The sequence below is a fragment of the Gossypium hirsutum genome, chromosome A11, assembly GCF_007990345.1.
Source record: "Gossypium hirsutum isolate 1008001.06 chromosome A11, Gossypium_hirsutum_v2.1, whole genome shotgun sequence".
In the NCBI taxonomy this organism is placed as follows: domain Eukaryota; kingdom Viridiplantae; phylum Streptophyta; class Magnoliopsida; order Malvales; family Malvaceae; genus Gossypium; species Gossypium hirsutum.
In genome coordinates, this window is record NC_053434.1 from 10,056,543 (window position 1) to 10,128,631 (window position 72,089).

General features: G+C 32.8%; 5 protein-coding genes, 2 long non-coding RNA genes and 1 pseudogene across 13 annotated transcripts; 5 read left to right on the forward strand and 3 right to left on the reverse strand.

The window, feature by feature from the left end:
- Window positions 1-1,411: 1,411 nt before the first annotated feature.
- Window positions 1,412-7,313, forward strand: LOC107924796 (calcium-transporting ATPase, endoplasmic reticulum-type-like; annotated as a pseudogene). The gene is made up of 7 exons (XR_005904829.1): window positions 1,412-3,775; window positions 3,861-3,982; window positions 4,420-4,698; window positions 4,795-5,178; window positions 5,571-5,680; window positions 5,755-5,983; window positions 6,440-7,313. The product of XR_005904829.1 is annotated as a calcium-transporting ATPase, endoplasmic reticulum-type-like (transcript).
- Window positions 7,314-9,142: 1,829 nt separating this feature from the next.
- LOC107922897 (ras-related protein RABA3) lies at window positions 9,143-11,289 on the forward strand. Of its 2 annotated transcripts, XM_041081008.1 has the most exons (3): window positions 9,153-9,664; window positions 10,551-11,024; window positions 11,197-11,289. In XM_041081008.1, exons 1-2 carry the CDS (start codon window positions 9,411-9,413, stop codon window positions 11,005-11,007), a joined length of 711 nt encoding a protein of 236 aa, XP_040936942.1. In that variant the 5' UTR covers window positions 9,153-9,410; the 3' UTR covers window positions 11,008-11,024; window positions 11,197-11,289. The 2 variants fall into 2 exon arrangements, with proteins under 2 accessions (XP_016708592.1, XP_040936942.1); XM_016853103.2 differs by having other exon boundaries at window positions 9,143-9,664; window positions 10,551-11,289.
- A 3,304-nt stretch (window positions 11,290-14,593) lies between these two features.
- LOC107922950 (AAA-ATPase At2g46620) lies at window positions 14,594-16,550 on the reverse strand. The gene has a single exon (XM_016853154.2). It carries the CDS (start codon window positions 16,140-16,142, stop codon window positions 14,697-14,699), a length of 1,446 nt encoding a protein of 481 aa, XP_016708643.1. The 5' UTR covers window positions 16,143-16,550; the 3' UTR covers window positions 14,594-14,696.
- A 12,830-nt stretch (window positions 16,551-29,380) lies between these two features.
- LOC107922762 (uncharacterized) lies at window positions 29,381-31,648 on the forward strand. The gene is made up of 4 exons (XM_016852918.2): window positions 29,381-29,831; window positions 29,924-30,184; window positions 30,996-31,155; window positions 31,292-31,648. Exons 1-4 carry the CDS (start codon window positions 29,616-29,618, stop codon window positions 31,468-31,470), a joined length of 816 nt encoding a protein of 271 aa, XP_016708407.1. The 5' UTR covers window positions 29,381-29,615; the 3' UTR covers window positions 31,471-31,648.
- Window positions 31,649-34,847: 3,199 nt separating this feature from the next.
- On the forward strand, window positions 34,848-36,086 carry LOC107923568 (proteoglycan 4). Its single transcript, XM_016853753.1, has one exon. It carries the CDS (start codon window positions 34,848-34,850, stop codon window positions 36,084-36,086), a length of 1,239 nt encoding a protein of 412 aa, XP_016709242.1.
- A 1,192-nt stretch (window positions 36,087-37,278) lies between these two features.
- On the reverse strand, window positions 37,279-40,952 carry LOC107924222 (uncharacterized). 4 transcript variants are annotated; one of them, XR_001691735.2, is made up of 3 exons: window positions 39,495-39,658; window positions 38,116-39,404; window positions 37,279-37,666 (listed from the first exon to the last, which is right to left on the reverse strand). It is a non-coding gene; the product is annotated as an uncharacterized lncRNA (long non-coding RNA). The 4 variants fall into 4 exon arrangements; XR_001691734.2 differs by having other exon boundaries at window positions 38,116-38,473; window positions 38,622-39,654; XR_001691733.2 differs by having other exon boundaries at window positions 38,116-38,222; window positions 38,393-39,647.
- A 6,111-nt stretch (window positions 40,953-47,063) lies between these two features.
- Window positions 47,064-52,852, reverse strand: LOC107924221 (uncharacterized). 2 transcript variants are annotated; one of them, XR_001691731.2, is made up of 5 exons: window positions 52,223-52,852; window positions 52,055-52,120; window positions 51,469-51,796; window positions 51,252-51,353; window positions 47,064-47,738 (listed from the first exon to the last, which is right to left on the reverse strand). It is a non-coding gene; the product is annotated as an uncharacterized lncRNA (long non-coding RNA). The 2 variants fall into 2 exon arrangements; XR_001691730.2 differs by lacking the exon at window positions 47,064-47,738 and having other exon boundaries at window positions 51,091-51,353.
- A 4,899-nt stretch (window positions 52,853-57,751) lies between these two features.
- LOC107923214 (protein TILLER ANGLE CONTROL 1) lies at window positions 57,752-60,574 on the forward strand. The gene is made up of 5 exons (XM_016853430.2): window positions 57,752-58,189; window positions 58,322-58,367; window positions 58,594-59,240; window positions 59,622-59,772; window positions 60,371-60,574. Exons 1-5 carry the CDS (start codon window positions 58,184-58,186, stop codon window positions 60,385-60,387), a joined length of 867 nt encoding a protein of 288 aa, XP_016708919.1. The 5' UTR covers window positions 57,752-58,183; the 3' UTR covers window positions 60,388-60,574.
- The last annotated feature ends 11,515 nt before the right edge of the window (window positions 60,575-72,089 follow it).

Genomic DNA, 72,089 nt, shown 5'->3' on the forward strand with positions numbered 1-72,089 from the left:
CAAAAATATCTTTGGAAGAAAACTCCATTCCAACTTGTAAATCAGTGACATTTAATGAAGAACTTGTATGACCCAGTCTTCTATAAGGAAGTTTTGGACATTCTAACCCACTTTCAGCATCAAGGTCAACATTAAGCATGTGGGGTAGAGGTGCCTATGTCGTGAAATTTAGATAGATTCCTATAGTATTGTCCAGACCTTCACCATCAGAACAACTCTTTTCTGGTTTAGTAGGAGTGACCTCTGGTTCAGAAAATAATACAATTTCTAAACCTTTCAGCCCAGACTCCCGGATTGGATCATTATTAGTTTCAGATACCTCTTCGTTATCAACCCTAGTTGCATGTCCAGGGTTGGATATCCCTTTGCCAGTGCAGGTTGTAGGGAGTCCACAGGTTTTGGACAATAATGTTAAGGATATTACTTTGATGGAGAAAAATATAAGTTGATTATACTGGTAAGCCCCTTCTTTTTTTTTCCTATGATTATGATCTCACACTTATGTATGGGTTTATAAAGCATCATCTTCTGGTGGCATGAAACTTGAACCCATGACCGCATAATCCTCGTCAACTGAGGCCTCAAGTTATACTTGAACTCGTGACCGTATAACCATCTTCAACTAAAAGCCCTAGTTATACTTCAACCCGTGACCGTATAACTATCGTAAACTGGGAGCTCGAGTTGCAATGTGACGTCTTTTAAAGTGATAATGCACTCCCTACATGCAAGCGAAATGTGTGAATCTCCGAGCGCCACCACATCACCGTAAACTCAAACATATCTTAAAACTATTACAATTTCTCCCTAAAACACAAACACAGATAAATCTTTCTCCCCAAATTTAATACAAAAAAAATACAATTTTTGGAAGGACAAAAATTCATTCTTTAGGACATTTTTAGCCCCTTAATTGCCACCTCAGCTAAAAATGCTTCTTGCAAGAGACATTTTCTCTTTCTTTCTTTAAAATAAGTCGATTTTTCTAAATTTGAAAAAAAACGACTTAAATCCCCAATTAACTTTTAAAACCAAAGTTTTCAGCTAATTAACCCAACAAATCTTCATATAAAAAATAATATATATAATTTTTAGAAGACATCCTCAAAATTCAAACGAAGTTTGTCTTCGGAGTGTCCGATTTAGACAAACCAAGCAATCTCTTTTTGTTGAATTAATTTCTTTTTCTTTTTCTTTTCAAAAGAAAAAAAAATTATTTTCATTACTATTTATAAATGAAGAACACGGTTGTCTTGTGCACCGTAAGGTTGTCGTAATCGAATACGGCCGAATCGTCAACCCAGTAAACTACAGGGCCCGTTAAAAGTCGAGGGCATTATAGTAAAATAAACGAACTTCTGTTATTTACAAATGCAGGAATTTTAAAAGGAAAATTTGAAAAAGCAGAGCCATAGAAGCTCAAAAGACTGACCAAGAACAACTCAACTTTTCTTTTTAATATGGGAAGAGTTATTATCTCTTTTAAAAATTAAAGAAAATAGAGAACAAAAAAAAAATTGTTCTTTCAACTTTGTTTTGTTTTCAAGCCATTCTTTTGGTTTTTCTTGGTCTAATTGTTATTCAAAGGTTATATATTTCTTTCTTTTTACCTCTTTTATTATGATTATTTGTTATTATTATATACGCTGAAGTTTTCGTATAAGAAGTACTCCGTGTCATGCTCATTTGATGTCTGTTTCTGTTTTATAGGTAAGTTTTATTATTATTATTATTATTATTATTATTATTATTATTAATTTGCACTTTTTTGTTAATATTTTATTTTGGTTTTTTGTGATATGGTTAACTACATTACGGTTTTTAATCTATTGTTGACAGTTAAGTGCCACTATAAACTGTTTTTTTTTTTCACTTTCTGGGTTATTTGGTCTTTGTCAAATTTGCTGTCTTGTAATTCCTCTGTTCAATAGGGATCAATTATTGCCATGGTGGCTAGGTAGGTGGTTGGTCTTTTGATACTTAAAAGAGTAGGTAGAGAAAGAACTTTGCCTTTTTGTTGTTGGGTAATTGATACCTCTCTTTATACTGTAATTGGACAAAATTTCATGCTCCTTGAACAAAGTTAATGCTGGGTTTCTGTTCTGTTTTAGCACTAACGTTTCAACCTTCGTTTATATCTTTGTCTAATTGCTATTAGTGCGAAGTTGTTTTTTTTTTTAGTCTCTTTCTTCTTACCTAGTTGTAGTTCAAGCTTCATTCTTTTTCCTGTTTTGAAAGAAAACTATAAGGGTTTGAGGCAAAATTGAAGGAATTTGTACTTTGGGGAGATAACCAAGGCTGACGATTCAATGGAGGAGAGAGCATTTCCTGCGTGGTCATGGTCTGTTGAGCATTGTTTGAAAGAGTACGATGTGAGACTAGACAAGGGTTTAAGCAGTTACAAGGTGGAAAAGCGGCGCGAGAAGTATGTTTGGAATGAGCTTGCCAAAGAGAAAGGGAAGCCCTTATGGCGGCTTGTATTAGAACAATTTGATGACATGCTTGTAAAGATACTCCTTGTTGCAGCTTTTATATCTTTTCTTTTAGCATATATGCATGGAAGTGAATCTGAGGAGTCCGGTTTTGAGGCCTACGTTGAGCCTTTTGTGATTGTATTGATTTTAGTCCTTAATGCCATTGTTGGAGTATGGCAAGAGACTAATGCTGAGAAGGCACTTGAGGCCCTTAAGGAGATGCAATGTGAATCTGGGAAGGTATTAAGAGATGGGTTCCTTGTACCAGACTTGCCAGCTCGGGAGCTTGTCCCCGGGGACATAGTGGAATTGCAGGTTGGTGATAAAGTTCCTGCTGATATGAGAATAGCAGCTCTGAAAACATCAACCTTGAGATTAGAGCAAAGAGCACAACTGGAGAGGCAATGCCTGTTCTGAAAGGTACTAGTCCTATATTTCAGAAGGAATGTGAGTTGCAGGCAAAAGAAAATATGGTTTTTGCAGGCACGACTGTGGTGAATGGTTGCTGTGTCTGTATCGTTGTTTGCACTGGAATGAACACTGAGATTGGGAAAATACAGAAGCAAATACACGAGGCCTCTTTAGAAGAGAGTGACACACCTTTGAAGAAGAAGTTGGATGAATTCGGGAGCAGGCTTACAACTGCAATTGGGATTGTTTGTCTCATTGTGTGGCTTATCAATTACAAAAACTTCCTCTCATACGATATGGTGGAAGGATGGCCTGCAAATGTTCGTTTTTCTTTTGAGAAATGCACTTATTATTTCAAGATAGCTGTTGCCCTTGCAGTGGCTGCAATTCCAGAAGGCCTTCCTGCTGTAATCACAACTTCTTTAGCTCTTGGTACTAGAAAAATGGCTCAAAAGAATGCAATTGTACGGAAGCTTCCTAGTGTTGAAACCTTAGGATGCACTACTGTGATTTGCTCGGATAAAACTGGGACTTTGACCACGAATCAAATGTCTGTTGCAGAGTTCTTTACCCTTGGTGGGAAAACCACCACTTCTCGTATTTTCATGTCAAAGGCACAACCTATGATCCTAAGGATGGTGGAATTGTTGATTGGACCTGCTACAATATGGATGCTAACTTACAAGTTATGGCAGAAATATGTGCGGTTTGTAATGATGCTGGGATTTTCTGTGATGGTCGTCTCTTCCGAGCTACAGGTTTACCAACAGAAGCAGCTTTGAAGGTTTTGGCTGAGAAGATGGGAGTCCCAGATGCCAAGATGAGAAACAAAATCCGGGACTCAGAGCTTGTTGCAAACTATTTGATTGACCGAAGCACAGTTAAACTCGGTGAGCTGAAAGCTTTCTAGTTCTTTGTATGTTACTTCTCAGGCATTCTATTGCACTTTGATTTATGATATATAGTGGAATATAGGTTGCTGTGAGTGGTGGATCAAAAGATCAAAAAGGGTTGCAACACTGGAGTTTGATCGTGTACGAAAGTCTAGTAGCATTATTGTCAGAGAGGCTGCTGGGCAAAGCCGACTACTTGCCAAGGTGACTGTTGTATTTTTCTCATTCAGTGTTGGCAGAACTCACAAACCAGCAACTGCTTGTTTTCTGGTGTTTGTTGATGAGTTGCTGCTTCAGCTAAAACTTAAAAGAACTGACTTTTCTGCTGTTTGTTTTCTGCTCTGGACAGTTCTTAAAGTCAATATAGTTTTGAATCACATAACTCTCCCAAATAATTAATTAAAAAAAGGGAATTATAAACCATGAGGTGTGGTGTGGTGGTTGCTCACGTCATCCCTTAACCATGAGGTCGGGGGTTTGATTCGCACACATGGGAATGGACCACATTTCAGGGCCAACCATTTACCTCTTTGGAGAGCACCCACGGCTATCAACTATTATTTAAGTTTTCACATTTTTAATATTATAAATTATTCATTATGCCCTTTCTTTGATTTTAAATCAATGCTCATTGCGTGTAGGGCGCTGTTGAGAGTTTACTGGAGCGTAGCACACATGTGCAACTTGCAGATGGATCTCTTGCTCCTATGGATGAACCTTGTAGGCAACTATTGCTTTCAAGACAAACAGAGATGAGTTCAAAGGGATTGCGATGCTTAGGATTGGCATATAAAGAGGACCTGGGAGAATTTTCAGACTACTATTCTGAGAATCATCCTGCTCATAAGAAGTTACTTGATCCAGCTTGCTACTGTTCCATTGAAAGTGACTTGGTTTTTGTAGGGGCTGTTGGTCTGAGGGTAAGCATATTATAACAGCTTTTGTTTCTCATTTTAGTTAATAAAATTTCAACTTAATGATTTCTGGAGATGTCATTTGCCATATCCATTTTATAGGATCCTCCACGAGATGAAGTTCACAAAGCAATTGAAGATTGTAAAAGAGCGGAGATTAGAGTTATGGTGATAACTGGAGATAATAAATCCACAGCTGAGGCTATCTGTCGTGAAATTAAATTGTTTTCTGATGGAGAGGATCTTAGAGGGAAGAGTTTTACTGGTAAAGAATTCATGGCTCTTTCCCCTTCCCAGCAAATCGAAACTTTGTCAAAGCCAGGGGGGAAGGTATTCTCTCGTGCTGAGCCTAGGCATAAGCAAGAAATTGTTAGGATGCTAAAAGAGATGGGGGAAATCGTCGCAATGACTGGAGATGGTGTGAATGATGCACCTGCTCTCAAACTGGCTGACATTGGAATTGCAATGGGCATAACTGGAACGGAGGTTAATATATTACCTTGTTTCTTATGCTTGGAATTGGAATCTTGATTCTTGTAGACTTTTAGAGGGAAGAGTTTTACTGGTAAAGAATTCATGGCTCTTTCCCCTTCCCAGCAAATCGAAACTTTGTCAAAGCCAGGGGGGAAGGTATTCTCTTGTGCTGAGCCTAGGCATAAGCAAGAAATTGTTAGGATGCTAAAAGAGATGGGGGAAATCGTCGCAATGACTGGAGATGGTGTGAATGATGCACCTGCTCTCAAACTGGCTGACATTGGAATTGCAATGGGCATAACTGGAACGGAGGTTAATATATTACCTTGTTTCTTATGCTTGGAATTGGAATCTTGATTCTTGTAGACTTTTAGATTAAACATGCTCATTGTTCAATGCTCCAGGTCGCCAAAGAAGCTTCTGATATGGTTTTGGCAGATGACAACTTTAGCACCATTGTTTCAGCTGTTGCTGAGGGTCGCTCAATTTATAATAATATGAAAGCTTTCATAAGGCATGTTGATTAGCTCTACTGATTTCCCTTGAACAATTAAGAAATGCCTTATTTATTCATTTAAAATTTCACAGGTACATGATATCATCCAATGTTGGAGAAGTAATATCCATATTCTTGACTGCTGCTTTGGGGTTACCAGAATGTATGATACCTGTGCAACTTTTATGGGTGAATTTGGTTACTGATGGTCCTCCTGCAACAGCTCTTGGGTTTAATCCTCCAGATATTGGCATAATGCGCAAGCCACCACGCAGAAGTGATGATGCTCTCATTAACTCTTGGGTCCTCTTCCGTTACTTGGTTAGTATTGATCCTTCCTCTTGGACTTCTCTGGGTAATATTGTGATATCTTTAAGCCTACTAAAAGGTAGGCAAGAAAAGTTAAGAAATCTTAAATGGTTAAGGAGAACCATCCTTCTTGACATAATATTATCTTTTATCTTGTATATTGAATATTGTTTTTCAATAATCTCTCTCTCTTTGATGGCATCACAATAGTTTTAATGCGTCCCAATTTCTTTTCCTTCTTGGAACAGTGTTCTCATGTCATTTACCAGTCAGCAAGCATCCATTGCAGTAGCGCTGATAGTCTTAGTGTTTTTTTTTTTTGACATTGTCAAGAGTTATAGAGGCTATTAACTACTTGTGCTATCTCAATGCAAAGATGCATGCATTTATCCATGAACCTATGTTTTTTAAATTAGGAAACCAGTAACCCTGAAATTGACTAATGTTTTGCATCTTGTTCAATTGCAGATAATAGGTTCATATGTGGGCATAGCAACTGTTGGCATCTTCATCTTGTGGTACACTCGGGCTTCTTTTATGGGTATCAACCTTGTGAGTGATGGGCACACACTAGTTGAACTGTCTCAGCTTCGTAACTAGGGAGAGTGCTCCACATGGTCAAATTTCACCGTGGCTCCATATATGGTTGGTGGAGGCCAACTGATCAGTTTCTCAAACCCATGCGACTACTTCACTGCTGGTAAAGTGAAGGCAATGACTCTGTCATTGTCGGTGTTAGTAGCTATTGAAATGTTCAATTCCCTGAACGCGCTTTCTGAAGACAGCAGCCTGCTTACGTTGCCACCTTGGAGGAACCCTTGGCTTTTGGCGGCCATGTCAGTCTCATTCGGACTTCATTGCCTTATACTCTACGTTCCATTCTTGGCAGATATATTCGCTGTTGCTCCATTGAGTTTGAATGAATGGTTCTTGGTGATTCTGGTCTCAGTACCCGTAATACTTATCGATGAGATTCTTAAATTTGTTGGAAGGGGTCAAAGATACAGAGTAAAGGAGAAAACAGCATAAAGCAGCATCAGGTTACAATTTGGTGAAGAGATTTACCAAAGGCTATACTGAAAGATGCAAGGGAAATACTGGTGCCATGTTAAATTGTATTCTTAGCTCATTTCTTTTTGGCCCATGTTTTGGCATCTAAAAGAAACGCAGTAGTAAAGTTTATTCGTTAACATTAACAAAATGATGCAGTTTAACTCCCCTAACTAGTCTTCCTTTCAAGTTGTATTTTTGGACAACCTGGAGAACATTGGGCTCCTACTGTTGAATATGTTAGTTCCATATGTTATTACACTGGATTCCATGAATGACTAATGCTTATTTTAATTTTTTGTCTAGTTTAATACATACTTTGGTGCTAGATAGCTGGTACCATCAAAAGTTTCAACCTTGAATAACCATGAAATAACTTGAATACGAGGTAAGAACTGAATCAAACAACCCACTGTTGCGAGTTTGGTTTCATGTCTTCATAATTCAGAGTTTGGGTTGAAGCTAAAAAGCTTAAATCATATTTTGTCTTTGAATTTTTTATATTTAAATTAACATTTTTGTCTCATTTCACTTCAAAAATTTCCCATGTTATCAAGAATGTGCCATGTTCTTATTAGAACTTTTATTAGAGTAAACCAGGATGAAAATAATATTTCAAATACTATAGTTGGGCCAAAAAAAAAAACAGATACTATAAGAGAAAAAGATAGATATAGTTCAGATACTTAAATTCTGCTGAAGGCAAACACATCTCTTGGTTACCAAAGCTCGTGAATCTGGTCCGTTTCGGCACACCTCTTTCTTCTCATTTAGGCCTATAAAACCCCTAAAAGGTATATGGGTAGCCCAAAACGATGAGATCAAAATCAAGAGCATACATTTTTACAAAAGTAACCAATTGTAGTCTGCCGTTTGTCCATTGTTTGAGGTATCTCCTAACCGGACCCAGCTCCAAAAGCGTCAAATCTTCACCCAGATTAGTGGCTTTGGAATCCTAAAGAAGCAACATTATTTGGACTACATATAACTGGTGGCCCCTCGTTCATTGTTTCAGGAGGATCTAGATCTCTTCATTTTCCTGTACCTTCATTTCTTACAATGCGACCATAACAATGTCGTTTGAATAGTACTAACAAATGCAATTATAGCTGATAAGCTTTGCACAAATAATAATAATGTAATAAACTGTTTTGGGTCGGAATTTTTTAGATGATAAATGCACATCCATTTAATTTTAGTAATTGATGCAAGAGAATTTCTGTCAGTGGGCAACAGGAAGAGAGGGGTCTTTTCTTTCATCATTTGTTCTTGGGAATCTACTGTGCTGAAGCTTTGTCGGTGCAAAACATTGGAAGGTCCACAAAGCCCAAAGTTTTTAGAACCTTCACTTCCTTTACGTTGCTTATTGCCATGCTTTAACTATGTACACATGGAATAATAATTTAGCACCCAAATTTAGTTGTATAAAATCGCAATGCTATCAGATGGACCATGACAGGATCTCAGCAAAATAATTCAAGACTAGAAGATCTGAAGCCTATTAAATTATTAAGCAGAGAAAAGGAACAAAAACCCCTCCCATATATTTTTTTTGGTACCTCGAATGTATTAAATTGGGATCAAGAAAATGGTTGGTTGATCTGCTACTGGCCCTACCCTCTCCTTCAATGCTAACTTGCTTACATGGCCTGGTTTTTTTCAGCTTGACCCCCATATTTGCTTTGATCATCTCAAGCACTCTTAATCATCTACACAACATGAGATGAGCCGTAGTTATGAAATGACAAGGATGCTTGGGAATTAAGCTACTAGTTACCCTAAACCAAGCTTTAAAAAATTTTCATTGATTAGGTTTTCAAGGAACAAGGCAAACACCTTTTGCATCAATTAACTTTTGCCAAAGCACTTTAACTAAGTGAGAACAGTTAGCTTTCATCCGGAGATGATGCCGGGAATTATGAGATCATTGTTAAGTGTGTCCAGTTTAAAAGATCCCAATACCCCATTAAGCAAAAATAAAGATTAATATAAATATGGCTTTTCTGCCGAGTGGTTAGCTTATGCTCCCTCCATCATTCTCTTTAAGTAAATTAATAATAAAAACAACGATCGTACACTCACTATAAGCCATTAATAGAGAGATAAGGACAGGACCGTATTGCCATAACTTTCTTTCTTATCAGTGAGTGGTGTGACTACAACCCTTGCATACCAGTCTTGTTTGATACATCTTTTTTATTTTCTTTTGCCCTTCCTCTGTCTCTTTACTTACTCCCACTGACCCTCCATCACTAGAGGCCAAGAACAATTCCAAATTGAAGCTTCCTATTTAATTATAAACACTAGCATCACTAGCAAGAGAAGGGGTCTGTGTCAGTTTTTTTGTTGGCTGTAGTGGTTGATAGGTAGTAAGAAGTGAGGAGTGAAAATGAATGAAGAGATGAATGGTGTTGAGGTCGAGAATCATCAAGAACATGCGCCTGAGAAAATAGATTACGTGTTCAAAGTGGTGGTGATCGGTGACTCGGCTGTTGGCAAGACTCAGATTCTGTCCAGGTTTACCAAGAACGAGTTTTGCTTTGATTCCAAGTCCACCATTGGGGTTGAGTTCCAGACCAGGACGGTTACCATTAAGAACAAAGTCATCAAAGCACAGATCTGGGATACGGCTGGCCAAGAAAGGTTAGCTTCTTTCCTCCTTTTTCCCTGTACCTGTAGTGTAGGATCTCTGACTTTGAGATTCTGTAACACAGATTTCTTTAAGTTAATACATATAATAATCAATCTGGTGAGTTGAGAGATGGCATTTTCAAATGCTCAAGAAAACATAATTTATCTTGGGATGAAATTTTACATTTGGGTCCGCACTTGTCCCGAATTTTAGATTGCTGTAATCTCATATAGTTGAATCTTTTAACGGGAATGGTGTGATTCACTAATTTTGTCTCTTGTTCAAGTAAACAAACAAAGGGCAAAAAGATATGTGGTTGCATCATGGTGAAAAATACGAAGGCTAATCGGATCACTTTTAGCAGGATTATAAATGAGAATGTGGATGGGATATTTAATTCAAGGGAAATTGATCGCCAAGTGAGGTCATCAGATTACCTACTCTACACTACTTAATAATTCAATTCATAATCTATTTGTTTCGGTGGTTTGGCCCGCCACTGGCCACACCACTAGGAATCTTGGGCTGCTTTTGACCAGTGAAAAACAAAGCTTAATTTCAGTCCAAAACTAGCTGGATTCCTTTGAATATAGCATCTTATCAAAATTAAAATGTGTGTTCACTACATTACATGCAAAGGAGCAGAAGAAGTTATTGCGGTCGGTGGATTAGCCATCTAATCATTAAACTAACTATTCTAATTCTTACCACACTTGTAGTTATAAAATAAAATAGTTAAAATTAATAATAAAATATCAGCTAAGCCAACAACTTATCCACTGCTACAAATCACATAATTTACGAATGATGGTTAAAATCTAAAATCCATAATGGAAAAAGTGTGAAACTATTCAGTTATTTTTGAAGCTAACGTTTTTACATTTCGCAATTGGGCAGGTACCGAGCTGTTACAAGTGCGTATTATAGAGGTGCCTTGGGGGCAATGCTAGTGTACGACATCACCAAGCGGCAGAGCTTCGATCACGTGGCCAGATGGGTGGAAGAACTACGTGCCCACGCCGACAATTCCATCGTCATCATGCTCATTGGGAACAAAGCTGATCTAGTGGACCTCAGAGCCGTTCCAACTGAAGACGCTGTTGAGTTCGCAGAGGATCAGGGCCTATTCTTCGCCGAGACGTCCGCTCTTAGCGGTGACAATGTGGATAAAGCTTTTTTCAAGCTGCTGGATGAGATTTACGGTCTGCTTTGTAAAAAATCCTTGGAATGTGGAAACGGAAAACTCAACGGTGCTGATCACGCCACCGCGTTGAAAGGATCTAAGATTGAGGTCATCGCTGGTCCTGATTTAGAAATAAGTGAGATGAAAAAATTATCTACCTGCTCTTGCTAATCTTCTTTTCATTTAAGGTAATGTTTGCTTTATTAACCTTATTTTATTTTATATTTTCTTTTGTGCTCTTGGGTTGTTTTTACATTTAAATCATATGGCATATTATATTTATGAATATAAATATAGGGAAATAGTTATGGTTTAGGGATACCGTCTTTGAGTCCTCTTTTTTTGGTTTGATATGGCCAGTTCTAGTTGCTGGGGTGCAGACCTGCGCCAGGCTCCATGCCTGATTGTTCTTGCTTATTCTTCATTGTAATGAAATTATAACTAAAACTTTAATTGAGGTGCAAAGCTATTGGACTAGTTCAGATAAGTTTTTAATATTTTTGTTTTTCATGTTTGGTAGAAATATGAGTGGTCAAAAATTGGTCCAAACTTGAATGTGTATTTGGATCCAAATATTTTTTCCACTTAAAATATTGAATAAATAAGTTAAATTTTCATTTTTTATTTGAATATGTGTTTTTTTTTTATCATTATAGCCTTAAAGTTGTATATCAACTCAAGAAAATAAATTTAAGGTTCAAGAGGATAAGCATCAAACCAATATATATCTATATACTCAAGAAGATCAAGCCTCCCACGATATGTCAGACTATAAACAACCATTATCTTAGATCCAGGAGTAGGATCAACAAATGAAGTGGAGGACTGTCAAGAGATACAAATAACTAGGTATATACCACTTGAAGGACATCCTTGCTTAACTCTAGCTACTATTACTCTGCTTAAAGTCTTTTCTGAAAAGGTCTTTCACCTTCATTAACTTAAACATCGGTTCCGGCACTCTCATAGTATGTTTATCGTCTTACATACCCATCGGCTTCTCTAGCTAAAAATAACAGCCCGTTCATACTCCTCTAAAGCAGGCGTTAAGAAATTTAATTTTAAAAGAATTCAGTCTACCATCCTGTGAATCATTAGATGCTGATGTTTGAGAAGTCTTATTGGAATCTTGAGATTGAGTTCTTGTGATGTCGTAGTTGATGCACGGCTTCCTCACTCTGGACAAATGCTTTATTTTAAAATAAATATCTATTTGATTTCTATTTGACTTGGATTTTTGTCAACTGAGGGATTTGAGTTTATCGTGGACGTGGAGCTGTTGATCATGTATGTAGGGTGATTGCAATTTGCTTTAGGTTCTCAGGTTATATTTTTGTGGTGTTTTTTGTGACTCGGGTTGTATGGGAGGAGATTTTTAGGTGTGTTGACCTTTACTTTCCTAGCTTTTGTTGCTATGCGTATGTTTCACTTTGATTAATAAAACTAGACTTAGAAAATAAAAACTCCGACTGATGAAATTAAGTATTATTTTGGTTCATATGATTGTACTCGTGCAACTTAATTTATCTTTTAATGTGATATTATTATTATAGACAGCTAGGATGTGCAAACTTTGCTTCTTTTTCTAGGAATATTTTTCTAAAAAAGGTATATCTAACAGCCCATCTGTATGGTGTGTTTAATTTTCAATGATTCCATACAACAAAAATACAAAGCAACTTCGCTGTTTTTTTTTTTTTGGAGAAAGAAAATACAAAGCAATTTAAAAGGAAAAAGAAACGAAAAAAGAGAGAGTATGAAATGCTACTAAAAAAAATCTTTGAGGTACAAGTATACAAGGAATTAGATAATCAAATTTATGTTCACCAATCAATTAAAAATTAATATTTTTAGCAATTTAAATTTTTAATAGGATAGAATTATTTTAAAAAGAAGTGCAAAAAATGATAAATAGAATAATTTTAATAATTTTTATTTTATTTTATTCTACTTCATTTAAGATTATATTGTCTTTTATCAAAAAATCTAATTATATTCATAATTTAATTCTAAGTAATACCAAATAGATTTTATAATTTAAATAAACACTCAATTTTTCTATATTTATTTTTTCAACACTTAAATTTTTTAGTTTATCAAACATAGCATTATTTTTCCATTTATTTTTACTTTATAGTTTATACCAATTTAGGGGGGTGGGGGAGCTAATAATTTAAAACATGCAATAAATATAAGAATTGAACCAAATATTTATAAATCACTATATATAAGAACCCAAGTGAAATTAATGGGTTCTTTTAGTAACTCCAAAAAATATACATGTATAAATTTCCTTATTGCTTGTATTTGATATGCTTCCTTGTATATGTATAACGAGTTTGTTGGTTCTGCCCCAAAGGCCAACCCAGCTACCAAGTGTTATAACATCATATAAATTAGTTATAAGCCAAAAAATTTAGATTTTAGATGCATCTTTAAAAGGAAAAAGAAGATGTTGCAAAAATACTACTAAATGATACGAGCAACTGAGCTATACATATAATATAGTTAAGTAATCTGCGTAGTCGAGCTGGAAATACGATTTGTGATGGTGTAATTACTACTGAACTTGGGCATGCATGCTCATTATTGAGGCAAATTAATGATGGAAGGCATAGGCAACAGCTGCGTGGTACAAATAGTGGGGACATTACTCGGGTGGCAAACGCAGTTAGCATTTTTCAAACGATTAGCCAGTTTTGTGCAAGCCTCCATTGCTCCAATGATTTAGCAACCGGCAATTCCGCATCCAACACCCTAATTAACATAATTTCCATCTCAACGCAGACTAGCTGGCTTCTTCCTACCTTCCATGATTATACAAGATATCTAAGGAGGAGATAATATATAGCACAAAAACAAGAAATTAAAAAGCGGAATTGCCGAATCCAAAACACGGAATTTTTTTTTTTTTAATGTGGACGGTGAAATGATAAAGAAAGGCTACAATTGATACCCTGCTGAAATTATTCTAAGAAGATGATGTATATGATCAATACGTGGGAATCAAACAACTTTCTTATCTTAACAATGTGCTTTTCAACAATGAATGCTAGATTTTAGTGAGGAAGGTTTGACATTTTGAATGGACCAAATCCTTTTCCTTTACAATTTAATTAGGGCCAGCTCGTAAATGTAAATTAGGTATAGGTAAGTTTTATCTAATTATCAAGGTGGAGTTTCTAATTATGGTTCATAAAGATTTGAAAATTTCACTAATCGGCATGAAAAAAATATTTGCCATTTGTGGTGATTCGGGCTAGAAGTAGAGACAAACCCGGCCCAAAAAGGCATTGGTAGTTCAATCACATCATGGCCAATAATGAGTGAATAATAGCTAAGAAAATGGGTAGCCATATACAGCAGCAAAACTAGGAGATCTGCGCTAAAACAGGGGAAACACCCAAACAGAGAGAAACTAATAATAATAATACTAATAATAAGATTGGCCTTGGGTCAACTCCAAAAGGGCTGTCCTACGTCCCCTTTCTCACACCAAATCTTTTTCACCCATTTCTGCAGACGACTCATCGTTGATTGTACATACAAATTACCCAAAACAAAAAAAGCCTGAACAAGCAATACATACCCCTAAGTTGGTCAAAAAGTGGACTTTCATTGAGTCCTTCCAAAAGTACATAAACAGTTTACAGCAAGCACCCAATGTTTAAGAAAGGATCAAATACATTAATAGAATTAGATTCCAATGAATCATTGTATAAGAATATAATGCTATTTATGTACAAAATGCAAGCAATAAAATTGAAGAGACTTAGATTCCAATTCGGTAACAAAATTTGTAGCTGAAATCATTTAAACTACAAGGCTAAGTTTCTAATCAACAGTGAAAAAGTTGAAGGTCAGCCCTCGTTTTGGCGACTATTAAGATCGAAGGACTCAGATTTTCTACAACTTTTCACCCTCAAAAACCCGTACAATTTCTTGAACTCCTTAACCGCATTTGCGCCTTCTTTACAGAAAACCCCGCTCGGTTCGCCAATTTCCTCCACCGGTTTCCTCGACCCATTCTCACACGACCCTAGTCCGAGATTTAAAGCCCCCCTCCCGTCACCGTCCGTCTGCAATGCGTTGATGACCGTTTTCAAAGCCCGGCTAGGCGAATTCCGGTTGGCGATCATTAACTCTCCAATCTCAGCGGGGCTTAAACTCGCCCCGTTTTGGAAAATCTCCTCTACCTGCGGGAACAGCTTATGATCCTTGAGCCCTAGGTAACTATTGGCCAGCGTTTTAAAAGCCGTGAAATTACATAATGGAAAATGAATATGAACATCAATCCTTCCCGGTCTAAGAATAGCCGGGTCAACGTGATCTTTGCTGTTCATTGTGAAGACCATGATTCTTTCTTCGCCACAGCTGGAGCTTAAAATCCCATCCATGAAACTTAAAATTCCTGGTAAACTCACGGCCGTTGATTTCTCTGACAAATACCTGTCGAGATCCTCGATAACGACCAATGATTTGGTGGTTGTTTGTAACAAGAGAAATTTAAGGTCTGAATCATCAGAAACTTTGGACAAATCAAGCTCGTACACATCGTAACTCAAGAAATTAGCCATGGCTGCGATAAAGCTTGATTTCCCAGTACCTGAAGGACCGTAAAGGAGATAACTCCGTTTCCAAACGCGACCCAGACGATGATAATACTGTTTGGCTTTCGCGAAAGAATAGAGATCGGATTTGACTTTGTTTTTAAGGTCCGATTCCATAGCTATCGTTTCAAACGATGAAGGATGCGTGAAAGGAACGGATCTCCACCGTTCCTTTCGATCACCCTGATAATCAACGACGTTCACGTAAAGCTTCAGTCCTCTTTTCTTCTCATCGAATTCATCGGAAACCGAGTGGATGTGTTGGAGATAAGGCCGGAGAACCCTTCGTTTGTCAACTTTTCGAATCTTTAACACCAAAGTTTTATCTTGGTTAATCCAGGAAATCTTGGCACCCAAAAAATCGTCCTCGATTATTTGGTTTGGGTCGAGATGAAGGACGATTTCATTTGGTTTTTTGCCAGTGAAGAGATTCGTGAAATCGGAATCTTCAATGAAAGTGAGAGAATTCAGATAAACCAAAACCTTGTGATAAAGTTGGTTTCTCTGCATGCCTTCATTGAACTCTGGGACTTTGAAGAACTGGTAGACATGGAAACAATCTTCAATGGAACGCCATTTTTTCTTCACGATATAAATCAATCCCGTTTTTATCAAAACAACCCGAAGAAGGAACAGCAAAATACAAGTTAACAACAAGGAAAACAATAGGAAAAATAAATTATAAAGAATCGCCATTGTTTACAAGAATTTATGGGGGAAACCTAAAGGAGGAGGAATTTAAGGGTAAAATTTCATCTTGCAGATAACAAACATGTTTTTTTTCGGGAAAAAGAACGAAGAGAAAATACGAAATTTAAGAAAACGGAGAGGTATAGGGATGGGCGGATTGGGGAATTTATGAGGGCCAAAGTGGTGAATTTATGTAAATAAAATTCTCGGCCAGAGACAATTACTTATTGGCATGTTTGATGGGTCAAAAACTCGAAAGAGAAAAGGATTTTAAGTCTGTTTAATAATACTAGGTAGTGTATATTTGTAGGAATTAGTAGATAAAATTAGAGATTGAGCACAAATTCACTTAGGATGCACCCTACTTTGTGAGGAACAAGCAAGATAAAATATACAAATTGGCCTTTGTTTATTATGCTTATCATCGGCCCTAACAAGGAGTCCCAGTCTAACTACATACTTTGCCTTGTCTCCACACGATTTGGCCACGGAAAAAAGAATAAAAGTAAACATAAATAAATATTAAATTTATCCCCACCCCCCTGCTTATTATTTTAGCTATTTTGGTGGCCTTTGGTTTGCCAAAAAGCAATATTGGATTCATTAAGCATATAAATCTTCTTAACAGGATTGTTATTTGGTATTTGACGAAATATTAGGCATGATTCGTTCTTAATTGCTATTCTAATTTGTATTTCTTAATAGGATTGTTATTTGGTATTTTTATAACATAACTCTCCTTAATTTTATAAGCAAGATAAAAAATCATCATATATCTTTATTATACCATACGCCCTTGACACTACGTTGATTTGACGATGCGTCTTTCTCACCGAGACTATCATAAAGGTTTGACAACACAACATTGTCTTTGTCTCTCTAGAGAAGCCCGGCTCACGCCCTTGGCCAAACAATATATCTTTTAAGAGTCACATTATCCACAAGAGATGTATTAGAAAGATGACACTCATCAATCCATCACATCCAACAACTCCCTTCATTTTGTCTTTTTAAGTCGAATCCTATGATTCCTTTTGTCGACATTCGCCACTCTATCATGACATCTATACTTAATAGGTGAGACCCATGCTTGACCTCATTCTCCCCCTAAATATCCCTTTAACAATCGAATAGGGGAGAGAAAAAACATAGACAACCTTACTCTACAAAACCTTTAGCTCACAATTTCACTTGAAACATAAAAAAAGGGGTAATTTTCCACACCTCCATGATGTGAACCACTCCAAACATAGCAGCTCGCACTCTCTACGGTGTAAATTGCCATCGAAAACCCCAAGATTTTTGTGTTGTAATTATAACACCCCTCGTCCGACTCGATTGTTGTGACACACGGTCTGCTCCAAGGGTGTGTTGAAAGGTCGTGTGTCCCCTGCACCTAAAATTTCTAAGTCAGTATGCATGATAGTAGACACACGGGTAGAGACACGGCCGTGTGTCTCAACCGTGTGGAGGACACAGCCTAGCATACGGACGTGTGCCTTGGCCTGTGCCCTTAAATGAATGATGACGTCATAAACAGAATGTCCAGGTTTTTGGACACAGGTGTGTCTAGGCCGTGTGAGGGACACGGGCGTGTGTCCGGCCGTGTGAAAACCTCTGTAGGTTCGAAATGAAAAATAAATTCTAGAACTTCCACATGGGTATGGGACACGGGTGTGTCCCAAAGCACACGGGCGTGTACATTGCCTCCACAAGAGCGTGTGAGGCTTAAACCTAGGAATTTTCTTAGAATTTTCCTAAGTTCTCGGTTTAGTCCCAGATTACTTTTAATGTATGTTTTGAACCTTGTAGGTCCGTGATAAGGACAATATGATTTTGTTTGATCGATTTTAATTTTTGGAATGAAATTTTATGACCCGTATTTTCTGGAAATACCCTGTTTATGTTCGGTAATGCCTTGTACCTCGTCCTGGTCTCGGGTACGGGTAAGGGGTGTTACAAGCAATTTTAGTAGATTTTAATTTTTTTTATATAGTTTGGAACAACCCGATTTTTTTAGTGGTGTCGAAAATAGTGGTTTGAGGACACCAAATATGTCAAGTAAGTTTGTAAATATTATTATTTAATATTTACTAGTCAAATATGGTTTTAAAAAAGTTTTTGAATTGGTAATTTGTATTTTATAATGATTTATTAGGTCAAATAGTTTTAGAAAGTGAAGTATCAGGACCTCGTTTCTATAAACCGAGTCGTAAATATTTTTATAAATATTTACGGAGTGTCATAAATGTGGTATTAAAGTTTAGTTGAAAATTTTTAATGTTTCGATAGTTAATTAATTAAAAACGGATAAATTGAAAACAGTGTAAAGCTTGCTAATTATAATATTTAAGTGACTAAATGGCTTGATTAATAAATGAGGGAGGACTTAAGAAATAAATAAACCAAAATTAAAAGGTGAGGCCGCATATGAAGGAAAAATAATAAAATAAAATGATTTAATGGCAAAATTGTAATTTTGATGATTGAATTTAAAGGTTTTCTAGAGATTTCTTCTCCAATTTTCAGCCAAAAATAGCCATAGGAGAGAGTTTAAGCTGGTATACTTTTGCTTCATGTGAGCTCAATTCTTACTAGTTTCTTGTAATTTTTATGTTTTTGAAATTGTCACAATTAGGTCTAACTAAACTATACATTTGGTTTTTTATTTTATTAAAGATTTTAGAAGTTACCATTGATAAATATTAGATGTTTTTTATTAATAATGTGGATTTAGAGCTTTGATTATGTTGTATGATGATTTTATAAAGTGATTTTGTTAAATATTGATTTTAGGATTAAATTGTGAAAAGGTTAAAATATTAGGGTTTGATAGTAAATTTTGGATTTATTGGGGTTGTATGAAGGCCTAGAATATATGGATAAATTATTGATTTAAAAATTAGTTAAATTGATAAATTAACTAATTAAGGGATTAAATTGCAAAAATTGTAAAAGTTGGGGTAATTGTGTAAATTTTAAAAAAAATTGTATCAATTGTAAAGCGAATTGGAAATGAAATATATACTAATAAGTGAGTAATTTTATATTCTAGATCAAGATCCCGTAAATATTCGTGAAAAAGGAAAAATAGCGGAATAGTCCCTAAACTTTTACAATTACTACAATTCAATCCAGGTAAGTTCGTACGGTTAAAATTTTATATTTTTATAAATTTTATGAATGATATTATGCATTTATTCTATTGTTGGAAATGAGTTATTGTTGGAATTATAATATTAAATTGGATATTCAGTTTGAATGGAACACAAGATTTGAGTACATTTGTATTTTGATGTATGATGGTATTGGAATAAGACAACGATATTTTTCCCAAGTAAATCAGGGTTCAGCATTTGTTGTGAACTCTTGTGTTTCACTTTCTGTTTAGCTCTTACAGAGCTTCTGTTCAGCTCTTATGAGCTTCTGTTCAGCTCTTATGAGCTTCTGTTTTTCAACTTTTGAGCTTCTGTTGGCGTATTCGAGAGGACCAGCTCTTATGAGCTTCTTTTGATGATGTACTCTTATCCGTAAGTCGTTATTCGAATAGAAAAATTTCAGTAAGGTGATTTATTTAATGAATTTGAAAGACATGTTATTTATTTTTGTATTGATTTGAATACGAATGTATTTATCAATTAAAGTTGTGAATGACAGGGGGTTGACATGAATGGTTTTATTTGTTTGACTTGTTATAGTGGGCCGGTAAGGTTTTTGTTTAACCCGTCGAATTTACTAAGTTCCATTAAGCTTATTTATATTGTTTAATGTCTTTGTAGATTTTCAAAAAGTTGGATGATCGGATCAGCACTCAAGTCACACTATCTAGCTTATCTCTGTAGTTTTTAAAACCTTAAATACGGTTTATATGGCATGTATAGGCTTTTGTTTGATTTTCGTCAAAATTTAGCTTATGTAAATATTGTGAATAATATTTATTTATATAACCAACTACACATTGATATGAAATTAAGGTATGATTGTGATGTTAGTATAAGTGACATATGTATGTACATAATTGAGTTAAAGTGAATTTCAGTAACTTGGTTAGATAGGTTAATTAGGTAAGTTTGGATACTTGGTTGACAAGTTTTAAGTTGTCAAATGAGGTGCCTAAGGGCATATTGGTTGTATGTGGTGATAATACATGTTTACGACATAACTTTAGCTTGTGTTGAAGGCCTTGTTATGGCTGGTTGATGTGCAATTTGTTGAGGCTAGGTTGGTGTCAATTTAGGTGAGAAATATGGCTTAGAAAATGGCCTATTTTCATCCACACGGGTAGAGACACCTGCGTGTATCTCAGCCGTGTGTGACACACGGCCAGGCTCTGTGTCTCTTGTATCTTTTAGGAATGCAAGTCAATATGCTCACACGGCCTAGCACACAGGCGTATGACTTGGCTGTCTGACACAAGTTAGAGAGTTACACGGGTGTGGACACGAGCTTAGACACAGCCGTATGTCCCTACTTCGCATGCCACACGGCCTGAGACACGGGCGTGTCTCCTGACCGTGTGAGTCACATGGCCTGGCCACACAGTCGTGTGACCCTTGCAGTGTTGAAAATTTTAAATATTTCTAAAAAATTCTTTGAGTACCCGATTTAGTCCTGACTTGTTTCTAACACGTATTTTGGGCCCCGAGGGCTTGTATAAGGGACAATATGTTTGATTTTAATTGGTTTCTAACATGAATGTTTTATTATATAAAATATATGTTTATTGATCTGTAAACTCGGGTAATGCTCCGTAGCCCTGTTCCAGCGATGGATACGAGTTAGGGGTGTTACATAGTTTTTAAATAAAAGAACTAAAATTAACATATCTATACAATAAATAATGGCAACACATGCAATATGTACGAAATTAAAATAAAAAATAGTTTAATTTGTGAGTAAAAGAAAATTGAAATATGTAAATACATTATACTAGGAATATTAAATCCACTTCAATTGTTTATCATAGTATTGTTATTTTTTTATAGCATGTCAAAAAGTTGTCAAGTTAGTGAAAAGAAAATTCAATATTAATAATATATTTTTTAACACAAAGGTGTGTTAAAATGACCGTGTTTTAAACCAACTCGAGTACCGTTAAACACGGGTTCAATCCCTAGACATGTTAATACTAGTTATTTTATTTAAGAACTATAAAAAATTATGAAAATATAAAAAAGACCATTAAAATGATAATAGTAGTCATTTAATAAAATGATATATTAATCAATTTCTAACTGAGTTGGTATCCGATTAACCCGTGACACCAACACAATTATGAATTTTATTAATAGTATAGATTATTCTATTTAAAAACAAAAGTCATGATAAAGATGTCATTTTCTTATCCTTTAATGGGGTTTATCAATTTTTTAAAGTTTATGCTTTACCTCGATTAATGATTTAATTGATTTTGGTTTGCACATATAAGAAAAAATGATCTAATACCAATGTTTTTTAAATTGGATCGGTCGTCAAATTAATTAAATCAGTATCTGTTTATTTAATTGGTTTGAAAAAAATATTTAAAATTCAAAAAAATAATAAAAATAAATCCAAAATTTATTATTATGCATATTATTTTCAAACTTTGATGAAAATAGAAAAAAATGTGTACAATTTAATATAAATTTTAATTTTAAGTGGTTATAATTTATAGTCATGTTTAAATATTGTGTTTTAAAAGTTGAAATAATTTTTTTTGTATTATGCTGTTTTAAGAAAGTAAAAATTATGATGATTTATTTTACATTATTAAAATAATGAATAATAGGAAATAAAATATACAAAAAATTACAATATGTTTTAAAAAAAGTATGATAGTTTATTTTACATTATTAAAAGAATAAGTGTACAAAATTTTTGTTAAAGTTGTATATTTTGTTTCCTCAACTCAAAAGTGTTGCGTTAATTGTTTTGTTAGTTTTAAATATATTTTTAATATTGATGTGATTTAAATCATTTAGAAAAACTTAGTGATTAATTAAAAAAAAAGTGTTTGGGGAATGAAATGTTCTATTTTCATATTTTTTTGAAAACATAAAATTTTCAAATTTTATTTATTTAAAATTGATATGATAAATATAATAATTGAACTTAAAAATAGTCCAAATGTGATTGAAATAAGCTATCCAATATGATAATAAAAAAAAAAAAAAAAAAGAAGCAAAAGTAATACAAATTGTATTTGCAGACTGATTTTCTGTTTCTAGATTGCAATCAAGAAATTAAAAATTATGATTATGTAGTAATTTGGGGAAAGAGAAATGGTGTTCATATAAACTGCGTCAAATTAGAGGTAAAACATTAAAATCGGATTTCAATAAATGGATTTCCATATGACCGTTTGAAGAAAAATCTTCCAGGAAATTTGAAGGAGTTATAATTAATAATTTTTTTAAGATGAGGAAATAATGAAATTCTTTTTATCATTATACCATCAACTTTGTTGAATAATATTTCTTACAAGATGAGGAGAGGAGAGCAAAGCAAATAATAATAATTTTAGGTGGGATATTGTATTAAATATTATTTAAATCATAATTATTTGATCAATTACCAATCATATTTAACTCAATTCTACTTTGATCAATCAAATTAATAATATTGTCGTAACTATAAATTTATACTCATTACCAAAAGAAATGATGAATTTTTACTAATATTCAACCAAAACTAACTGTTATATCCTTATAATATTCTCACTTGAAAATACCCTCATCAATATTTTTTGCTTAAATTTTGGGTAGTTTCAAAGAGAGAAAGAAATAAAGTGGCTAATTTCCAACCTAACATATGGAAATCAGTTTTGTTGAAATCCATTTCACTCTTCACTGTCAATTGGTTGATATCTGAAAAAAGAAAAATCCACCATAAATATCAAATTTATATATGACTTTTGATTTGGTGCAATTTAAATTTTTTATTTTGATTTTTATTGATCACAATGTATGTAATATATCAACACAAAAATAGTGTTAACTTGATAAAATTGTTAGTAATTTGTGAAATTTGAATCAAATTAAAATTTAAGCACAAAATTAAAGTCCATGAATCAAAATCTATAATTTTTATTTTATCCCAATCTAAAAGTTGCATTACTTTGATAACTTTATGATTTTTATATTAGTTTTAATTTATGTTCTGAAATGTATTTATTTATACATAATAATTAAAAAATTAAAGTTTTATTTAATTGTAAAACCATTCATAATTAACAAAGTTAAATCTACCCTTATAATAAGAATCAATAGAAATTCCCAACTACTATAATCACTTACCCTTATAATAAAACTTTCTCCAAGACACTCAAAAAACTGTACACCATATGCAACATTCAACTGTCTTTTTATAGGTTCTGTTCAGGTAAACATTATGTTGCTTTGATAAGACCTTACCTTTACTTTTAAATGGTTGGATTTTATCTTGAATAATTATCCCAATCAGATAGCCTCTCCAAACATATCCAACTTTCTCTACTTCTGAAGCTCCCAAACGATATTAAAAATTAATCCACTAGAGCTGATTTATTGATAATAAGAAGTTAATCAAAATTATCCTAAGTAAAATATTACCAACAAACTCTCTACAATTTAATTGTTTCAATATATTATTCCAAGAAATAAATATTATACCATTTAAACAAGGAATAAAACAGTAACATCCTAAATAGTTAAAAAGTACCAACAATTTTATTATGAAGATTATATTTCAATGTGGAGGCTGAATTTATGTGATAAATATAAAATTTGATATAATAATTAAATATGATTTTGAATAAAATGATAAAGCTGAGCATGTATAAATATTTATCTATAATTTATAAATTATTCTCAAGATAATATTTAAGGAGTTTTTGTTAAATCCTCCACAAAAATAAGTTGATACAATTACTCATGAAAATGATATTATTTCAATTTTAATATGAGGCTAAAAAATATCCATCACTAGTTTGAGTTAATATGCATGTATTTTGCTGACTCTTAAAATGTAGAATATTAGGCTTCACAATAACTTTTTTATTTTTATTTTATTTTATTCGTCAGCAAAACGATGAAAATGAAGGGGTTGAGGAGACGAGTATGGCAATTCAAAGGATCCCACAGCCTCTGGACTCAAATCTGTGAAACATGTGACGTAAGATGAAGCAGTGAGCAGTCGTTACATATCGATGGATCCCCGTCCATAGGTTGCTTGGCTCTTTTCACACCTCATCTCTATTTCATGCAGTCCACTCATGGGTTTTATGGGTTCAGCTTTACTTTTGATCCCACAACACCCCTGTTTTCCAGTTTCCTCCTACCCTGTTATTGTACCTGGTAGAGGAGGGTATATGTAATGTGATATTGTAATGCTGAAAGTGAAATATGAGGAGATTGGGAAATTTTGAGATTTCAGATGGTTGTGGCTACAAATTTTGCCTTGCAATAATATCATGGATGGATCCACCAATTAACTAGATTTGAGGCAAAATAATATCTATCACGGCGCCCCCATCAATACATGACAGGGTCGGTAACCATTTTGCAATGTGCCAATATTTTTAATGTCTTTCCAAAACAAATTTTGTATTGAAATTTCGATGCAACCAAATTGGGGGAAAATGAGTTTTGTGATTTAAGGATTAAAAACAGCTCTTTTAACTTAAAAAAATTACTCAAAAAATTTTGTATTTAATTAACTTGTTTAGCTACTAATATAATAACATGATGTAAAAGTTTATTTCTTACGTATGTATTACAACAGTTGGACATAAAATAAAGAATAGTTAGTACAAATTTAAACTTGAAATTAGAAAGATAATAATAATTCTAGTAACAAATAAGATCTCTTCAAAATAAGCAAAAAAATTTCATTCTCTTTGCTAAAAAAGTTCAAGTCATAAGAGTGACTAAATATTACCGATTAAAATAGTTTATTGCTAACTCCTATACTAAAATATGTGAAAAAATAATACTCCTACAAAATGTGACATTAGTGATTAAAAATGTATCAATTAAGTTTTTTGACAATTTGTTTTCATTGTTGATTATTATTGTGTTGATGTAATTGTTAACCATCGTTAAGTCATCTATCATGATGCTGATGTGAGAAATGAAAAATTCATTTTTTTTATAATTTAACAAATTTTAAATATATTTTAAATATTTTAGAAATTTTAAAAAAATTCAATCTAGAATGAATCTTGATAACTGTATGTCCAGGTTCAAATGAACTTGGACATTTATTTGTTTAAATTCATTTTAGACTTAGTTTTTTTAAATATATTTTTTTTATATATTTTGTGAATTTCTTATTTTTGATAATGTGGATTGCCATGTTAGCATCATGATGACTAATTCAATAGAATATTATTAGTTAAAAGACTTAATTGATTATCTTTTAATGTCTAAATACTTTTTTTTGAACAATGTCTAAATTCTTAATTGAATATGTTTTTACAAAGAAATTGTAAAAGTTTAATGGGAATTTTGTCCTTAAGCCTAAATGATATATATAAAAAAAAAGATTAATTTATTTTTTTTGGGTTTAAGCTTGATAACTTTTTTTACATTGGGGTTTAAAATTTTTTTATTCAAGTTAGGTCTTGAATTTGGTAATTGTTTTCATGTAGAAGTTTGACTTTTTTTTTGTCCAAATTAATTCTTGAAATTTCTAAAGTTTATGCTTCAATGTGGAAAGAATTACCAAGCTTAGGGATTAACTTAGATAAAAAAAAAAGAGTTCAAGCCATAATATGAAAACAATTGTCTAGTCTAAATCTCGATTTAAAAATAATTATCAAATTCAAAGTTTAGATTTAAAAAAATTTTAAAGTAAGAAAAATTATCAAATTTAAGCTTGGATTAATAATTTAAACCCTATAAAAATATAATTTTTTTTACCGCTCCGCTCCTGTTATTTGAGATTTTAATCGGTAAGAGAAACCAAGTAGGAAAGATGAACAAGCCTCATTGATATGGGCTTTTTCACATTAGAAATTAGCAGACCCAGAACTCATATTTATTTTCAGCCTAATATTTAGAAAAAATATATATAAACAGCGTACAATAAACAAATTACTTTAAATCTAAAAATGATCAAAGGGAAGGCGGCTGGTGAAAATATATGGGTGTAGGTGTTTTTTTGTACAGTACTACACTGCGGACTTCCATTTGAAAATAATTTTCAGAAAATAATTTTTAAAAAATAATTTATTTTCATGAAAAAATTAATATTTTTTTGTATTTGAATGGATTTATAGTAAATTACTTTATATTGTTTAACAAATATCTTAAAAATAATACATAAAAGTTGTTTTCAATTAAATAAATATATATTTGAAATTTTTTTATCTTTTCATTATTTAATTAAATTTATTTTATATCTATAAATTTATATTTTACATTATTTTTGCATATATTAAAAATATTTTGTTAAAATTAGGTTTATTTTATTTTTTAATTATATGATTACTAAGTGAGTATTTTTTATTTAAAAATGTGATATCAACAAAATTGACAAAAAAATTTAACAATGTCAATAATTGAACTTAATTTCCAAATCTAAAAAGTAGCGAGACTAAATTCTTGAAAATAAAAGTACAGAAACTAAATTACAAATTTGCATAGACTTATTACCTATTTTAACCTTTATACTACAAAATATTTATTATTAATATATTTATAATTGTAATAAATATTTATTATTAGAATATTAATATATTGAATATTTTCAATAATATGTGAAGAATATTATTTAAAATTATTATTTTTAAAATAAAATTGAAATACTAAATATTTTTTGAAATAATAAATTATATTAATAATTTATTATATGAGTAAATATAAATAATTAAATATGTATGTTTAATAATATTAGAAAATATAATATTTTATATTAATATTTTAATAATTTTAAATATTTTTAAAAATAAAAATAAAAATTATTATTAATATAATAACATTAATTTTGATTTAAATTAATTTTTATATAAAAATAAAATTAGCTATAGAGGAGTTATGCTTTTTAAAGGGTAAGTTATTTTACAAGAAAAATGACTTAGGTTTCGTTTGTTTCACTGAAAATGAGTTCTGGGAAATGATTTACTTTTCTGAAAAAGCTAACATTTTCTGGTGTTTAGATGAATCTATGTAAAATATTTTCTATTGTTTGGTAGATTTCTTAAAAATATTTCATAAAAGTTGTTTTCAATTAAACAAACATACATTTGAGATTTTCTTATTTTTTTCATTGTTTAATTGAATTTATTTTTATCTATAATTTTATATTTTACATTGTTTTTGCATATATTAAAAATACTATGTTAAATTCAGATTCATTACAACGTTATTTTTTAATCACATGACTACTAAGTGAGTATTTTTTATTTAAAAATGTGACATCAACAAAATTGACAAAAAAAATTAACGATGTCAACAATTGGACTTGATTTTCAAATTTGAAAAGTAAAGGGACTAAATTCTTGAAAATAAAAGTACAAAGACTAAATTACAAATCTGTGAAGTGTACATAGGCTTATGACATATTTTTACCTTTATACTACAAAACATTTATTATTAATATATTTATAATTGTAATAAATATTTATTATTAAAATATTAATATTGAATATTTTTAATAATATCTGAATCATATTATTTAAAATTATTATTTTTAAAATTTATTATTAAAATAAAATTGAAATATTAAATAATTTATTAAAATAATAAATTATATTTATTATATTAATAATTTATTATATGATTAAATATAAATAATTAAATATGTAATAATATTGAAAAATATAATATTTTAAAATTTTTTAAAAATAAAAATAAAATTTATTATCAATATAATATTAGGCTTAATTTAAGTTAACTTTTATAAAAAAAATAAATTTATCTATAGGTAAGCTCTTTTTCTGGAAATGAATTACGTTTTTCAAAATGGTAAATCATTTTACAGGAAAAAAGGTTTATTTTATCTTAACATGTAAGTCATTTTCTATTAACCAAACTATTTTTTGTGAAATAAACACAAGAAAATGCAGAAAATATTTTCCGTAAAACTTTTTACATGTAAACAAACGATAATTTTACATTAACCTATAAGTTATTTTCTGTTGATTAAACTATTTTCTGTGAAACAAACACAAAAAAATATAAAAAATATCTTCCATAAAATATTTTAAATATAAACAAACAGACCTAAATATAAAATGAAAGAGGAAAAGGAAGAAGAGAAGGTTGGGCTATAGGCTTCTGGGCCTGCTTGAGAAAACAAATCCGCAACCCTTACTCCTATTGTAAACCCACATATTGGGGCTTTACCAAAGTTTTGAAGAATCTATATAAGGATTAATGCTTTTGGCAAGAAAATGCTGGCGTGGATTCATCATGGAATGAACTGGTAGCTAGAATCTTCCTGTGGAATGTCCCCAACATGATGGATCTGGACGCTTCTAGCGGTTTTCGGGTTTAATTTAGCATTCCTTTACTAGAATATTTGAAAATGTCCTTTTTTATTTAAACGTTCTCAAGAATAAATTTTTTTATTTTATATATAATATTATTAAATAAAAAATACATACTCGAATTCATTGGTCTTATGATATAATCAACTTAAATTGTAAATATTTATTTATAGTTTGATATATAAATATAAAATTTAAATACCTTTTTAGACAACTATTATAATTTATTTATAAAAATTTAATTTTAATATATAAATCATATTTTAATATTAAAATATAATCATTAGGAATTCAAATATATAATTATATATCTCCAATATAAATATTAAATAATATATTAAATCATAAATATGATTTCAACTCAAATGAGTGTTTTTCAAAGTTTACATTTGAATTTTAAAATAAATTAAAAAAATCTATTTAATATTTTTTAAGGTTTTATTTCTCGTTATTTTTTTAAAAGTATTTTTAAAGTCATCTACAATACAAAAAGTGCTTTTGGAAATAAAATGATATTTTTAACTTTTATTTGTAATTTAATATATTTTATGTAATATTTATATTAAGTATACAATTATTTTTTATTAAAATTTATTTCAAATATATAAAATTTTATATTTATATTTAAAATATTTATATTTTATCATATCTAAATACATATTTTATTTCAGAGAAACACTTTAAAAAATATTAAACAATTAAATTTTATTCAAAATCAATTTATCAATAAACTGGCCTAAGACTTGAAAAGAAATGCTTTTAAAAGTAAAGGTGAAGACGGCACCAGTAATGTGAAGCTGAATACAGCCCAAGTGGTAAAAGGTTTGCGGTGTCTCTCACTGACCTAAAAGGTTAATTAGTGGGGCCCATTTTAGAAGGGAAGGCAAATCAGAACACACAACGTCAGCAAGGCAGAATACGTCTACAATCTCTTGTTTCTTATCTTTTTCTATAGGACATTGTTGGTATGCATACCTTTTCCTCCCGTTTCTCTGCCTGGCCGTCCTTGAAGACAAGAGTCAGAGAGCATGGCAACCACACTCAGCCTCCTGAAATCCCCCTTATTACCCCAAAAGCCTCACTTTCTACAATCTAAACTCCCCCTCCTTTCTAACCCCACAAAGCAATTTATCTGCAATGAGTCTTTTAACCCTCCAAAACTCTTCGCTGAGACTGTTCATCACCTAAAATCAGCTTCTCTTCCCCTTACAACACTCGCATTTCCCTTCTTATTTGACGCCAAGGTATGCAACTCTTCTTCACTTTCTTTGTTTTAGATAATGAGCCGTTTTCTTTTTGGAATGTCTTTTTAATGTGATTTTGCATGGAATAACAGGATGCTCTTGCTGTTGGTGGAGAGTTTGGGATTTTGGAGGGTAGAAGTTTTGCACTTGTACACCCCATTGTCATGGGTGGTCTCTTCTTTTACACTTTGTGGGCTGGGTATTTGGGTTGGCAATGGAGGCGAGTGAGGACCATCCAGAATGAGATTAATGAACTCAAGAAACAAGTGAAGCCCACTCCTGTTACCCCTGAAGGGAAACCAGTGGAAGCAGCTCCATCTCCCGTGGAACTCGAAATTCAGAAACTCTCTGAGGTTTGCTTTATTTGCAGCCAAGCTTTTATGTAGTTTTAACTAGCGTATCCCATCCCAATTTCTGTCACAGAATTCTAAAGCAAATGCTGTGTGATATTCGCTGATTTCTCCGTCAATGCAGTTGATGTTAGTAGTTTATAAGGGTCGTGGCTGTCACTAAATCCCACATCCTATAGGAAAGTTAAAGACTAGACACAAGTCTTATATTATGAAAGTTGTCTTTTGGGGTCACATTTCTTACATTGCGTGTAAAAGTTGCTATATGACACAGCACAACTCTTACACAGTTCTTACATTATATGTAAAAGCTAACCGAGATGATCATGACCTTGCGAAGTTAGGTTGGAACATAGAGGATGATAGATACTAGCTTGAATAATACCGAATCCTATTTACCTCTTTGTAATGACTGATGCTATTCATCTTTAAATAAATGAAATCTTTTTTTTTTCTCACCCTCAAAAAAAAAAAAATCATCTTACACATTATGTCATTTTAACTAGTTCTACTTGGTGTGTCGAGGGCTTCTTAGTGCAAGTTCTCTAAATGCCTCAAGCCCTCTTATTTTCTTAACTTTGTTTTGGTCTTTCTTGTTTAGATCTCTAATTTTCTAACAATTGACACAATGAGATTATAAAGCTTAAAACCTCAAAGGGTAAATCTAATTGGCAATAAGTAGTAGACATGCTCAATTTGAATACAAGGTCATCAACAAACTTTTAACTTTGCTAATGTGCGAATCTGTGGGAGACAATGCAACATAGCTATGCCTTGTACGTGTGAAACTATCTGTTCATTTGTGATTTTTCAGGAGAGGAAGGAGTTGCTAAAAGGGTCTTACAGGGATAGACACTTCAGTGCTGGATCAATACTGCTAGGATTTGGGGCTCTTGAGGCTGTTGGTGGAGGTGTCAACACATGGTTTAGGACAGGAAAGCTTTTCCCAGGTCCCCATTTATTTGCTGGAGCAGGTACACCTTTCGATTCTGGGTTCGCTCTCACAAAATATGTAATGCAAAATAGGAAATAAAAAATTTATGTAGCTGAACTCAAGATTTGAAGTGTAGGAAATGAATCCACCTTGCTGTCTTGGTGTTTGTTTTGCAGCCATTACAGTGTTGTGGGCTGCAGCCGCGGCCCTAGTACCTGCTATGCAGAAAGGGAGTGAGACTGCCAGGAGCCTTCACATTGCCTTGAATGCAGTTAATGTTATACTTTTTATTTGGCAAATCCCCACAGGTATAGATATAGTTTTCAAAGTTTTTCAGTTCACTAACTGGCCTTGATCTTGAACTACAGAACTTGCAAGAATTACCTCTCTTGCCTGCTACCTTGTGAATTTTATCTGCTTAGGGGTATGTATCGTCAAAACTTGCCAATCAGGCATATGATGAATTAAGTCAAAGCAGTTATGTTTCTTGTGCTACAATCTATATTGAAATTGATTGATTTTTGTCTGTTAAATATTTGTTCAGTTTCAACTGAATGATGTAGTAAAAAAGAAATAAACACCAAAAACAAATTGTTTGCTCAGTTCGGAAACTTTCTATGTTTGCAAAGCTTTAGAGAGTGCTCACTATAGACAAATGCAACCCGTGACTTAAGTCCTTGAATAATATGAATTAAAATTAAGAACCGAGTCTAACTCAGGCTTACTAAAACCCTTGAGTTAACTCGAACACGATTAAGGGACTAAGCTGAAACTAACTTTTCAAATTTTTTAAAAAAATACCTATTTTGAAGGAAAAGTACGGATGCATTAGGGTAGGTATCAATACCGTTTTGGCATTCTGTCAAATCTAGAACATAAAACACTTAATGAAGTACCAATACTTGTTAACAAAGTATTAATACTTGCTGGGAGTTTTACCAAAAATGACCATTTGAAACTAATTCATACCATGCTTAATTTAAGCTCATTCAGGTCATGTACAAAAGATTAAATTCCATTGTAATAGCTATACACCATGGTCCGCCATATACAAAATTTTAAAACGAGAAACCACTTAAATCAGCCAGTAATCGAACCTATACTACCCCGATATGAACACATTACAAAACAACAAAATAGGCTCACAAAAAGAAATTGGCCCGGAATCTGGTTGCGTCCCTCCCATAAATCTGAGTGCAGAATGGTACCTGAAATTTAGGAGACTAGAAACCAGTAAGTTCAACTATTGAAATAAACCTCCTACGATATAAAATTCAAATTTTCTCTAAAACCGTACGGTGTAGTTGTAACCCTTGTACATGTTATGAACATCATCACTTAAGCATGATCCAAAAGTTTGAGTGTGACATTACGTTACGTAATGAAACCAAGTGGATGCACAACCACATACAAACAAAGATTTAATAACCTTTATTAATTAAGTTCTTAAACATTTTTTAAATTAAAATTTAATAGCTGCTGAACTTTACAATTTAATCTTGTACTAATATTAATAATTTTCTCGATTTAATTACTTAATTGTTCATTGATACAGACTTCCTAAACCTTTCTATTCATAATTTTACTAACTTGATTTACGGAATTGGACTCCGAAATCACATTTTCCAACATTGTCTAAAAATTGAATTGTTACACTATGATTCGCTAATAAAGTTGCAACTCATTCCTATACTTTGAACTATACCTGAAAACTTAGAGGTAGATTGATGAATACAATTCAGTTTTGCTTATAATTTTTGCACTCACAAATTGTTATGGATTGAACAAATAAAGTGGTATCACTTTCTCATCCTAATTAACCTAAAGAAATCACCGATATATACATGCATATAAGGCTTGTACAAGTACAATCAGTATCATTTAAGTTGACTGAAATAGAGACCAAAAACTTTTCAATAAAGTGTCTATTTAGCGGAGGTTTTATCATTAAATTCCTTCGAGATTAAATTTAAAGACTAAATCCAATTGTTGTGTAAAGTTGAGGAGATGTTATTGTTTAAATTGCAAATGATGTTGCGTTTGAAAATGATTAGGAAAGGAATCAATAGTGTTTTATTGGTGGCCTTGCGTTTCAAGGAATGGAAACCGGTATGCTAATTCGGTACTTGGATCACATGATTCAAGTGCTTAAATGAATTGAGAAATAGGACAAGTCGATATCAGAGAATTTGTATACGAAGAAGCTATATTGCCGAAGCCTGTTATTATGTGCATTTGGAGGCTCAATGGAAATAGAATAGAGAATTGACAATTAACCTGCAAAGCATATGGCAATATGGGTTTTGACATATTTATTAGTTAAGTATTTTGTGTTGTGCTTATACTGCGCCACTACTTGATCAACTTTTTTAGTAAGATAACATTATTTAAAAGATGGAGAACTCAACTTTGTAAAACTTGTGGTGTTTTACGCCCAAGCTGCACGAATCTAATATGATATGACCTCATGCTAGAAATTAATTATAGGGTTTATTAAAAAGAAATATTCCCAGGTCCCACCATAAGAATTCGTTTCTTCTCTTTTGCGACAAGGCTAAACACCCTCTAATTTTCTTAGTTACTCAAGTCAAACAACTGGGTACATACAGTAATATTAAAAAACCCTGTCCCCGGAGGATCATGAAAACCACCAAGGTGTGTGTTCTTAAGCAATATCCACAAGCAAAGTCAGAAGGAAGCATCAAATTTTCTGGTGCAATTGCAAGAATCTTAGTTAAGAATTAGCTGTCTGAATTCTAAGTGGGACATAAAGAATCGTTGAACAAGTGTTTGCAATGTGAATCGTTAAGAATATATATATGGTAAGTGCAAGAGCAAATATATGCCACCCAGCTCATTTACGCAAAAAGGAGCGGCAGCAGTGGTCGTGGGAGAAAGTAAAACGACTGCGGCTTCAGCAAATGCATAAGAAAATGAACATTGTACAAAATTAAACATGCAATGTATTTCGTTCGAAAAGAAAAAAAGAAAGGTCATGCAATGTATGATAAAGGATTTCTTTTTTCCTTAAAAGTGTTACTGAAACTGATCAATAATCTTTAATGAATTCCACGGCCCTGATTTAAGAATAATTTCCATATCTGCAAGGAATGGAATTAAAATTGCCTTGTTGGATGAGCAATTGAAAATGGTCCAGTCCAATAAGATCAGTTACCTAAGGGATTCCAAACTTGAAACGACATCTTTTAAAAAGAAAATTCATTTTCTATGGGCCGTGGTTAAAATGACTGCAAAAAAAATTCTTGCTGCAAGTTGTTAACATTGAGATTAAAGGGGTAGATATGATTGGAACGGGGAGTCGGCAGAGGAGTCTGCAGAAATGAAGGTTTTGAAGTGGATGAATCCCCCAGCAGGCAATAGATTCTGCCTTGAGAAAAAGAAAATCTTGTAAACTACTCCATTTGATACCTACCGTAAGATATTAACTTTTGTCAGCTCAGCTGTTATGTATACTATTAGTTGCTATTGTCCGATGCCTTTCTTTGTCTCTATGGTATGGGTTTACGGCTCGGGACATTTTTTCGTGATATATTTTCCTTTTTTTATTTTTATTTTTTCCTTTCCTCCAAATTCCTGTTTATAGTTGAACCTGGATTACTATATAAGCACATTTGTGGTAGCCATTTGTGTATGTCTCCATTCTTTCATCATTTCTAGTTCTTATAGTTTTGCAGGCTTTGATCTTAAAATCTTTTCGAAACTCTCCCAATTATGTCGAACCAACCAACTCGTCCATGGTTTCGTTTAGCATCCATTTCAAGACCAGCACCCCAAGCACCTACTCCAACACCTGAACCCGCGGCCGCTTCAGCCCCTCAACGATCTGCCACTATTCGACCTGCATTCAGACCTGTGGGTGGTGCTTCTTCTGTTCCAACATCACCTGTTTCTGTTGGTAGAACATCTCAGCCGTCTTCCCCTTCTGATAGAAAAGAAGCTAGTCCCAAAACTGCTTCAGTGCCTAATTCCCCGGTGAAAACCTCGCCAACTGCAGCGAGGCCAACAACTTCTCCACCGAAACAAACCACACCTGCGTCATTGCCTTCTTCTTCAGCCAAACCAGTGGCAACTACTGCCTCTGTTCCAACTTCTCCAGCCAGGACAGTTGCAACTGCTGTCTCTGCACCAACTTCTTCTCCAGCCAAGACAGCCCCAACTACAACATCGGTGACAAATTCCACAACCCCAAAACCTGCCCCCTCTATGACCACTACGAATCGTGTGGCCAGCCCCAAAGCGTCAACAATACCAACAGTCAAACCTGCCATGCAGTCTCCAGTTCAATCGACAAAGATCAAAGCGCCAACTGCTCCACCACCTTCACCTTTGACTCTCCCACCTCCCCAGTTGAGAGGTCAAGCTGAGCTTGAACCCAAGATCCCTGCTGAGGCAGAGCAAAAGACTGTGCTCGTTCAAAAGATGATTGAAAAGCCCAGGGGGCTTTTTGGTGCCCCTGAAAAGGATGTTGGTGACATTCGCGACCCCAGCATTCATGGAAAGAAAGAACCGTCAAAGTATGGTGACACGAAGGAGAAGGGTAATGGGAAGAAATTCCCTTCGGATTCAGAGGATGCCGGTATGAGGGTCATAACAATTGCTGGTGAGAACAAAGGTGCTTTCATGGAGTTGATCAAGTCACCCCCTAAGAATGGTTTTCAGGGCAGTCCTCATCGGTTGGCGAATTCTTCTAGGATTGGAAGCGACGGCACTGACTACCATAGCTACAGCAGCAGCGAGGATGGGGATGGGAAGATGAAGGGCAAGAGCAACGGATCAAACACAATGCCTATGAATGCATTTATGAACAACAATGTGCAAGGCGTTAATAACTCAATTGTCTACAATTCTTCATGCACTCACCATGACCCTGGTGTTCACCTTTCCCTCCACCGAAAACCAACCGCTGGCGGATTCCATGTCAAGGAGCGCACCAATGGCTACAACAGCTAAAGAAAGAAAGAGAAAGAGCAAGACATCAAGTGGGATTTAATTACCTTGGTTTATTTTAATTAATTTAGGCTACAGTACTTGTGTTTTTGAGAATAAACAATAATATCTGTAATCTGAGTGATGGCTAAAGGGCACATGGATTCGGATTCTTCATTACCATTCGTGGTGCCTGATTGAAGAAGCTCCATGTCCAGGCCTTTTTAATATTGAGAAGTATGCTAAATTCCGAGTGTAATAAAAGTGGAGCATTTAAAACATTGTGTTTGCAATTCACCAATTGGCCTCATTCTAAACTTTTTGTCAACCACCAACTTACCATATTCCATCCATTATTAAACCCAAGACCAAAATGAATAAGTTCCATAGGCATGCATGCATGCATGCATATCTAGGGGAGGGCTTCTTGTTTTTTATGCCTTCGGTTACACCCTTCTTCCAATTGGATGAAACAGATTGTGTGTGTGCATCCCAATATTTCTAGTCCCCAAGTAAATCATTGGATGAAACAGAGGATACATGTCTGTGGGTTAGGCCTGGTTGGAGTTGGGTGAATGAAAGTGCTTTTGTTGTGTCCACTTAGACCCGAATTATGACCAATGTTTTCGTAATCCAAATATGATCTGGCTTAGCTAACACATAATTTTTTCTTATTGAAAAATTATTAAATTAAAATCATACCTGTAATTATTGGCCCAAACCAAAGAAAAAAAAAAACCTCTTAGCTGTAATTACAAAATATCATATGGCACCCTAAATCTTCACAGCGAACTCAATTACATGAAGGCTCCGTTTATTTGCTAATAAAATATTTTTCGAAAAATAATTTCTAAAAAATAATTTACTTTTCTAGTATTTGGACGAATCTGTGTAAAATATTTTTTTGTTGTTTGACAGATTATCTGAAAATATTTTTCGAAAAAGCTATTTTTACATATATTAATAAATTTATATTTTAAATTATTTTTACATATATTACAATGATTTATTTATAAATAAATAAATCAAATTAAATATATAATAATACTCAATTATTAAGCTAAAATATTAACTTTCATAAATTGAAAACAACCAAAGCAACAAAATAGTGCTAATATGTCAATTATACAATAGTAATGATCAGTAGTATGTGTTAATTCATATATTTCCACATCGAGCTAATAAGTCAATTATACAAATACAATGATCAGCAGTATGGATTAATCCTTGTATGTCTTTTATTGAGTGGAAATATTGTAGGCCTTTATCAACCCATCCAACATTTGCACAAGCAAAAAGAACCCAACAATAACAAAGTGCCTATAGCAATATCAACCAACACCAAAATATCCAATATCCAATATCAAACTAACAAAACAGTGGCTATACCAGCACAAACTCTGTACTAATACCAACCAAATCAAATATCCAATATCAAACTAACAAAATACCGAAGCTCTTCGCTTGCTTCTAATTTGCAACTGATTCTTGTGTGCTTACAGGATCTCCACCAGTTTGGGTTTCCTATTTGGTGATTTCAACTTCACTGAAGAGCTTGCAGTTGATGTCCGACCTGACTCTGTTGTATTTGATCTCAATCCAGACTGAAAATTGTAAAATTATAGCAAGGTAAGTAGTTATAAATTAGCAGAAATTGAAATATTGCTAAACTAAAGTGAAACTCTTTAACTTGTAAGTTGTTCTTCTGTTAGAGAATGTTAAAGTGAAACTCACATATGAATAAACATCACAAACTATTATGTCTACTGGACCTAAAGTTTAGCTTGAGTCATGCAATCATGTACACAAGTTCTGAAGTGCGAATTTCCTATATCCCCGGACAGCAGCCTCAAAAGTGTATAATATCTAAAGTAAATTTCAATCATACTGACCTTATAGTGATGGTAGCAGCACTAGACCTGACTCCTCTTCCAAATAATACCAAGTAGCATTCTTAAGTTTTAAATTAAGCGAATGAATTCAATCAGCTAAGGTAACAACATAAAATGGCTTCCATAAATATTAGGTAATCTAAGTCAAAGCTAGTAAATACCTTGACTTATATCAACAGATGGTCTCCGTTATTTCACCCACTGGTAGCTTTGTGGAAGCCTCCATCCTTTAGATTTCATCAAGAAAGCTACTACAATAGCTGGTGACCTGTTAGAAAGAATATAATCATCCTCACTAGCAATTTGTCCCATTTAAATAAGTGTAAACACACCTGAGCATTTTTGCCTCAATGCTAGTCGATCCCCCCTCCCCAATTAAAAGAAAAAGGAGGTATTACACACATACAAAGCAGGTAACTCCTATTTGCAAAAACATACCTGGGTGTAAGGCATCTTATAGAGAAAGATTCAGGGGTGAGGTCCAACTAGGTTCTTCCATCGTAGTTTATATGCAAAATCCTATTTTCAGCATTCAAATTTGAATTTTCGTTCTTGTATAATATAAGATAAAAGAGAAAGAGGAAAACACTGCTTCAACATGCTCATGTTTGTTTTAGTATGCATTACTTGGATAACAAAAGAATAGAGCAGTAAAATAAAAATCAACCTATTTTTTCCTGACATGCAGTGAACAAGGACTCGAGCTTTATCCCTCTCACATTGCTCTGGAGAAATGAACCACATGTCATAATATACCAACGATAATATAAAACTATGCAACACGTCAACTCGAAGAGTCTGAGCTATTGTTCGTGTATCTGCAAGCAAAACTCTCCAACTTCCATTTTTAACTAGGTTAATGAAAGGGCATCATGAGCAGAGCAAATCACACAAGATTATGAAGTTGGAAAAAGTGATTGAGATGTAAATAAAATATTTCAGCAAGGTTTCAAATTTGTGAACATGCAGAGCCCCTAGGCAGCATATATATTTAATTCTGCACAAAGAGGGAATACCAAAGTCATGCACAAAAGAGGTGATACCAAAATTAACCTTTACTGCAAACTGAAACTTGATAATACAACACAAACATTCCGCATCTAACAATTGTACTGCATCATCAAATATGAGTATGACTGCAGATTATGACTGACGGTTAGGGGTAAGCATATTTGATGTTTTATAAGTTTAATTAAAAGCATATTTGGTAAAACCCACCACTAATTCAGCACAAAAAACAAATGGGTATTCGACAGCATAAAAATACAGAACCAAAATGATGGCATACCTTAAGCAGTTTTTCAAGAACAAGAAGAAACGAAAATGATAAAGAAGATAAAGAAGATGCCATACCTTAAGCCAAGAGAAGATATGCGACGGACACAGCTTAGGAAAAACGGAAGAGATTATAAAAGATGAAGAAAGGAAGAAGTAGAAGGAGGAAAGTTACCTGAGATTATAAAAACCGAAGTTTCAAATATTTCAAAGATGGATAGATTTTAGCCTCCTCAATAAGATAGAAGATGCAAATGATACTTACACAACAAGTGAAAGCAAAATGGCGTGAAGATTGAGAAGAGAGCCAAAGGTTGAAGGCTTGTTGGTTAGTGAGTGTTCGGACTTTAGACATGAGATTGAGAGATAAGGTGGAGATTTGAGGCTTACAGGATTAGCCACTACAAGTGAAATGGTTTAAAATATTTTTAATAAAAAAAATGGTTAAAATAAAACTAGAACAATTAAATATATAGTATTTTATCAAACTATTAGTGGAGCTTTTTTATGGTTTTGTAATATGTGTCTATTTTAATTTATTTTTAATGTTTATAATATTCCCTATAAGACTTTCACTCTAAATTTTTTTAATTTTATTGACCGTTTTCCTTAAAACTATATGCATAAAACATTTTATTAAGATGAGATTAGACTCATATTTTGAATTCTTTTGTGTAATTTTTTTTTATTTGAGCAATAAGTAGGAACCAGCGCGGATTTAATACGGAGGAGTTTATACATTTTTTTATAATTTTGTTTTAACCAATAATGAAAAAGGATGTTAATCATGGAGCCCAAAGTAAACTTGGCAATTTTTCTTCAGAAGTAGTTTTGGATCGGGTGCTTCTTTGGGCTTCGAAATCCATTGCAATAGCCCTGTTTCTGTTTAGCCCAAATAGACATATAACGTGAAAAAAAAATTCATGTGTCACCTTTTAATTGGATGGGATTATGAATGACGTGGTGAAAAATGTCTATAAAATAATTTCTCTTGTATCAGACTTTAACATCATCTGTCCAACCTCAGCCCAAATATTTTATTTTATATTGGTTAAAGTCTTATTTTATGAAAGTTGTGGATTTAGTTTCTATACTTCTCAAATTTTAGTCTTCATCAAAATGGTAATTGCTAAATTTATTAAATTATGCTATTCTCAAAATCTAATGCGACAAATATATTATTATGTATATTACCATATCAACTTGTTATTTTTACATATTACTCACTAATAATCCAGTTAATTTCAAATTTCAAGTTTTGAAAAAGTATTGAGACTTGCAACGATCCAATTAGAGAATATAAACTAAATTTACAATTTTACGCTAGGACTAGTAATTGAGTTTAACCAAACAAATTTAATTGTTTTTGTTTGGATTAAGACTAAAATTTTAAATTTTAAAAAAGTACAAAGGTTAAAATTGATCAAAATAAAGCATGAGGATTAAATCCACCTCTCTGGCAAAGTACAAGGACTGATAGAAAAATTTAACCTTTTATATTTGCTTTCAATTTCTCCAACTTATCTCCAAATCTAAAATTTTCAATTTATACTATTATTTAAATTTTTGATTGAGTTTCTGTCACCCTTAGAGCTAGTTTAGCATTGTTTTTGAAAAGAGCCGTGGAAAAGTGCTTTTAAAAATTTCGATTTAAGACTTAAGTGTTTAATATTTCTGTCAAATTTAGACATAATATTATAAAGTAATAAATATGCATTTAAATAATGTTCAAATTAGTTAATATTGTGATATTTTAGTAAGAATATAAAAAATAATTTCTTATAATTTTTTGTTAATATTTTAATATATGAAATATAAATTTTAAATATTTTTAAGTAATTAATATTAATTATTTATAAAATTAATTAGAATATATAAATTATATTTTAAATATTCAAATATAAGCATTAAATATTTGTAATTAGATATTAACACATTTGTATTATTTTAATAAATATTTTTTTATTTTTAATTAATTATTTTGTTTTAAATGTGATTTTAATATAAACATATTTGATATTAACATAACATAGAAAACATAAACCTAACAAATTAAAATATTATATGTAGTTTAATTAAAGTTCCAAAAAGGGGTAATATTTGGGGAATTTACTAAAAAAACCATTTTTTTTGTTAATTACCAAAATGGTCTGACTTTTTTATTATTTACGGGAAATGACCATTTTTCCCAAAAGCGCATCCATGTCAACATAGAGTCGGGGGACTTGTCAACAAAACTTGTCCTTGGGGGAGCATTTTATCCATGTCAGCACAAATCGCTTTCTCATGAACGCACTTTGCTGATGTGGCAAAAAGGCTCCCCCAGGGACGCGTTTTAGCTCGTATTTAAATTTTCAAAAAATGTCATTTTTTTAAATATTATAAAAATAGACTAATTTTTTGAAATTTTACAAGAATAAACCTTAATGTGTCACTAATTAATATGGAAACAAAATTTACAAAACAAATCTTTATATAAACTCAAAATCTCATTTCCCTTATATTCTTAAGCAATGTGGGATATGAGATATGTGTATATATAAACTCATGAATAGGTTTGCAGCTTGTTCCTAAACAATGTGAAATTCCTTCATCTTTTAACTAACAACATGAGACTAAATGTTACACTATATTTTATAATTTCTTTACAAAACAATTTCTATTTTTTTATATTTTGTTAACATTTTCTCATATTATAAAATTATCTTTTGAGATATTTATTTTTGTTGCATTTTAGAATTTTTAACATATGCAAAAGAACTATTAAAAAAAGAGAAAAATTACACATATGAAACTTGTACATGCAATAATTTTCTATTCAACTTTAAATTGTGGAAGTTAATATCAATGCAATTCTAATTTTTAGAATAATTTTTCATTATTTAAATTTAGAAGTTATACTTTTAATTTTTTAATTTTATTTTATATTATGATTGTTTGATTAATAAATAAATGGTGAGTATTTGGCACTCAAATAGTTTTTTTTGTAATTTTAAAAAATTGATATATCTTTTTTAAATATTTACTTTTTTTTAATATTTTACTATACTAGTTAATTTTTTTAATTCTAATTTTAATTTAATTTTCATCACCTAATAAATTCTGATAAATTTATTTCAGATGTATTTTGACTAGATAGATAATCTATTTAAACATAATATATAACTATGTTAAATAAGTTTTTTTATAGAAATATAAAATATACATAAATTATAATAATTATTTTTCATATTTTTATAGCTAGATTAAATTACATTAGTAGTAACTTAACTATGATTTTTTAGCAATCGAATTATAAAAACTTACAAAATGATCACTCAACTATTAGAAATTTTTTAAATATTTATTTTTTAATATTTTACCATACTCATTTTATATTTTATAATTTTTTTTACTTATAGAGTTTAAAATTTTTATTTATAATATAACAAATGTTAACTTTTTGTGAAAAAATTTATACTCAAAGTAAAAAAATATAAAATATAGTGTAGCTTTTAATATCATGTTGTTAGTTAAAAGAGAAAGGAATCCCACATTGTTTAGGAACAAGCTGCAAACCTATTCATGAGTCTATATATACACATATCTCATATCCCACATTGCTTAAGAAAACAAGAGAAATGAGACTATGAGTCTATATAAAGATTTGCTTTGTAAGTTTTGTTTCCATATTAATTAGTGACACTTTAAAAAAAGTGGTGTTATCACTTGGAGTTTTTTTTAAGGTTTATTTTTGTAAAATTTTAAAAAATTTAGTCTATTTTTATAATATTTAAAAAAATGATATTTTTTGAAAATTTAAACACGGGCTAAAACGCGTCCTTGGAGGAGCGCTTTTGTCACATCAGCCCACAAGGAAGCGTTGGGGAAGCGTTTTTGTCACATCAGCAAAGTGCGTCCACAAGGAAGCGATTTGTGCTGACGTGGACAAAATGCTCCCCCAAGGACACGTCCCTTGATTCTGCGTTGTCGTGGACGTGCTTTAGGGGAAAATGGCCTTTCCCGTAAATAATAAAAAAGTCGGACCATTTCGATAATTAAAGAAAAAAGGACTTTTTTTAGTAAATTGCCTGTAATATTTATATACCAAATATAAATATTAAAAATTTTATATTAGCATTTGCAATTTGAAGTGAATGAAAAATGAGAGAAGAAAAATTGAGGGATGAAAAGGTAATAATACTTCCAGAAGTGTTTTTGGCTCAAGAAAAGCTAAAAATTTTAGAATCTAAATAAAAATAATTTTGAAAAGCCACTTCTTTCAACCAAAATTTACTTAACACAACTTTTCTTCCAAAAGTATTTTTTTAAGCATTACTAAACACACCCTTAATCAGGTTCCAACTTGATCAAGAGACTTATGAAAATATCCTTCTATGTATAAATAAATCATATTATTATGAGGGTACTGTCCTTTCATATTTTTAATAAAACCTGATAGATAAATTCGAACTCATGTCACTAACATTTATAAAATATTTTATTTACCATTTAGACAAAAGCATTATTTTGTTTTTCTTTATACATTTCAAAGTTATTATACAAATTGTTTCAACCACATTGTTTGTATATATATATATTGATAATATTGTTAATTGAGTTAGTGTTATAAGTTAACTCAATACAACTTAAAAAAAACGATAATATTGCAATAAAAATTTTGAGTGCATTAAATATTTTTAATTTGATGTATTTAAGTATTAAAATTTTATTTTACTCCAAATTTATATTATTTTTTATTTTAATTTCACATAGATAGAATTTTTAGTAATAATTATTATTATTATTACGAGCAGAATGAAAAAAAAAAACTGGAAGCTATTGTCAACTGTTTTTATTTTTTTATAGACACAGTATATCATCTTAAATCTAATTTTTAAAATTTACTCCATTTAACTATCAAGAGGATAATAATAACAAAGAAAAAAAAATCCCAAATAGAGTCTAACTGATAAGGTTTATTAATCGGTTAGAACGGATTTTTCAACCAAAACTGATCGAATTTGGTTGGTTTCTTTTGGTATTAATATTTTCAGAAAATTGTTTGTTAGTTTTTTTTATCAGTTACCCATTTTTAAAAATAATAATCCAATAGACTCTACTAATTTATTTTATTTATATTTTTTTAAGGTTAAAATTTTATAAGTCCCTATATTTTTTGAAATTTTGGAATTTAGGTGGTGTTTTTATTTTCAAGAATTTAGTCTCTTTATTTTTTATATTTAAAAATTCAAGTCTAATTGTTAACACTGTTAAATTTTTTTATTAAATACATGTTGATTACAACATCATTTTTTAATTTCATGACTATCAAGTGATATTTTTTTTATTTCAAAATTTCATAACAAAATAATAACAATTAACAATTGGACCTAATTTTAAGATTTGAAAACTAAAAAAAAATCTATTCCTAAAAATAAAATTACAGAGATTAAATTCCAAAATAAAGAAAACTAGGGCAGATTTTAAGGTTTTTATAATATATCGACACAATATAAATTATAAAACAAATTTTATTTAATGACATTAGGAGTGAATATTCGATCAAGTCAAGTTGGATTGAGTCAAAAAATTTCGATTTAGTCGAGTTAACAAATCCTATTTAAGGAACTGAACTCAATTTAAATTTTTTTCGAATCAAGTCGAGTCAAAAAAATTGAGTCCAATTAAGTCAAATTAACGAATTTTATTATTTATACTAAATGTTCCGTTTACATGAACCGATTATTTTACTAGTAGATGAAGTATAAATTTTTAGATTAATTTTGAGTAAAGGAAAAAAGGAGAGTGGGATGATTCGGGAAAGAAAGTATGACTAATGGGTAAACATTAATCAAAACAACATAGTTTTTTGTTAAATTTAACTTGATAATTTTGATTTTTAACTTTAGAAAATGTAAATATTTATCAAAATGACGCAATTTTGCCATTTCTTATTTGAATTTTTGGATAACTCAAATTAGGGATGAAAGTTCGATCAAATCGAGGGAAACCGTTCGAGTTAAATTAGAAAAATTAATAATGTTAAATTAAAATCTTGTACAATATAACTATTTTCATGTTAGAACACATAAATTTGAAACAATATATATTTAAAAACTTTTTTAAAGCAAAATAAAAAAATAAAAAGATATTTTAATATAATAAACTTGAATCACTAATCACTTATTTAAATTTCAAAATTATTATTTTATAAAATTATTTTATATATTTTTTAAAAATATATAAATTTTAGAATTTTTATAAATATTTAGAATTTTAAAAATTATTTTGAAAATTACTTTGATTTTTTTTTGTAATTTTTGTTAAGAGAGAGACCAATTTGCTCATTTTCAAAATTGACAAGACCAAAACGGTATTTATACTAATTTATTATTTGAATTATTCGAATTGTAAAAATTCAATTCGACTCGAACTTGAAATCTGAAATTTTTTATTCAAGTTGACTCGAATAATTCAAGTAACTCTATTCGATTAACTCGAAATTTAAATTTTTTTCAATTTTTTCGAATCGAATTTTACTCACTTCTAAATTACATAAAAAAAATTCTTTTTAAATAATTAAAACCAGTAAACTCATTTGATGGGGTAGATAAAAGGTTGCTAAAAAAGACTAAAATCTGTGATTTAAGATATTAGGAGATTCAACTCAACTATCAAGCATTACTACAAGGAAAAGATAATTAATTAATTATTAGAGAAGCAACAGTAATTGGTGTCTCCCTAAAGGACTCCTACTCCACTATGATTCATCATCAACGGAGGAAATTATGTGGATTTCAATGATTTGAAAATCATGGACAGGGTTGTTCCAGGAAGGAGAAAAGTAGTTCGATCGTGAACCAACCCACGTTGGAAATAAAACCATATGAACTCCACCCAGTCCCAATCCTAAGCAGCACCAACTAAATCTAAATTACTTCCTCGATGCGCAAGGATATCAAGATTGCTGACTAAAAAATAAAAACTATCTTATAATTTTATGTAAGATTATGAGAATGTGATTACCATTGTTGAATTTTAAACATTTGTTTAGAGGAATGTGATTACTATGTTTGGAGTAATAATTTCATATATCCGATGGTGTTAACAGTTTTGAAATATAGGAATAATCTTAATACCACTCCTTTCTTAAATAATTTTATAATTTGTTTGGAATCTAAAATTTTAGACAAATTTACCTATTAATTTTATTATTTTAATCAATTTCATCTTTTTTACTTTTTTTTTTTGCAATTTTTCTTGCAAAATCAAAAGTTCGTGTAACTTATTCAAATTTATTAGTATAAGAGGATATAGCAAGTTTTAATACATATATGTATACATATAACTAATTTTTTTTTAAAATTTTAGTTCCACTTCTCTCTAAGACAACAGCCATATTTAAAAGACATAATAATTTATTTGGCTCTTCAATTTTATAAAAAAGTTATTTTATCTTTTCATTTAATTTTGTCTTTTTAGCATTAAGCTTGCATTATTTGTCAAATCACCTTAAAACGGATAGAAAAATTAATATTTGTTTACTTTGCTGACGTAATATCCACTTGTATGCCACATTAGCAATTAATTAATTTTTTAAAAATTGTAAAAAATATATATAACTTTTATACCTTTTTAATAATTTTAAATTTTAAATAATTTTTATAATTAAAAAATTAATTAATTGCTAATGCTGCAATCTACATATTGCCACTTAAACAAAGTGATTAGACGCCAACTTTTACTCTTATTTTGGAGTGATTTGATAAACAATATAAGTTTAAGAGCTAAAATGACCTTTTATTTTTTATTTTTTTGTAAAGCTAAAGGGTCGACTAAGTTATTATGCCTATTGAATAAGTTATCATAATTAGGCTTAACTGTTCAACAACGACAAAGAAAAAGTTCAACAATTTATTCAATTTAATTCAGATACTAAAATTAATGTGCAAAGTATCACATGAGTTGTCTGTCTTCTGACACACCTTTGTCTGTTGTCTCGCACGCTCTGTTTTTATCTTTTTGTTTAATCCTTTTGTTTTCTTTTGTATTTGTGTTTCTTTCGCACTAATTTTGGCCTCTGTCAAGTAGTTTGTTTTCTCTATTAGGTGAGGGTTAGGAATGGAGAGGGGTTTGGCTGATTTGAGTTTGGAGGATGGAGAATAGGAGGCCCTTTTTATCCCAGTTGAGGTTGAAGCGCACAGTACAGTGTATAGCTTTTGTTTGGTGGGATGGTTCTTAACAGCTACTATTGTTAATCTCCCAGCCATAAGGAATACGTTGCCAAACATCTGGCACCCCTTGGAGGGTGCGCAAAATTCAGATTTGGGTGAAAAACGTTTTCTTTTCAAATTTTTTAATGAAGTTGATATCCATCGTGTTCTTACAGAAGCCCTTTGGACCTTCAATAGTCACCTCTTGATTGCCCATATGATACAGGAGAATGAGGATCCTTTGTCTATTCCTTTGGTTTACTCTGATTGGTGGGTTCAAATTCACGATCTGCCACCAGGATTTTTTAGGGAATCTGTGACAGTGCAATTTGGAAACTTCATTGGTAAATTTCTAGAATATGATATGAAGCAACTGTCCAATGGCTATAAAAGTTTTCTTCGTATTCGTGTTAAGATTGATGTTAGAAAGCTGCTGAAACGAAGGAAGAAAATTATGATTTCTGAATCCAATTTCACGTATGCAAAATTCAAATATGAAAAGCTGACTTTGTTTTGTTTCTTGTGTGGGTGTCTTGGCCATAGAGATAGTTTTTGTCCGATGAGACTACAATGTGGAATACAGGAAGTGGAAGTGGGTTGGGATCTGACATTAAGGGCCCAGCCGCGGAGAGCCACCACAGTCAACAACATTTGGCTGAGGGAGGAGGGTGAAATAATTTTTTTGGAAAGAATAGAGTTGAGCAGCAATTGGGCCAAAATTCAAGGAACAATTATGAGAGAAGATCATGAGTTTGATTGTAATCATTTTCTTGGAATTAATCTGGAAGGATCCAAATTTGAATTTAATTACAGTCAAAAGCAAGAATCACGCCCCATTATTGGGGGAGATTTGCTGCCACGCAAAGGTCAACAGTTGGAGTCCAATTTGAATTGTGGGGAATTAATTAAGGGATTGGAGGATGTGAGACCTCGTAATGGGCTGAATCTACCAAAAATGGATTGTGAGTTGGAAAACGATCCTATTGCTAGTGAGGAAAGAAATAAAAGACAAAGGTTTGACTCTTTGACTTCTAATGTTTCCATTATTCCGGATTCGTTTGAAGTTACTGATGGGCAATTTGCCCATTTTAAAACATTATTGGCGATTTTTAATGGGTATGCCGACCGAAAGAAATGAATTTTTTGTTGGAATGTTCGCGGGTTAGGGAGTCTGCGAGCAGTTAGAAGACTTCCGCATATACTGAAAATTTATCATCCCCAAATCGTCTTCTTCATGGAGACAAAATTGAATGTTGTTAAAATGGAAGCTGTTAGGAGAATGTGTAGTTTTTTTAATGGTATTAATGTACCTGCGGAAGGGACTCGAGGGGGTCTTAGTATTGGATGGAATGGAAGGGCAATTAGTTAATCTGAAGAGTTTCTCCAAAAATCACATTGATGTTGAAATACAAGAGAAGGAAGAAAATCCTCAGTTGACATTTACGGGATTTTACAGGGCACCGGATGTAAGGGATAAAGCCGCAACATGGGATTTGTTACGTTGTCTAGGGAGCAATAATTTTCTACCGTGGTCAGTTGGAGGTGTGATATTAATGATATTCTTTTTTCTAATGAAAAACAAGGTAGGGCTCTTAGGGAGGAAGCTAGAATGAAAGCTTTTAGAAGGACTTTAGAGGATTGTCATTTGAAAGATATTGGATATTCTAGGGTATGGTTCACTTGGGAAAGGGGACGTCTGTTGGAAAATATCATAAGAGAGAGAATTGATAGAGGAGTTGCCACAAATGCATGGATTCAACTTTTTCCGAATTATTCTTTGAGGCACCTTCCTCAATTTTTGTCAGACCACTGTTCATTGCTTCTTGAGACGGAGGTTGGGGATTCACGTCAAAAACTTAGAAGGTTTCATTTTGAGGCGTCGTGGATTTTAAAAGAGTCCTGCGAGAATGAAGTAGGAAGATTATGGAATGGTAGCTCAGGTTCTTTTATTAGTCGAGTTTATCTCTTTCTAAGGGGATGTAGAGCTGAGGGGGCAAGATTAAACAAAGAAGAGGGTATGATGTTCAAAGATTAACAAAAAGATTGGAAGAGTTAAATTGTTCTGACGGATGAATCTTTGGCTGAGCTGGTTGATGTCAAATTACACCTTAACATGGAGATAGATAAGGAGGAGAGATATTGGGAAAAACGAGCTAGGGTGAATTGGTTGAAAAATAGGGATCGAAACACCTCATTCTTTCAAAAATTTACTTCTCAAAGAAGGCGTACAAATCGCATTTGTGGATTGCAAAGGAGGGATGGCTCGATGGCTACTGATTATATCGAGAATAGGGAAATTGCTCGCGACTATTTTTTAGACTTACTTGATTCTAGAGGAATCGACAATTTGGATCATATTCTTTCGAGGGTCTCGTGCTGTATTAATGACAATATGAATCAAAGTCTTACAGCTATCTACACAAATGAGGAAATTAAAAAGGCTTTGAAAGGTATGGGGCCTACAAAAGCTACTGGCTCAGATGGTTTTCCTGCTATTTTCTTCCAGATGTACTGGTCTATTATCGGTAAGGATACTAGCACATTCTGCTTGGATATTCTGAACAACGGAAGATCGCCAGTAGACATCAATAGTACTTTCTTGGTTTTAATCCCAAAAACTGCAAATCCTCTAAATTTGAAAAATTTTTACCCTATTAGCCTATGTACCGTAATCTATAAGATTATTGCAAAGACGGTGGTGAATTGATGAAGCTCAAAGCGCATTTGTACTGGTTAGAGTTATTACTGACAATGTGGTGTTGGCTTATGAGGTTCTTCATTCTTTCAAGAATAAAAGATGTAGGCAAAAAGGTTTTATGGCCTTGAAGCTGGACTTGAGTAAGGCTTATGATCATGTGGAATAGCCTTTCATTCAAGGTATCATGTTAAAATTGGGTTTTGCTGATTCTTTTGTTGATATTATCCTACACTATATCAGGTTGGTTCACTATTCTATTTTAATTAATGGTGAAGAATGCTCAAGATTCACTCTTTCGTGAGGGTTAAGGCAAGGGGATCCTCTAAGCCCTTATTTTATTTTTGTTCTGTGGGGAGGGCCTTTCTGCATTGATGAAACTTGTTAGTCGGTAAAAGAGAATTCTAGAGGCTAAGGTTTGTAGATCTTCCCCTCTTATTACCTACATTATGTTTGCAGATGATTGTATTCTTTTTGGTGAGGTTTCTGATAGGGAGATCATGGTGCTCAAAGATATTCTTAGAGAGTACAAATCTTGTTGGCAATGTGTAAACTTCGAAAAATCTACAGCTTTTTCCAGTTCAAATGTGACTGATCATGATAAGATTCTGGCATTCTAAACTCTTAATGTTCGCTGTTTGACAGAAATGGAAAAATATTTGGGGCTTCCAAACATGGTGGGACGAAAAAGGAAAATGGCTTTCCAGGTTTTGAAGGACAGATTGAAGTAGAAGAAGAATAATTGGAATGTTAGGCATATCTCTCAAGGTGATAGGGAGGTAATTATAAAAGCTGTTTTACAAGTAATTCCAACTTACTCGATGTATTGTTTTCTTTTGCCAAAAAATTTTTGTGTTGAAATGGAAAACTTAATTAGTGCATTTTGGTGGAAAAAAAATTTTGGTAAGAGAGGGATGCATTGGTGTGATTAGAAGTCGTTATGTTTGCTTAAGGAAGAGAGTGGTATGGGGTTTTGTAATTTGAATCTTTTTAATATTACTTTACTAGCCAAATAGGGTTGGCGATTATTACATAATCCTCCTTACTCTTTACTAGCGCGTACGTTGAAAGCAAAATATTTTAAATATTAAGATTTCCTTAGTTTCAGATTAGGAAATTTACTTTCTCTTACCTGGCAAAGCATTTGGACTGCTAAAGGACTTCTTCAAAAAGGGCTTGGGCTGGAGAATTGGGGACGGGAAGAGTGTCTCTATCTGGGGAGACGAGTGGGTACCTGATAGTATAGATTTCAGAGTTCAGAGTATGAATGTAAATTCGGGGCTTTTGATAGTAGCAGACTTGATTGATGTTAATTCAAGAAAGTGAAATGTTGAGTTCATTCGCAATACCTTTGAGGAGATGGATGCCGAAAGAATTCTTTGTGTCTCACTGTCTATGCATCCGCATGAGGATCCCTTAATATGAATACTGTCCGGAGTGGACATAAATGTCTTTTACATAATGGACAAACTCAAAGACAACTAGATTATAAAAATTTTTACAAGAGATTGTAGACCCTTGATCTTCCTCCAAAAATTAAAATTACGAACTGGAAGATTGCTAGTAACTATTTGCCTACTTTCGGTAACCTTCATTATAGACGCTTGATGGGATCAACCACTTGTCGAAGATGTCAACATGAAGGGGAAACACCGGAGCATCTGTTCAGGGAGTGTCCTACAGCAAAGGAGACATGGGAAAGCTTAGGGGTTTTTTGGCCTAACACAGAAGCAAGTACAGATTGCAATGAGTGGTTTAAAAACTTGTTCAAATCCTATTCATTGGCTAAGTTTAGGTTGATAGCATGCACTATGTGGGCTTTATGGAGATCAAGAAATAGATTCATTCATGAATGAGTTTCTACTTCTGGTTCTCAAATTGCAGGTTATGTTAAAAACTCCCTAAAAGAACTTGATGGAGTGAAGACGAACTTACCAGCTAGACAGATTACTAACAGATGGGTTGCTCCGACTGGATCGAGGGTAAAAATCAATTTTGACGCTGCTTTTAACAAACAGAGGAATAAGTCATGTTCTGGGATGGTGGTAGGAAATGAAAAAAGAGATGTGATTTGCTTTAAAACAGTGTTTCTTTCGAGTGTACCTTCTCTTTTTGCTGCAGAAGCTTTGGCGGGATTCCAGGCGATTCATCTCGGTTTATTCCTTCAGTTAAGTGAGCAGCTATTATAAAAGACTCTAAACAACTGAGCTATGGTTTTGTCTTTTGTGTTTTTCGTTTTAGCCATCGCGAATCAAACCAAGTTGCTCACTTTATTGCTACCGAGGGTCTTAAGAATAGAGAGAACTCTTATCTGGTGAGTATGGTCTTTTCTGGCGCGGAGGATGCGGTGCTTGCTGATCGGAACGGACTGGAGTGCATGTGAAAATGAAGAGCTGCTTGTGTGGTGATTTTGGATCTGGAAAATGAAGGGTTAAGGGTTGTGCTGTTTTTGTTCTTTTTTCTACGGTGATTTTGATTGATGCTGATGCTTATTCAGGGCAAGTTATGACTAAGCAACGTTTTCTAATAAATTTTGTTGCTTTTGATGTGGGGTTCCAATTTGGATTGTTTTCCAATAAATTTTGTTGCTTTTGATGTGGGGTTCAAATTTGGATAACAGCTGGATGGAAATATCTAGTCCCCCCACCTGTTGAGCTGGATCTTTTGCTGATGGGCTGCTATGTATTGTTCTTTTGTTTTGTTTTTTATGTTTTGATTTTGGGCTTGGTTTCCTTGAACGGCCTTCTATTTTTTGTTTTTCCGTTTTGTTCTTTTTTTGGGTTGGTCTTATAAAATGATCCAAATGTTCTCTTTCAAAAAAAATAAAAAATTAATGTGTAATAATAAAACAGTATTTCATAAGTTACCATAATTTTATGGAAAATTTGAAATTAAAAATATTACAAGAACTAAAATTGGTTAAATTTTTTTATAAAAGGATAATTTAATAAATTATACTTTACCAAACATCAAAATATTATGTTTAAACCAAATGAATTAAACCGGATAACGTAACTTAATTGATAATATATTAAATAATTATATATTCCAATAACCTAAAAGTTTTATCTCTTGAATTTGTAGAGAGAGCCTCTCAAGTTGCTGTAAAGGGAGAACCATGCTATTGAAGAAGGGACAAGTGATGGAAATCTATGGCAATGAAGAACATAAAGCATGGGATATAAAGGTGATGCAGGTAAGTATGGTATCTCTAGTTTTGTTAAAAATAACCCCTAGCTAGCTTTTGTTATCCTTGCTGATTAAATCATGAGTTGGAATAGTTAGTGATTCATGAGATAGGGAGATGGGTAATGCTGCCCCAAATAAAACACTCCACACAATGTCTCCTCGGAATGTCCATTTTGTGTCGGAATATGTCATGTGGATCCTACTAAATTCCGTTAGCAAAAAAATGAGCCAATGGGATGCTTGTTTGATCCACCAGATTTGGCCAATGGAGCTAATTCAACCAGTTAATCTTTAAAGTGGGTCTTTGAGGGTCTGAGTGCATGTGCGTTAAGATAATAGATACTGTATGATATCTGTTGATAGTGTAAGCCCTGAAGAACTTCTGGTCCTCATTCATTCTCAATACTGTATGGCGACCTATAATAATAAAGCAAACGATTCTGGAGGAACAGAGTAAAATAAAGGCGACCAGTCGACCAGACAGGACTTTGCCATTTGATATCCAATAATAAGAATATTCATTCACAGCCAGATAAAATGGACTCAATTTTTTCCTCCTGGAAATGAACTTCTTCAATATCTAAAAAGTTGATGCTGCTGGGCACTTGGCCATGCTTTTATTTTTTTTTTTATAAAAAAAAAAATTATCTTTTCACTCCATTTGGAGAAAATCATTGCATGTTACTGTAAGCTTTTCCTAGTGTTGTTTTAATTGCCAATGTTAAGATTTTAAAACCCCAGAAGAATAAATTTAATTTGTTGGAAATAATTATGATGAGTAGAAATGAAGCCGCATATGTGGATGTTGTGATAAATTTGTGCTTCCCCCATCACCTATCAGGCTGAAAAAGAGGCATATGAGATAGTCCCTACAAATTTGAACTAGAATGCTTTAAGGAGAATCCAAAGCGTAGGGTGTTGGAGGTGAAAGAAAGAAAGGGTTGGATTGTGTAGTTGGTGTAAGGCAGCAACAAAGACCCAGAAAGCATTACAATCCATTCCAGGGTCACCACCTTTGAAATTGTGGAAAGGCTTTTAGGTTAGGACATAAGCAGACAAGCTGCAAACGGTCAAATGACAATAGTCACCATGAATTCCATCACTTCAACATGTTTCTGTTTTTTCTCCCTGCCATTTCTTTCCAGCTTAAGTAGTTTTCATTTTCGAACAACTTTTAGCCTCTCACTGTCTGATTTGCCCTCTGGGATCCCTAGCTAGCTTCTAACTCATCCAAGTGTCACCATATGAATGCCAAAGCCTACCTTGACTGAACAAGCTCTAATTATTATTCTTCTTCAAATAGAAATAATGTTCAATGTTTTAGATTTTTAATGGGTTTACAAATTAATTATTTTATAAATGATTCGGATAATCCTTGCATGTTTTTGTGGGTTGCTTGTTGCAGTAAACATTTCCTTATATTTGATTTAAAATTATTTTTATTACTATTAAAATGTTTGCTATATAGGAGTAAATTAAATACAAAATATAATTTTACTGTCCAACAATAGTAAATTTATATTTTTCTGAAAATTCTTTATTTCATATTTTTACTATTATTAATATAACATTTTTATATTATATTAAAAACCTTTAAATAAAATTCAAATATAATTATTTGAATATTTCATTTTTTAACAAACATAAAGAGAATTAAGTTGTGAGACATGAGAGTTAGAGGGAGCTGAAATTAAATTTTAATTTTTGTGATAAAAAATAAAATTTCACTTTTTTAATAGATTATATCTTTATAAATTTTAAAAGATTAAATTAAATTTTTATATTTTTAACGGGGCCAAAGTGTAATTTTACCTTTACTAATTTAAAATTTTAAAATTTTTAAAGAGGCCATATAAAAAAATTTTCATTTTAGGGGACCGGGGTCCTGCCAGCCCCATTAGTTTCACCATTGGTTAGATCCTAAGCAACCACATTCCTACCACTAATAATTATAAAAAAAGTAAATTTTATTGTTAAACTAAGCCTTATTGATTAATATGTTTTGATATAACAAATTAAAGTGTTTTTGAATAAAAGTAAAGTTGAGCAATTTCATAAAATCAAGTTGAATGTTTTCAATTGAGTCAAATATTTTCAAATATATTTTAACTATTTTCAAACTAGTTAGAATTGCTCCAGGACAAAAAGTATCGATACTTTTTATCCAAGTATCGATATGTTACAAGATATTGATACCCCTTTGATAATCGATACGAAATTGACATTCTATCATTTTAAAACATTGGTAAGTATTGATCCAGTATCGATACTTTTCTTAATGTATCAACATATTTCCTAAGGTATCGATATTTCTGCTCCAACAGTCACTGAAATCAACATTAATTACAAAAAAAAAATCGATACCCTTTTGGTAGGTATCGGTACTCGTTGCTGCAGGTGAAGTTAATGACCCGATATTTCATCCTCAACGCCAATTCACTTCTACAACAACCACAATAGTTGGAAATCAATTAGAGGATATAAATATCATCTTCCAAAGGTTTAGCAAAAACAGTTGAGTTCCCCCAGATCCGACGGTACAATTTAATTTATATCGACAGATGAGATCAAAGCCAATCCACAATTTGATATTCTTAAGAGATTTGCATGATCCTCTACGATTTTAAAATAAAATCTTTTAAAATTACAAATATTCTAATATTACTTTTCATATTTACCATGATAACTCTAGTTTTACTCGTTGGTCACCAATGCTTTAGGTAGATGGGTTTCTCCACATGTTCCACGAATCAAGTCAGTTCAAATGGGTCGAATAAGCCCAATTTAATCAATTGACTTTCATGAGGTGCTATACGTATATTTATCACAGACTTTGATCCGCGATCGATAATACTTACTATAAAATAAAAAAATTCAGTGCCCAAAGTAGGTGAGTATATACGTTAGCCAGTATATTCCTGATAATACAAATCTTCTACTATTTATAATATTTCTGACGAGTTAAATAAAATATGATAAAATTATAAAATCAAATCAAATATTAAGGATCTCCAAAGTTGATGTTTAGAGATTTGCTTCTTTTTGTTTTGATTAGAAGTTAAAGGATATTGTACTAATTTAATAATAATAATTTTTAAAAATATTAAAAATTATAAAAACTATGTATATACAGTGTGTTTAAAGAATTTAAATACATATATAAACACACATGTATCTTCTAAATTGAGTTTATATTTTTAGTTAATTAAGTTGATGAGTCTTATTTTATTAATTTCTTATATTTTTAATTTTTTTATAATTGCAATAATTTTATAATTTCTTATAAATTTAAATAATTATTAAAAGTCTTTTATTTATTTTTGGGAATTTTTTAAACTTTTTTAAATATTTACTAACGTGGTAAAATGTGACATCAACACGTGGTACATTTTACACACCACATATCATTGCCTAGTTGTTTTGCCAACCACTAGAGGCGAAGTCAGAAAATTTTTATAGGGAAAAAATTAAATTATATTTTTTACGATAGCAAAAATGTAATTTTACCATTTTAATAGTTTATATTTTTATAATTTTTAAAGGATTAAATCAAATTTTTATAATTTTTAAGGGGTCAAAGTACAATTTTGCATTTACTAATTTAAAATTTTAAAAATTTTAAAGGGCCAAATGAAAAAATTTTCATTTTAAGAGGGGCCGGGGCCCTTGCCAACCAGTCATTACTTAACAGTAGAAATAGATGAAATAATTAACAGAAAGATTAGTTTGCAGTTTAATCTAATGTATAGAGACTAATTTACCCATTTTTAAGTAGAGGGATTAAAATGCAATCCAGCTCTTAATATAGAGACATCCATGATAATTTTATTTATTTCAATTAATTGGGATTAAAGATATTATTAGGATTTTGTTTGTATTTCTAAAATAAATTATTACCGCTACGTATGAATTATCAAATTTTATTATATATGTATTGCCAGTTTCCGATTACCATTAAAATATATAACCAATAATTTTTTTAGTTTTATAATAATTAATATATATATATGCTCTAGTAAAATAAATTACGTATTTCTGCATTGCATGGATTTAAAATTAGTTAATAACTAATATATAAACTCTTCAACTATTTACTTTTTTATGTACTCGTTAAGAACAAAGGCAAACAGTGCATTAGGCTGATGCACGTCAAATATGATAAAAAGGAGCTTGAGAAAAGCAGATGTTGGAGATCACGTCAACCTTTATTGGGTGCAATTTTTTTTTTCTTGGAACTAATAAGGCTCCATAGCACATTATCTTTCGGCTCATGGATGGCTGGATGGACTTTTTCCGTGATTATGGGTTACCATTAATTGAAAACTTTTGGCTAAAAATTAAAAGAGGGTCAGTTCCATTAAGGGCTTTGCTCATCTCATTTAAAGAACAATGGTACCACATATAGCTGTACTTGAGCATAAAATGCAAAAGATTAGGTGGGGGTTAGATGAAAGGTGAGGAAACTAGAAGGTTTGGAGCATTTTACTATATAAAATAAAGAAAGTGGGAAAAATGCAAGGGAGAGCTACTAAGGCCTAAGCTAAGAGTGATGGAAAACTAAAAGTGAGAGAGAAAGATGTGCATATAATAGTATCATTTGGAGAATTTCGCCACATCGATCAAGCCAGATAGACCCAACACGTATATACCAACATGCCATGCACCCCCTTAAGACAGTGCCTATTTTCTTGGCCCTACTCCTTTTTGCCACGTCGCGCCGCGTAACTCTTTTGCCTTTCCCTTGCTAATTTCTTCACTTCTTCCGTTTCCATCATAAAACATTCCCAAGCCCTCCCTCCCTACATTCGCCTTGACTTCCATTTCCCTTTTTCTTTCTTTTTTCCCTTCTCACCAAACTAAAGCTTGGCTGAGAAAATGAAGGTAACTACGACGTACCCATAAATTTGTTTCTACTTAATTTCTTTCCACTAGAAAACTATGTAAAACTTTGATTTCCCTTTCTAATGAATCAATTCCAGTGTCTGGATTTTCTGACGTTAATTTATTTAATAGATCTTCAACTGGGTGCAAAGGAGGTTCCATCATAACGTCCTCAAAGGTTTGATAGTTTTTCTTCTTCTGGTGACAGATTCCTATTGTATGGTGTACCCAATCTCATGCATTCTAATTCCTGACAGTTGATGTATCATTACGGTCCAAGTTTGTGTATATATATATATGCATCTTACATTCTCTCTAGAACAGTGTTCTTCATTGAAGATTTAAAAAATATATATATGTATTTTTCAATTGATATCATGAAAAGACTTGTGCTTTATGTGCAGATGGGCTTGCACGAAATGTTAAGAAGACTGATTCCATTGCAATTGACTCCAATACAAAAGCTTTACTGGAACAAGTGGCACTGGTTGACATGCTGGATGGTTGGCGAGATGGCGTTTTAACAATTGGCACCTTCGGTTTCGATCCTTTGAAATCCTTGGCTGAAGAACAAAATGACTACCTAGCTTCGGGGAGCTACGAAGACGACGACGAAGAACGATACTCTGATAACAACGATGACGAAGATGTTGATGGCGATGATGATGATGAAGAAGAAGAAGTGAACCCGCTGATGTTGAGCAGTTTCGAGCCGAGTTTGGAGGACGTTGATTCAAATGTCGATAACTCGAACTACAGAAAAAAGGAGGTGATGATGATGGTTGGTGGGTCTACTGATCGTGAAATCAAGTTTAACTTGGATGCCACCGAGGACCATTCTGGAAAGCTGAGAAGAAGAACTACACTGGCCGACCTCTTCTCTGAGGATACTGACATAAAAAAGAAGCCCCGCTCTCCTCTCCATTTGGTCACTGATTCTTGCAAAAAGCCATCTCCTCTTCCTGCCAAAAACGGCCTTTCTTTTGCCAAGAAACTCATTCCTCAAGTTGGAGTTGGCGAGGATTCACGTCCCATCAAAATGCTACACCAGGTGAGTATTGTTTAAGTTAAAACCCATGCCTCTTTTCCTATCCAAAAACCATTCTCTTTTCTTTTCTTTTTCTTTTTTATATTTTCAACCAAGGTTAAAGTTGGGTTATGATGTAAAACTAAAGCTTTGGGTAGTAAAGAAAAATTCACTATTAGAATAATATAAATCCCACTACAACAGAGATTTAATATTAGTTTGTGAAGTGAGTAACTTGTAGGACAAAGACTAAAAGTATAAAATGGAAAAAAGGACAAATCAAATTTTAATTCAACAAGTGTATGTAAAAATTAAAAGGTGGTTATGAAATGACGGTTTGATTTAAATAAAAAGTTGACAGCCGAAATTTGAGCATTGAAGAAATTAATTTGTTTGGGTTATTAGATGATGAGGAGGATGTTGAAAAGGAAGATCCATCCGGAGCTTGAAGGAAAGGGTAATAAATTGGAGGGACGGTGCAAGGCAAGCGTGATTGATGCTGTTGCTAGCAGCACACTCCAAGCCAATGAATCTGTTTCCTTGCTTCAATCGCCAGGTATATTTTTCCAACATTTTCTTTTTAGCTTAAGCAAAATAATGAGACGTACAACATATGTCAATCTGTTTCCTTATTGTATTATATGTGGAGAAACATGTTAGGATAAACAAGTTAAGATGAAAATATTAAAGTGATATATTTTTATTGGAAAGGGATATAAATGATAAGTTATCCCAAATAGAATCCTTCCTCGTGAAGAAGCAGCCTATTCTTGTTGTGCGTACTCCAATCCTGCATGGTTAGGTCAAAAGACAAGTTTAACCCGTCCTCACTGTCATTTTCCATGGTCCATGGATAGGGAAAAAGGGGGGACACTTTTTCAAAAATAACACTACAAAAGTATAAAACCAATAAGGAAACCGTCCCAAACACCGTTGTCCTTCAATCTGGGCCCATGATAATCTCGTCGCCCTGTCGTAATGTCTGGTGGGGTCGATTTCCCATTATCCTTCATTATTAGTATCACTTTTTTTGACCAAGTAATCAGCATTGTATGTACGTCCTTCTAATTTTCTTCTTCAATTTAAAGTAAATTTAGTTCTGTTTTTGGAGAAGAATTTGTTGACATTTGATCATATTGTTGTTGTTGTTGCAGATCTTGCTGAGGTTTGAATTATAATGGATGACCGAATCTGCTAAAAGTTAATGTTCCCAATGTTTCTTCTTAAATAATTGTATGTTTATTATTTTATTTTTACTTTGTTTTATAATATGAATTAATGTATGTGAAATATGGAACCGAGTCATTCTGTTTTGTAATTTTCCCTACTTTGGATTTAGTATATTGTTGGTTGTTTGATTGTCTTGGCACCCCTATTTAATGAGATGAGATAATTATACATATTAATAATGGAAACTTTAGAGACAACAGTAATCCGGCTTTCATGTCACGCCAATTCCCTTTTCTACTTTTTCTTAATATTTCTGGTTTTTGTTTTATTGTCTCGGATTATTCATCTTCATTATTTCATTAACTAAAGCTTTACTATCCTCACGTCCGTATGGAATGACAGACACTAGTTCTCCTACATTTCTATTATTAACATTGTAAAAACCTTTTTCGAAATCGACTTTTATTTAAAAAAAATAGAGTCGCCACCAATCACTTTTACGAGGTGTGATCGGACCATCTCGTAATTTAATCGTTTTAATAAAAGGTTTAATTTATTAAAACAAGTTTTTTGGTCTACAAAATCCAGAAAATGGGTTCGGGATTCGGTTACACACGAGGTAAAAAATACCTCATTTTCTATTTTACTTTATTTGTTTTGAAAAAAATAAAAATAAATAAATCGAAGAAAGAATCACCATTTGTATTCAGTTTTTCTTTTAACCTATTTTGATTGCTTATCTCTGTAAAAAAAATACATGGTTTTTATGGCTTTTATAGCCGAATACGTTACATCGAATTGTTGTTTTTTTATTGTTTTTGTAGCGACGTAATTTTTTTTTGCTTTGGTCGCTAATTGAGGTGATTTATTGAAAATTTGAAAAATCGACTTTTGATTTAAAAAAAAAGGGAGTCGTCACCGATCCTTTTTCCTAGGTGTGATCGGACACCTGATAAATCTTCGTTTTAACAAAAAAAATTATTTTTGATAAGAAGAAAAACGAGTTTAGGTCTACGTGAAAGTTCAGAGAAAAATAGGGTTCGGAAGTCGGTTACGCGCGGGGAAGGTATTAGCACCCCCGCGACGCCCAAAATTAGTATCTCATTAAACAGATGTTGTCTCAATTTTCAAAAATGCGAGTTCAATGTAACGTTTAATCGTGATCCGATCAAAACATGAGAAATTTCAAGTTTAGGGTTTTTTTTTAAGGATGTCCCATTTTTAACAAGAACCAACGTGATTCACCTAACATAGCGATGAAATCACAAACTTAATATTAAAATCGGTACATTGCCTTATTTATTGAAATTAATAAAAAAAACAAGAAGAAAAATATTTTTTAAAATAAAAATTCATAAATAAATAAACGGTGCAAACAATGTTATAATGAATGAAAAATACTAACATATAATATAAAAGCAATAGGATAAAAATAAAAACAATATTTACAATAAAAAGAAAATAATAATAAAAAATAATGATATGCTAATAATATAATAAGAAAAGCAAACTGATACGGAATGGGTAAGAAACAAAAAATAAAGGAGTTAGAAGTACATTGAAGCAAATAATAAATATGATAATAATATTAAAAACAATAACAATGCATGCGATATTAAACGTAATAATAGTATTAAACACGAAATAAAAACAACGAATATATATACATATAATAATAGTTAGTAAAGTGACGGAAACATGATATTAAAAACACTAATAATGTTACCTATATACATACATATATATATTAAAATATAAACATAATAATAGTATTACAAAGTATATATATAATATTAAAAATATATACATAATATATACATATTAGAGATAATAATAATATTAAAAATAACTATTAATAATACTACATAAGTATACACATATCTATATTAAAAATAAATACATAATAATATTAAAAGTATATACATAATATATAATATAGTTATTAAAAAATACATACAATATATAGTATTAAGAATATACACAATATATATGGTACTAAAAATATAGTATTAAAAAACATAATATATACATATAAGTATTGATTAAAAAATAATACTAATAATAGTAATAGTAAAATACTAATAAATAATAGATATAGTAATAGTAAGAATATATAAACGACAATATGTACAGGGGAAAATAAAAATAATAAAAGAAAATTAGTAGCGCTATATATACACGTAAACACATATATATATATTGAAAACATATATACATAGTATTAGTATTTAAATATATATAATATAATATTTAAGAAAAACTGTACATAATATATACGTACTTGATATAGCGTTTAAAGTATATACGTAATATAGAATTTAAAATATACCTAATATATTAAAAGAATATATACATAATATAATATTAAGAAAAATAATAATAACAAAAAAAAACTACTAATAATACCATATAATATATATACATGTAAGTATTAAGTAAAAATAATAATAATGCTAATAAATAATAAATATAATAATAGTAATAAAATATAAAAGTATACATAATATTAAAATTAAAATAAAATAATGAGAAAAAGTGAAAAAAGGACAAAATTGAATTAAAAATAAAGTTTTGCGGCAAATTTCGAAATAGAACAAAAGAAAGGGGCTTATTTGAACGCGCGCAAAACATAGGGGGACTGAAACAGCAATTGTTCCTTCCTATCAAAACGCAGCACATCAGCAGGGACTAAATTAAAAATCGCGACAAATTTCGGGGCCAAATTAAAAATAAAAAATGACTTAATTGCAAAAGCTTGAAAAAACGGAAGGGCCAAATGCGCAAATTGCCCTTCCGTTCAAAAACACGCGGATCCTGGCCTGGAGCGGGTCAGATCGGGTCGGTGCATGGGTAAAGGGCAAAACGACGTCGCTTTGGGGTTAAAAGGCAGCCCCCAAAACGACGTCGTTTTGGAGGCTATAAAAGGCCAATTTTTTTCAAAAAAATTCATTTGCAGTAGAGTGAAGAAAAAAAATAGAGCGGAGGCGGAGAGGTGCGATTTTCGGCCACAGGGCCGATCACCGTCCGGTCGCCTGGCCGTCGCCGGCCGCCACAGCCGGCCACCGAAAAAATCAAAATAAATGTATTTTTTTATTTTTTTGTATATATTTTTATGTTTTTTAATACTCATATATAAAAATGGTAAAAGAAAATAAATGGATATTTATATGAATATATAGTTACGAAAAGTAAATAAATAAAAATGAAAATAGATCGAAAATAACACCTTATCCCAAATCTAACTCCTCTGTTTTAGTATTTCTTGCTATGATCGAATGCTTCTATTGGTGCTTGAGTCTCTTTTTGTTCTATTTTTTTGTATTAAAAAAATGTCCAGTAAAAAAATTCTCTCTAGTTTACATTTTTGGGGCTTTTATAGCACGATTTTGCTACTTGTTTGCTGTCACTTCTTCTCTGATTTTGCAGGTGCAAGTGGTGGTGGAACAGGTGGCTGACAGAGGAGTGGCGGTGGGTGGTGGCAGAGGTCAAAAGGCTGAAAACCCTAGGTGCAGTGCATCTAGGGTTTGGTTGCTGATTTGATTGGGATGGGCTAGGGTTTGATAGAAGGTGGAATTTGGGTCTGTTTGTTGGGCTAAAATTTAGGCTGTTAGTTGGGTATGGAAATGGGCTTGGGTTTTAAGGTTTATTTGTAAGGGTTTTAATTTTAATGGATATGGGTTGATGGGTTGTATGTTAGATGTTTAGGATATTGTTGGGTTTAAGGATTTGATTTGGGTTGTTTGGTTGTAGTTAATGTGGGTCAAAATTGGCCTGTACTAGCTGCCCCTCTTTGCTCATTGTCGTGTAATGAGAATAGAGTAAAGACACAAAGAAATGCCAATTTTGCCCGGTCTTGCCGAGTCTTGACTTCTTTGGTGCTCTTCTTGTTCAGGTAGTCTCCTTCCAGTCCACCGCATCTTGTAGCTTTGGTTCAATCTACTGCATCTTCTGATATATGCCTTGTAGCTTCAATCTATTCCAATGTAACTTCAAGGATATGAGATTTGTGGCTTCGATCTACTTCACTGTAACTTCAGAAAGATAAGATCTACAACTTCAATATGCTCTTTTACCGCTTCAGTGCGATAAGGTTTGTGGTCTTCTCTTCTGCAACTTTAGAAAGGCAAGATCTAATATCCTCGATCAGCTCCACTGCAACTTCAGGGAGACAAAATCTGGTGTCTTCAATCAACTGTAATCTTTATTCTTTACTCGGCATGTGATCCTGAGCTCAACTCACTTCTCGCAATATGAGTTGACTCTTTAAAAACAGACATTAAAAATAGAAATTGAAAATAGCTCAGCACATGAGCCAATGCTCAACTCACCTCTCGCAATATGAGTTGATTTTTGAAAACAGAATTTGAAAAACAAATTTTGAAAATACCTCGACATGTGACCCGAGGCTCAACTCACCTCTCGCAATATGAGTTAATTTTTGACAAACAGAAATTGAAATTACTTCAGCGTGTCTTGAGGCTCAACTCACCTCTCGCAATATGAATTGATTTTTTTTAAAGACAGAAATTGAAAATACCTTAATGTGTCTTGAGGCTCAACTCACCTCTCACAATATGAGTTGATTTTTTGAAAACAGAAATAAAAACATCAGAATACCAAAACATGTCATCTGGTAGAACTTAGGTGTCTTTTCCTTTGATTCAGTACAGCTATCATCACATCCTCTTGCTTTGCTGGAGTACCTGTATATGTCATGCATGATGTTATCATTATATGCACATGTTTGTCTCAAATGCCTTTATGCCTACATGATTATGCTATGCGCCTTGAGCTTTTATGTCACATATCCCTTTTCATTACGATTTTAGTGATGATCTACGTTTATTGCTTCGATTCTTGACTTTCTCTTCAGGCTTTGTACCCAACCTCAAGTTTTACGAGTAACCTGCATTTCTCAGATATCACTCTTTTGCCCCTGGTTGAACTTTGTCCTGACTTTGAGGCTCTTGTACTTATCAAATTCTCATCCGGGTAATGCTTAACATTTCTTTTGTTTGGAGTATGTCATTTCACTATTTATCATTTAAATGGACCATACATGAGATGCATGAAAAATGACCAAAATAGGCACGAAAAGAGATGCCCCACATTTATTTATTTCAAAAGTAACAAACAAAGAAAATTAACCAAGGATAGTAAAAAGTATCATAAAGAGAAAGGGGATCGCATTCAACGGATACAAATGCTTAGATTTTCAACGCATGAACTCTTCCACGTTTCTTAATCAAGAATCTTTTCAAGAATGGCTTCTTGCGTAGAAGATCTTGAGTTTTCAGAAATACTTCAAATACTGTAGTCTCGTTGTTTGACCCACAGTTCAAAACGCCTTACTTTTCAAACCCAGTGTTTGCTTCATTAGAATGCCCTTTCGGGTTTTCATCCTAATCTTTTGTGTTAATCAAGACGCCCTTTCCGGTTTTTCACCTTGAATTTTTTTTAGGCATAATATTTCTTCACAGCATCTGAATTCACTAGATTAGGTAACTCTTTCCCATCCATCTCAGTGAGAATCAAAGCTCCACTTGAGAAAGCCTTCTTTACGACATATGGTCCTTCCCAATTTGGTGCCCATTTTCCTCGCAGGTCTTTTTGTATTGGGAGAATCTTTCTCAGTACGAGTTCTCATTCGTGGAATTCTCTCAGCCGTACTTTCTTGTCATGGGCCGCGATCATTCTTTTCTGGTACATATGTCCGTGACAAATTGTCTTTAAACATTTTTCTTCGATTAGGTTTAACTAGTCATATCGAGCTCGGACCCATTCTGCTTCCTCTAATTTCGACTCCATTAAGACTTGTAGAGAAGGGATCTCAACTTCGATAGGTAGCACAGCTTCCATCCATAGACCAGAGAGAAAGGAGTTGCTCCCGGAGACGTCCGTACAGATGTGTGATATGCATACAAAGTAAATGGTAACTTCTCGTGCCAGGCTTTATATGTCTCGGTCATTTTCCCAATAATCTTCTTGATATTCTTGTTGGTCGCTTCAACAGCTCCGTTCATTTTCAAGCAATAGGGTGATGAGTTATGATGCTTTATTTAAAATTGCTCACACACTTCCTTCATCATCTTGTTGTTCAAATTCAAGGCGTTATCCGAAATGATTCTTTCAGGCAAACCATATCGACAAATAATTTCCTTTTTCAAAAACCTGCAAACTGCAGTCTTCGTCACATTGGTAAACGAAGCGGCTTCTATCCATTTTGTGAAGTAATCAATAACCAAAAAAATAAACCGGTGTCTATTAGAAGCTTTTGGAGAAATTGGCCCTATAACATCCATGCCCCACATAGAAAAAGGCCACTAAGAAGTCATGACATGAAGGGGCAAAGGGGCGAAGGGGTTGCATGAATTTTATCACCGTAAATTTGACATTTGTGGCACTTTCGTGCATAGCTAATACAGTCGCTTTCCATCGTCAGCCAGTAGTAACCAAGTCACATAATCTTCCTAGCCATAGTGAAACCATTCGCATACGTCCCACAAATTCCTTCATGGACATATTTAAGTATTTTTCTAGCTTCAACATCATCCACGCATCTCAAGAGCACTTGACCTTTTCCTCTTTTGTACAGAATGTCCCCATCAAGAACAAATCCCGCTGCCATTCTTCTGATTGTTCTTTTGTCGTTCTCATTTGCTTGTTCGGGATACCTTTGATTCTTGATATATTCTAAGATATCATGGAACCATTATCATCCATTTGGCTATTTTTCAATGCTGAAACAATGTGCAGGGACTTCATATATACTCATTTGAAGAGGCATTATTTATGTTTCTCTATTTGCTTTGAACATTGAAGCCAAAGTGGCCAGGGCATCGGCCAATTGGTTGTCTTCTCGTGGGAAGTTATTAAAAGTTATTTATTTGAATTCTTTAATCAGTCCTGCCACTAGATCGTTGTATTTAACTAATTTCGAATCTCTCACTTCCTAATCTCCACGGATTTGGTATATCACTAACGCTGAGTCCCCATACACCTCTAAGATTTCGACGTTTCGTTCAATAGCTGCACGAAGTCCCATGATACAGGCCTCATATTCCGCTATGTTATTAGTACAGAAGAAATTCAGCCTGGCAATGAAGGGATAATGGTTCCCTTCTAGTGATACTAAGACTACTCCAATCTCATGCCCCAATGTGTTCGATGCACCATCAAAGCTCATCTTCCATGACTACTCTTTGGATGACTCACATTCTTTTCCCGTAATGCACATCAAGTCTTCATCTGGGAAATCAAATCACAATGGCTCGTATTCTTTCGTTATTCGAGTTGCTAAGAAATTAGCTATTGCACTCTCCTTTATCGACTTTTGGCTCACATAGACGATGTCGTATTCTGATAGTAGGATCTGCCATCGTGCCATTCTTCCTAGGAGTGTAGGTCATTCCATCATGTACTTTATTGGGTCCAGCTTTGAAATTAACCATGTCGTATGATACAACATATATTGCCTGAGCCTTCGAACTACCTAGACCAAAGCGCAACAGAATTTTTCAATTGAAGAGTACTTTGCCTCATACTCTGTGAACTTTTTGCTGAGATAGTAAATCGCCTTTTCTCTTTTCCCTGACTCATCATGTTGCCCCAGTACACAACCTATTGAATTTTCGAACACATTCAGATACAATATTAACGGTCTTACTAGAGTTGGCGGGACTAGCACCGGGGGACTAGAGAAATACTGTTTTATCCTGTAAAAAGCCATTTGGCACTCCTCGTTCCATTCTCCCGGATTATGTTTTCGAAGAAGTCAAAAAATTGGGTCACACTGGTTAGTCAGTTGAGCAATAGACCGAGCAATGTAGTTCAACCTCCCTAAAAATCCTCTGACTTCTTTTTGCGTGCGCAGAGGTGGTAGTTCTTGTATGGCTTTTATCTTATTTGGATCCACTTCAATGCTTCTCTTGCTGATGATGAAGCCTAATAATTTTCCCGAGGTAGCCCCAAACGTACACTTGGCTGGATTATGCTTCAGTTGGAACTTTCTCAGTCTTTTGAACAACTTCTTGAGGTTCCCAACATGCTCTCTTCCCCATTGGATTTGGCGATTATATAATCGACGTAGACTTTTATTTCTTTGTGCATCATGTCATGAAACAACATCCCCATAGCCCTCTGATATGTTGCCCCAGCATTCTTTAATCCGAACGGCATCACCTTATAACAGAATGTTCCCCACATCGTTATGAAAGTAGTTTTCTCCGTATCTTTAGGAGCTATCTTTATCTGATTATAACCCGAGAATCCATCCATGAACAAAAATAATGAATGTTTGGCTGTGTTATCCACCAATGTATCGATGTGTGGCAAAGGAAAATTATCTTTAGGACTTGCTCGATTCAGATCACGATAATCCACACACATTCGTACCTTACCGTCTTTCTTCGGTACTGTGACTATGTTAGCTACCCATTGTGGGTACTTAGAGACTTGTAAGAAGCCAACATCGAATTGTTTCTTAACTTCTTTTATCTTTAACAACATTTCAGGTCTCATTCGTCTTAGCTTCTGTTGAATGGGTTTGCATTCTGGTTTCAGTGGGAGTCTATGGACCACTACATCCGCCTTTCTCGATCTTTCTGCAACTGTTTTCTTCTCTGTCGTATATCTGGCTGGAACCCTAAACTATATCGAGCCTTGTGGGGCACTGGTTTTAGAGCTCTAACTATCCCTTGTTGATATGTTCCAAAACCTTTCCTCGCTCGGGCTCCCTTTCCCACAGTCAGCTTAATTCCCATTTTGGTATCCCTTGATAGCTTAGGCATGGAAATTTTATTTCCTTCAGCAACGAACGTAGCATTGATGAATTCGAAGGAATGGAAGGAACATTCTACTGCATCATTGCTTACTTCGAGGTATGGTGTATCAGTAGAGATAGATGCGATAATGTCTTCCTCACCCACGACAGTGACCAAAAGACCATCCATAATAAACTTCACTTTTTGATGGAGAGATGAAGGAACTGCCCCAGTAGAGTAGATCCAAGGCCTTCCTAAAAGGAAATTATACAAAGACGTGATGTCCATGACCTGAAACTCGATGTCATATATATAGAGGCCCACTTCTAGAGGAATTTCAATTTTTCCGATGACTTCTCGTCTTGTCCCATCGAATGCTTTTACTGTAGAGTGAAAAGGCCGCATATAAGATAAATCAATTGGAATTCTAGAAAGCGTAGCCAAAGGTATGACATTGAGTGCTGACCCGTTATCAATGAACACATTCAGTAACACCCCTATCCCGTATCCGTCGCCGGAATAGGTAAAGGGGCATTAACGGACTTGAAACTCATATCCGAACAGTGAAAATTTTGAATATTTTTATTTATTTATTTTTTAAAGAACGTTCCTTTAGGTAAATACTAAAGACAGTCAGGGATACAATTTAACTTCTATAAGTACACATTCAAAAGATGCCATTTTCGCATGGCTTATATACATTAACCTAAATATTCTTTGGCCACTGGTCTATTCTTTACATGCCATAAAATAATTCAAAACATAACAGTAACTAGCAGTGGATAGTGATAGTGTGACTAGTTGCTGACGATCCCCGAGCCTGTAGCTTCCAAATGAGATCTATAAAACAGAGGAAACAAAGTAAACGGGGTAAGCATTACAATGCTTAGTAAGTTTTAAGCAGTGTCAACAGATAACAATCAAATTATAACATAGTTGTTCGTGTTTTTATTTCACTCTTCCTTCGGGCATACCATCCCTTTATCGAATATGCACATCTCATCATATATAATAGGCAGATAAATTCTCACTTGATAGTGATCTCTTATAAACATAGGTACATTACATATTTTCACCTAACTTTCCCCATTGACCAAACGCACAATAATCATAGAACAGTCTTATTGCTTTACTCACATATGCATCACATAACGACCTTGTGATTTTAGTCCAAATCAAGCTTAAATATAATCTCAAGATACATACCTGACCAACTTAACGCATTGAACGTATTTATTACCAATTGTTACTGTGAAGTCATATAATCTTATGCTTTACTCGAATCTTCAGTGAAACCTTTAGCTCGAATAGTCCCCACACGTAGTTATCGGGTCTTACCCGGGCAAAATCTCCACACGTAGTCATCGGGTCTTACCCGGACATAATCTCCACACGTAGTCATCGGGTCTTACCCGGAATATATTTCCAAGTTTCATGTACATTTAATCACATGTTACAACATTCACATCGACTGTCATATTTGTAATTCATTTGCTTCATCAAATATCTAATAATACACACCTTTCACATTTGGTCATTCGGCCACAATATACACACATCTCCTACATATTTCACACTAGCCATTCGGCTTTACCACATATACATATCTCATATATATATTTCACACTAGCCATTCGGCTTTACCACATATACATATCTCATATATATGCTTTACCACATATACATATCTCATACATATTTCACATTAGCCATTCGGCTTTACCACATATACATATCTCATACATATTTCACATTAGCCATTCGACTTTACCACATATACATATCTCATATATATTTCACATTAGCCATTCGGCTTTAGCCATTCGACTTTACCACATATACATATCTCATATATATTTCACATTAGCCATTCGGCTTTACCACATATACATATCTCATACATATTTCACATTAGCCATTCGGCTTTACCACATATACATATATATTTATCTTGTACATCAATTTCAGCAATAGCTTATAAGCAACTCAAATAGTTTCATCAATGTTTACAACAAATTCACATATTCACTACAAGCTGTTTTCCTGAGCAATAGTCACTAAATTATTCATAACTGGAGCTACAAAACTCAAAATCAATTGCCGTTAATTTTCCCTGAATATAGACTCATATATCTTCCATCCATAAAATTTTCATAATTTTAGGTTTGGCCAATCAATACCAGATTTTTCTTAAAGTTTCCCCTGTTTCACTGTTTGACTAATCTGACCACTCTTCACTACGAATCAAATTTCTCATTGTACAGAATTCAAAATATGTTCTATTTGATTTCATTTGAAACTAGACTCATTAAGGAGTCTAAGAATATAAATTTTATCTTATAACCATTTTTTTACAAATTATAATGATTTTCTAAAAACAGAACAGGGGATTTCGGAGTCATTCTGACCCTGCCTCACACAACTTTAAATATCTCTTTATAAGAAATTTCTTTGCTTACACGGTCTCTTTTATAAGAAACTAGACTAATTAAGCTTTGATTACATATTTTATTCAGCCTATAATTCCACATCAACAATTTATAGTGATTTTCTAAAATCACGTTACTGCTGCTGTCCTAAACAAATTATTACAAATTGCTCTTAAATTTCCAAGTCCAAACACTTATGAACTTACCATTTGAGTTTAAGACATATCATGGCCACATCATATCTTATTAAATCAACTCATTATGTCCTATTATGATTGAATTTACTCAACGTTTAATCACTTAAAACTTACCTCAGAAGTGGTCGACGACTAGATATCCACGGCCATTCGTTTACTTTCTCTTTTCCCCTATCCGACTTTGATCCTCTTCGCTCTTAAGCTTAAGTAAAACAATAGATTTGCTTAAGTACTTAACTAATATTATTCACTTAACAATCACATTTGGCAATCACATATCATTTAATCTATATCTAAAACAATAGATTTCATTAT

Bases quoted from the DNA above. Each gene is read 5' to 3' on its own strand.
- LOC107922897 (XM_016853103.2), top strand. From the start codon at position 9,411: ATGAATGAAGAGATGAATGGTGTTGAGGTCGAGAATCATCAAGAACAT. The intron at 9,665-10,550 runs GTTAGCTTCTTT...GCAATTGGGCAG, and splicing joins GATACGGCTGGCCAAGAAAG to GTACCGAGCTGTTACAAGTG.
- LOC107922950 (XM_016853154.2), bottom strand. From the start codon at position 16,142: ATGGCGATTCTTTATAATTTATTTTTCCTATTGTTTTCCTTGTTGTTA.
- LOC107922762 (XM_016852918.2), top strand. From the start codon at position 29,616: ATGGCAACCACACTCAGCCTCCTGAAATCCCCCTTATTACCCCAAAAG. The intron at 29,832-29,923 runs GTATGCAACTCT...ATGGAATAACAG, and splicing joins CCTTCTTATTTGACGCCAAG to GATGCTCTTGCTGTTGGTGG. The intron at 31,156-31,291 runs GTACACCTTTCG...TTTGTTTTGCAG, and splicing joins CCATTTATTTGCTGGAGCAG to CCATTACAGTGTTGTGGGCT.
- LOC107923568 (XM_016853753.1), top strand. From the start codon at position 34,848: ATGTCGAACCAACCAACTCGTCCATGGTTTCGTTTAGCATCCATTTCA.
- LOC107923214 (XM_016853430.2), top strand. The intron at 58,368-58,593 runs GTTTGATAGTTT...CTTTATGTGCAG, and splicing joins CCATCATAACGTCCTCAAAG to ATGGGCTTGCACGAAATGTT. The intron at 59,241-59,621 runs GTGAGTATTGTT...TTGGGTTATTAG, and splicing joins CCATCAAAATGCTACACCAG to ATGATGAGGAGGATGTTGAA.